The sequence below is a fragment of the Dermacentor albipictus genome, chromosome 8 (genome assembly GCF_038994185.2).
Source record: "Dermacentor albipictus isolate Rhodes 1998 colony chromosome 8, USDA_Dalb.pri_finalv2, whole genome shotgun sequence".
NCBI classification, from domain to species: Eukaryota; Metazoa; Arthropoda; class Arachnida; order Ixodida; family Ixodidae; genus Dermacentor; species Dermacentor albipictus.
In genome coordinates, this window is record NC_091828.1 from 134,369,083 (window position 1) to 134,441,171 (window position 72,089).

At 46.8% G+C, this 72,089-nt stretch overlaps 2 long non-coding RNA genes and 1 pseudogene across 2 annotated transcripts in view; 2 read left to right on the top strand and 1 right to left on the bottom strand.

The window, feature by feature from the left end:
- LOC135913472 (uncharacterized) overlaps nt 1-1,567 on the bottom strand; it is a 38,031-nt gene extending 36,464 nt beyond the window's left edge. The window contains exon 1 of the long non-coding RNA XR_010568030.1: nt 1,381-1,567. This is a non-coding gene — a long non-coding RNA (uncharacterized lncRNA). The remainder of the gene's footprint in view (nt 1-1,380) is intronic.
- Nucleotides 1,568-15,360: 13,793 nt separating this feature from the next.
- On the top strand, nt 15,361-53,582 carry LOC135913471 (uncharacterized). The gene is made up of 5 exons (XR_010568027.2): nt 15,361-15,690; nt 44,773-44,858; nt 48,008-48,137; nt 49,102-49,228; nt 52,549-53,582. It is a non-coding gene; the product is annotated as an uncharacterized lncRNA (long non-coding RNA).
- Nucleotides 53,583-60,294: 6,712 nt separating this feature from the next.
- The window catches only part of LOC135913470 (uncharacterized), a 478,190-nt pseudogene continuing 466,395 nt past the window's right edge, over nt 60,295-72,089 (top strand).

Here is a 72,089-nt window from a genome sequence, read left to right on the forward strand (position 1 = left end):
CCCATACTTTCAAAACATGTCGGTTCATCGGTGGTTCATGCGGCTTAGCGCCATCTGTATGAGGAGGGAACACTTCCGGCGGAAGAAAAGATTGTGTGACGTCATATCCGTTAAAAACAGAAGTGACGTCATTTTGTTTTCGGAGACGCAAAATTTGTTTTGGTGGCCTAGCATTAGAGCAGTGTATTTGAATGTTTCGCCATTCGACTTGATGGGTGTTTCAAGATTTCAGTGCGGAACGCGATGCAGGAAAAGGCCAGCCGTACGGTTGTCGAAATCACACCCCTGCACAGAACATACTTTCTTTGGAGGCCGACGAAAGCTTTAGATTTAGAGTGCTGGTCCTATCGTTGGTCGCCAAGCCCGTCGGCAAGCGCAGTCGCACGAAAACAACTAAACAATTATTTGCTGGTCGTGGCTCACTACTTTTGACTGCACAGGTTAACAAGCGATGGAGATACCCGCGTCACCAAATTGAGACGAAAGTGGACAAGCAAAGCAGCACAACGTGTGAAGGGGCGTATTTCAACAGGTGAATTTTACGTGAGCGCCTTTCTGCACGCTTCAAAAGCTGCATTGCATTGCAAGTGATAGCGGCGTCAACGCCCCCTCTAACGATGGGCGCTAATAAATAATTTATTTATTGATAGTAATAAAATAATCTTGTATCTTCTTTACTCGTCACGAACATATAAAATTCACCAGACGTTTTATTTTCGTTGAATGAATCTGTGCCTGGCATTAATTTTAAAAAAAAACGCTTTTTTCTTTCCCAATGTTTGTTCCCTCCAAACATAGTCGCGCTTCAATCGCTGCTCCCATACCCACCCTTGCTGATGCAGGTGACAATTTGTTCCGAACCGCTTTTTGCCCGAAGCTTCGGACCTATTTGGATCGACCTTGACCGGACGACCGTCATACCTACTGTTTTTCGTCTTTTCAGGTTAGTAAAATTTTTTCTAAACGCTTGTGGGTATTTTCCGCTCCTGCCGCCGCTGCTGTCGTGCCGTGTTATGTGCTATCGTGCTACATATTTATGTATTGTGCGTTTCACTTAATATCTGCGACTTACTGCGGGATATTTATTTGCTCAACGCTACAGTGCTACTACTAATAGCACCTATCGCGACAATGCGGCCTGGTGTAGAGCGTGTGGCGAGGCTCTTACAGAGACTTGCCTTGACGTGTATACATGGAGCATGCTTACCACCTCGGTGATGGCTGCTTGGTGACTAAATTCAAGGGAACATGCTAGAAAAGGCGCAAGACATGGCAATGCATACAGCGCAGAACGGTGAAAACAAACACTGGTGACAGCGTAAGCACTTGCGATATTTCCGTCTGCTTAGCGGAGATAACTCGTAAACTATGTCCACTTACCAGCTTGCCATCGCAGGCAGAAGAAAGTAAAGCTTCCATCGACGTAATGTCGAAGGAGTATGACGAAATTCTTGGCCGACAGGTAGAACAAGAGGAGGCAATCAGTAGCCTAAGAAAGCGTGTTACTGATCTCGACAAGAATAGTGACACACGCGACGCTGAAGTTCTTAAGGATGCTGTGCACGACCTCGAATGGCGCACCAGGAAATTAAATTTAGAAGTGCATGGGATACTAGTCACAGAAGATCAGAAGAAGATTAAGGAAATTGTATGACGTGGCCAAGATTTTGAATGTGCCGGTCCTGACATGCAATGACATTGAGAGTGTTCATCGTCTTCCAGCAAAGCGTGAAAATATAGCAGGAATCATTGTGCGATTCACGCAGCTTTCTACGCGTGACACGTGGTTGCGTAAACGCAAGGGGCTCGAGGAGCGAGACTTCTTGCGCACTGCCGGGGAGTGCACAGCGCCTGCAGCTGTTCGAGTCGCATGCGAGTGGAAACATTTTCGTGGAGGGGAAGGCAGGGTGGCCACGCCGTCTGAGAAACGTGGCAGACCTTGAAAAGCTGCCATGCTCCTGCCACTTTGTATTGACACTGCATGCCACGTTCTTTTCATTTGTTTAGCCCTATGTCATGGAATCGCTTCTCACGCGACCGGTAGACCTAGTGCAGTTAGAAAGTTGCATCAGCAAAAGCAATTCACAATGCTGCGAGATTGTATTCATATGAATTTACGATCAGGTCGCAACGAAAATGAACTTGATAGTTTCTTTAGTGAAACTCAAGTACGCTTCGATGTCGGGATGTTCTCTAAAGCTTGGTACGTTTTGGAGGAGGATGCTTACTGAGCTCCGATGTTCGAAGGCTACTATCTCAACTATTCTGAAAAGCGCGGCGGTGGTATTTCGATGCTGGTTCGTTTTTTTTTCATTCCTAGACGCATTTTTATTCAGATTTCTAATCAATTTTAAATGTACACCTCTGTAAAAATGTGTTGAACACCCACGAGACTTACATGAAGGACAGGGGCTCTTTTGGATCTCTTCATCATAAACTTCAACTGCCCTTAAGTGAAATCAGGTGATATTTCCAGGAGCTAAGTGACTATCTGCGCATATTTATATCCGTAAAGCCTACTTTAAACTACCCTAAAAACAACAACATTGTTTTACAGACTTATGGACAGAAATGCCTTAGACTCATTGAGGGATCGCTTGTACAGAATAAGTTGGAACGTTGTGTTGAGAATAGTGGCGCCAGAGCTGCTAGTGTGAGTAAACACAACACACTTCCTGCGCTCTGTTTGTTTCTGTCGGCGATCGCACGCACTGACGAGGTCTGTAAGGGTACACCGGCTTGCCGCCTTCGATGATATATCTACGTGGGCGCTGGATAACTCTGGTAAAGATTGCAAGAACGAGAAAAATAAGTTGTTTTCAGCCCAGTTGCAGCTTAGGCCTCGCGTCCTCGCTTTACTTGGCTTAGAGCAAACGTCATGTTTGCCGTGAAGACGTTAGACTAATGCGCCTCGGACCAGCCATTGAGAGATGAGGAGGCATGCGGCTTGCAAGTCGCGAACCTTCTTCAAGACGACTGTCTAGCTATCCACAAAGCGGAGCGGGGTACCAAGACGGAGTGCAGAACAAAGGGCGGACTGAGCGAGTCTGGGCTGTTCTAGGACCGCTTGACGCTCGTACTTTTCCTTTCCTTGTTCTTTGACGCTGCTGATGCTTATAAAACCAAATTCATATAACGACGCCATTGACCTGGTAATTATCTAGCCCTTGCGCACAGAAGATGCTGTAAAAGTGCTTCTGGTCTTAAGATACTCATTTTTTGGGGGTATCACACTAAGCAATATTTGATTATCTTAGAATGTGCCGCACCTTCTAAAGTTCAGTCCACACAATCCTTGTGCTTCCTTTCGCTTAATTCCTGTCTTTTCCTTTAAATTTCTAGGAACATTTCAAGTATCAAACATCAAGATAAACACATCGTTAGCATAAAAAATTGAACAAGTAAAAAGTTTCGATGTCACATCAGTGCGAGAGCAACTTGCGGTGACCGTAGAGGACCGCCTCCTCCTCTGCGCTCCCCCCTCAAAAAAAAGGAAAGAAAAGAAAAACAAAGACTGCTGCAGCCTGCGACCTCGACTACAAGAGACGTGTATTCAGCCTAGCAAATTGCATTCCACGTATTTATGGCGCACACACAAAAGGCAGAGCGATAAGGTAGCGACACAGAATCAAGAGAAACGGAACAAGTTAAGAACGGAAGTGCAGAACTGAAGGAGCAGAAGCCCCGAGGCGATATGAGTACCGCTGTGGCATTAGGGAATGATACGCTCTGCAAATACGGGACTCCGGAAGGGAACCGTTGGCGGCTTAGCCAGAGACCGTTCTCATACTGCGTCTAATCCAATTGCTATGTTAGCTCGTCAGCCGTCAAATATGCTATCGAGTAAAATGGTTTGTTTTCGAGAGCAAACTATCGAACATTTTTTAGAGTGATACATATGTTGGAGCTACATCAAATTCACCGCCATCTTGCACTACTATTTTTCTCTTTATCTCATTTCTCCATTGCCCCGTTCCCTTTCTACAATGTGGGGTAGTCAACCAGCCGATATTCTGGTTAACATCCCGGTCTTCTCTAGGCTTCTCTCTCGTGCTCGCTCTTAATTCTTAACGCTAAGTTGAATCGAAATTCACGGCATGGCCGTGATCAAGACTACGGGAAAACGAGTGCACCCGATTTTTGTTAGTCACAACTCTATGAAGCCAGTAGATAATAAAGCCAAGGAAAGGATAGGAAAAATTATTTGCAGTTTTTAATAGACGTGTAGAAATGATAAGCTAATAGGAAAGAAAAGTGTACGAAACAACAGTATGCCGCTGGTATGCACCCAACCCACAACCTCCGCGTGTTTTAGAAAGCACATGCAGCTTATCGGAGAACCCTCCGCGCGGTGCGCGTGTGCCTGCGGCGTTCAAATGCTCAGTGCGAGGACATTGGTTTGATTCCGGACAGCGGCTTCTGCGTGCCACTGAAGTGGGACGCCAAAAAGGTATGTCGGAAGCCATCGAGGCATTCTCGTCTTAATCAAGCCATTGTGATGTTAAACTATTGAGAGGTGCAATTGTGCATAATGCGAGTTAGCCAGTTGGCGTTGACGAGGCGTCTGTGGTTGTGACGACATTATATGCGACGCGAAATCGATGGTTAAATCGAAAGCATGAAGAAGTCTTTTGAGATAGTACTCTGGCGCAGGTTAGTTTTCCTTATTGGTTCAAGCCTCCGCTCCCCTGCTACTTCAGTTTCGGTGGCGTCAGTGCTCTCACCGCCTGCGATCCGAGCGCTGTGCCTCGAGGTCAGATCGCCTACAAAAGAAAGAGTAGGTTTTACAAGAAACCCGTTGCTTCAAAGCGCTCGTTCAACCTGCTTTTAGTACAAATTAAAGACGCACACCAATGAATAAAATAATGTGTTCAATTAGGATAATCAGAAGTTTGACGTAATAGGTCTGCAGAAACCCGCAAGGCGGAGAGAAGCAATTATTAAGGGGAAAATCAGACATCCGCCCGTTCGTAGCAATTGCTGCAAAGGAAACTCATCTTAAAACTTTTGTGCGCAAACAAACAGGGACGAGGAATAGGGGCAACACAAGCACGAGCGCTCGTGCTTGTGTTGCCCCCATTCTTCGTCCCTGTTTGTTTGCGCACAAAAGTTTTAAGATGAATCTGTTCCATCTAGGCCGACTCGCAGTTATGCTAAAGGAAACTCATACGGGTTCTTCGAAAGAAAAGCCCCGCAGTCGAAGAAAAATCCCTCCTCGCCCGGGACTCGGGCCCGGGAGTGCCTTTCCGGGGCAGCCGCTCTACCATCTGAGCTAACCAGGCGGCTGACAGTTGTCAGGGCGAAGTCGAATTTGTCAGCAACTCGAAGCAAATGCAACAGTTTGAAGTAATAGTTCCGGTGGAAACCCGCAAGGTGAAGAACTGACGTTTACTGAAGAAGCGTGATATTGATAAGTACAGCACGAGACAGGCATGCAGTATCACATTCACGATAAAGCAACCAAAACAAAATGCATCAGGACCCCCCCCCCCCCCTCCCGCAAAAAAAGAAAGCCACACCGTGACCATGTACCATGACAGAACCGTGTGGCCTAGTATATATGAAGTGATTAGAAACAATCGAGATTGTCGCACCGCTCAAAGCTTGCCTCTAAAAATACGGGAGAGTAGGTTAAAGTGCATTATCACTATCGAACAAGAACAAATTGGGAGGGTACCTAGCCGAACATTGCAAAAGGTGCGGGTGCATACCGGAATTTTGTGCACCGCATTTCTAAAGTGGTCACCGGACGGAACAGAAAGGGAAATTGTTGAAGCAGTTCATATTCTAAAGGCGGGTGACAAATGCATCAGCACGCCTTCCCTCGAACTAGAGGACAAGGAAGTCGCCTTTCTTGAAAGATATACACAGTGTCCCAAATTATTGACTAAGCAACTTGCTCTTTCAGCAATGTCATTTAAGCATGAAATGCTTTAGGTCGCGTTGTCGGCGACTTTCAAGTGACCTTGAGCCAAAAGCAAGAGCCGTTGTTCGGGTACTGAAGCGAGAATTATCCGGGAAAGTTGCGAGAACAAAACGAGATCTTTAGGCAACCAGCCAAACATTAAGAAAATGCCGTCTCTGGCCCCCAACCCTTTGTACAGGACCGCACTACGCACGCTAGTTACTGCCAAAACAAGTTACGAGAAATACTGCTTCCGAGTTCCTCGTAATGTTTATTTTTTTATTTATTGATACTCCAATAACACTTTGGGGATTTTGGCAGGAGGGTACAAATGTTGAAAAGATCACAAAGAAGGCAACCAACAAATACGTAGATACATAAGAGTAAATAAACTAATATAAACTAAAATGGAAGGCATATGGTAAGTACTAAGTTAGACACGATGTAAACAAGGTAAGTGTAGGCTGCTCAACTTAGTTGTTCGTAAGCTGGTTCCATTCAGTTATTGTCCGCGGAAAGAAAGAGGAAGGAGTTGTTACGTGCGCGAAACGGAGCAATTGTTAATAGGTGTCTTTGTCTAGTGGCATACCCGGATGAAAAGGTTATTACGCCTGAAGTGTCTAATTTATAGTGCCCCATTACAATTTGATACATAAATTTTAGCCTAGATGACCAGTTTCTTTGGGATATTTGCGGAACGTTGGCTCTGGTTAAGAGGGCAGGAAGAGAAGAACGTCCAAAGCTGTTATATATGAATCACGCACCATTTTATGTACGCATTCAATCTTGTTAATATTGGTCCGAGTGAAAGGGTCCCAGATTATGGCTGCATAATCTAATGATGGGAGAATAAGCGCTTTATATGCGGTCATGCGGACATCAGGAGCAGTAAATTTTAAAGCTCTCCGTAAAAAGAACAACTTACAGTTTGCACTTCTTACGACATAATCAATGTGTTTAGTCCAGTCTACGTTACTTGTTATTCAAAGGCCCAGGTATTCGTAATGAGGTACTTCGTGAAGAACACTGCTGTTGATATAATAGGTAAAGGTTAATGGTCTTTTTTTGTGAGTAACTCTCATGAACACTGTTTTTTCACAGTTAATACACATTTGCCACATATCACACTATTGAACAGTTTTGTTGAGTGTATCATTTAAAAGAATTTGGTCAGCTGTACTGTTCACTTCCGTGTAAATCACGCAGTCTTGACATAAGAACTGTTACAGCGCAGACACATGCAACCACAAAAAATAAGGGACAGGACACAAACGCAGCCATCGGCATACAATCGTATTTTGGCAGGAATATTGCAGACAATATCATTAAGAAACAAAAGAAAAATAAGGGGTCCAAGGACAGATCCCTGGGGAACGCCTGAGTTCACACTAACAGCTTCCGATGTTTTCCAATAAAGACAACAAACTTTCCGATTGTTAATGTATGCGGCAGTCCTGTTTAAAAGATGCCAGTTATTTAATATTTTCCCTAATTTGTGCAATAACTTCTGATGAGATACATTATCAAACTCTTCTTTAAAGTCCATAGGAATTTCATCGGTTTTCCGTTATTAATTGAAAGTGCAAAGTCATCTATAGTTTCTGCTAGCTGGGTACACGTAGAATAACTTTGTCGAAATCTATGTTGATACTTTGGTAAAACATTATGTTTGTAAAGAAACTGCGTTATGTGGTTATGTATAATGTGGTCTAAATGTTTACATGCAGTACAGGTTAAGGAAATCGGACGATACAGTCTTTCCTCCCATTCTTATGGAGAGGTTTTACTCTGGTGATTCCCCAGTCGTCCGGAACGTGCCCCACAGATAGTGATCTAGAGAACAGAAAACACAAGTATGTTGAGACCCATTGTGCGTATCTCTTAAAAAATGCGTTTGGTATGTCATCTAGCCCTGGGCACTTCTTTACAGGGAATTTTAATAGCATATTCAAAATTGCAGCTTCACTAATTAGAACATATAATATGGGTGGGAAATTTGCGTCGAAGTGTGGTAATACATCATTATCAACAGTGAAAATGCTCTTAAATTGCTCATTGAAGGCATTTCAGAGTTTTTGCATCATCTACTTGTACACCTTCGATATCAAAGACATCACAATCGCTAGAAGTCGGGCGTATGTGCCGCCAGAATTGCTCGGGGGACGTGCGTATAAAACTCAGTACGGAGTCTCTGAAATACCGTTGTTTGTCAGTCCTTACTTGTGTTTTCAGCTGTGATGTAATATCCGCTATTTTCTGCGCAGTACAGGAAGATTTCGTAGATTTTTGTTTTTTCTTTGGTCTCTTGAGTTGCCTTTGTGACCGCAATGAGTCGTGAGAGATCCAGGCATTTTTGCGCTTCGACGTCATTACAATGTGGGGAACATATTTATCGATGCATTCTTTTACAATTACTTTGAATTGATGCCAAAGACTGTTTATATCTCCAGAAGAGGACAAAAATATCGAAATTATAGTAAAGCATGTCAATGATAGAGACATTATCTGCTGATGAAAAGTTAGGGAAACAAGACTTGGGTTATTAAGTTTGATTGCTGCACCAGTCAATTCTAGCAATACTGCAGAATGGTCCGAGATACCAGGTATTACCTCACAGGAAGTTTCGGCTGTGATTGAACCACTTACAAAAAACAAGTCGAGTATGGACTTGTTACCCTGAATCGTGGTGTAATTTTGAACTACTTGCAATAAGTCGAACGCGAAGGCCATATCTATCAGTATGTCACAGTGATTATGCTTTCGGTTTCGGGCTGTGAATGTTGACCATTCTACTTCCGGCAGGTTGAGATCGCCTGACAGGATTATTTTGTCCCCAATCCTGACTTGTGTGTTTAGACACATTCTTAAGTTTTCGAGGATGCCAACATCCGAACCAGGAGGCCTGTAAATAGCGCCTATAACATACCTGGTGTTACCACAATACACTTTGCAAAAGACAGCCTCGACACCAGGCACATCAAGCATTTTTTTATGCCTAAGGATTTGTTAGAAAGAATAGCCACCCCACCACCCTTACTCTCGCGGTCTTTTCTATGTACACTGTATCCAGCGGGCACGAATTCACTCTCATAAATGGACACATTTAACCACGTTTCAGTGAGGATGGCTATACCAATGCTATGGGTCAACAACAATGCCTCTAGGTTTAACCTTGTTAACGACACTTCTGCAGTTTACATTAAGTACTTTCAGTGACAGTGCGTCATGCTTTTGCCGTCAATTGGCCTTTTTGCTTAACGTATAGCGCGAACCAGTAGTTTCGTTCCTCCCGAACATGACGTCATCCACATTTAGCTTATAAAAAAAATTTCACTTTGGATCCGTTTTTCCTTTCGTCAGCTGATGTGCCCCACAATTTTTTCCTTATTTGTCTTATCCTGTTGCAAAAGTCTTCCAAAATCGACACCATGCTTCCCTTAAGTTTGTTACAGTTCTTTAATACAGCTATCTTCTCTCGGTAGTCCAGAAACCTTATAATAACAGGACGGCATTTATTTTTGGCCTTCTGCCCGATTCGATGACATCTCTCAATTCCCGTGAGTGTAACATGTAGTGTGTCTTTGAAAATTCCATTTTGTACTTTTTTTAATAGGTCATCTGCAGTTTCGCCATGTGGCTCTTCTATGCCATATGTAACCAGGTTGTTTCGGCGGCTTCTATATTCTAGCTGATCTACCTTGCTTATCAGGGATACAATCTTTAATCCTGTAACTGTTGCTTCTACTTCTTGAACTTTTGCAGTTAGCGCCGTGAGGTTTTCTAGTTGTTTATCAACTTTTTCTATGTGCTCCGTTAGAGCAGAGATCTTCTTTTCTATCGCATCGTGAGGTGTCTGCATTTTTTCAATGCAGGACTGTGTTTTGGCTTGGGCCTCTAAGATTTTAGCCAACATTTCGCTATCACCGGGACCAAGGTTCGCCTCAACATCTCCGCAAACAAGCAAATCAACCAGCAGTGAATAAGTACATGCTAGCAAAGATTTTACACCCAGTTGGCAGGGAAGCAGCAGCAAATAACGATTATCGCTTCTGTAACAATATCCAGGTAGGTAACTACTAACCTGTATCATGAAGCAAACAGAATTTCTAGGCATGTTGCCCTTGCTGCTGCGCAGTGTCCACTGAAGATGCAGATTTCTGGCGATGCTTTTGCAGCTTTCGGAGGGGCCACGTGATGAGTCATCACTCCTGTGAATCGCCAAGCGGTCTCAGTGTGGGATTCGATGAACGGTGTACGTTCGGAGACCCGGCAGCTGTCGATGGTTGTTGATGCAGAGTGCCCGCGATAACCCAACCGACACGTGCGGCGTCTTGCGTTCCATTGTGGATAGTCAGATGATTCCCAAGTAGAACAGCTGTGACCTGTATCATGAAGCAGAAATAATTTCTGCGCATGTTGCCCTTGCTGCTGCCGCAGTGCCCAGTGAGGATCGAGGTTTCTGAAAATGCTTTTTTAGCCTTCGGAGGGGCCACGTGATCAGTCGTCGCTCCTGTGAATCGCCACGCAGTCTCAGTGTGTGACTGATGAACGGTGCACTTTCTGAGACCCGACAGCTGTCGATGATCGTTGATGCAGGGCGCCTCACGATAACACAATCGACACGTGGGACGTCTTGCGTTCCGTTGTGCACAGTCAGATGATTCTCGAGTAGAACAGCCGTGACCTGTATCATGAAGCAGAAATTATTTCTTGGCATGTTGCCCTTGCTGCTGCCGCAGTGCCCACAATCTCACTGAAACTGTAACTTATAGTGCACTGAAATTTTATTTGTCATTTTCAATAGCGACGTTCAAAAGGCCGATAAGGGTCCCTACACACTTCATTGTCATCTTTTGTAGCTGAGACAGAGTTGCCTGTGCTAAATACCAGCTTTCCGTGAGTTCCACGGCGCGGGCTTTGCCTTGCCTCGAGAGATGGCGCCGCGGTGCGTGACGCCCCCTTCAGCCGGTTTTCTTATTCCACGAAGGTTGCAATGAGGCCTTGTTCGTAATGCATCTTCAAGGGGTGTGTGTCCTTGTGTGCCTTCTTTTGTCCCGTCTTTTAATCACGCTACCGTACACACCACTTGAACATTCTTATTCCAATTGGGCAGCGTCCATACGGCCGATGCACAGTATGGGGTGGTGCGGCGTGGTGTGATGGGGAGTGATTTGCAAATATACACTACATCTATTTTAAGACTGTGGCTAAAATCATCTCCAATCAATCTGCTTTGCCTGTTGCTATTTCATGTTTACATCTACTGTTGGTTACGCGAGAGCCAGCAATTTTTTTTTTTGTTAATCTCTCGTGCATGGGAAGAAGAAGTGCAGCGTCCATAGCTTGTGTTTACATCGGCTCCATCTTTTCGAGATGTTTTCGCCGCGATTTTCTCTGCATACCAGATCTAATTTTGTACCATTCGAACCGTGAGACCACCAGGACTCTGTAGATACCAAGTTATCAGGTGGGACATTTATTTTTCCGGGACTGCGACCACTTTTGTGTTACGATCAAGCCGTCGCCGCGCTAAGGCTAAGCGCGTGCGCCAGGTGCTCGGCCTACCAGGCTACCTGGCACGTTCCCGCGCGTGTCCGTGCGATCTCTGCTACGACGCACAAGCCCCTGGCCAAGTATGTGGCAAAGATATTTCCCCAGAAGAGTTAACCGCCGAGATGGGCTGGTGTACCACCCGTTCCCGTCGGTGTACCGCCCGTCGCCCAGACGAGCAGCGGAGCCAAAAACTATCCCAAGACCAGCAACCTAGGACGCAAGACTCTCGCTCTCGCTATAGACCCAGGCAGCAAGTTAGAACTCAGGTTCTCAAGGCCGGGCGCATGCTCCCACTACCAGCAGATGAGATCAAGATCATCGTCAGACCCAAAGGAGCACTCAATATTACCAAGGTCGGCAGCCCTACAGTGACTGCAGCTATTCTTCAAGCAGCACAACTTAGCCCAGAAGCCAGTCAAAACGACACAATATGCTCGAACAACCAGCAAAACATCATGGTGATCAGCACGCCCAGCCCGCAAAATGCGGACCGGTACGTAAGAATCAAGTCCATCCAAGTCAACGGGGTAACCCACGAGGTCAGCGCATACGAAGCCGCCCCAGATAATACCACCAAAGGAGTAATCAGAGGCATCCCTCTCACCGATGACGCCAGACAAGTCGATGCTAACATCATAAATGAGCGTAATCCTCTAGCCCTGGCCGCAAAGCGAATCGGTTCCACCACGACCATCGTCATTGCCTTCGACGGACCTGACGTACCATACATGGTTCGGTATGGCGCAACATTAATCCCATGCTCCCTGTACCGCAAACAGATCGACATCTGTTACCACTGCGGCCGTCTCGGGCACCGCATGGACGTCTCGGGCACCATGGACCGCATGGCGAAACCGCCGTCGCATGTGGGACCGCGAACGGCAAACGGCGTGCGGCGAGTATTCGTGCCGGTAACGTGGACGGGCTCTCACCTTGGGAAAGGCCAAGTGAACAAGAGACCGCTCCGAGCTGCCGAACTATGCGACTATGCGAGGAGAGAAGCGGAAAACACGAACCCCGCATATCTGATCCCTTTCAGAGTCAGCCGGCTAGTGTTACACTCAAACGTGTAAAGGCCCGTCCGCACGGCAACTCGGCGTACGCAGTTTGCCGTTCGCGGGCCGCCGTGCGGCGTTCGTGTTGTCAACTTCTCTCCTCTTGTGTCCGTGTCTGCACGCCTTACCCCTTCTTTGCATTAAGAAAGGATTTCTATGTGCCTGTAGCTCGGTCATAGTGGAGGCTATGCTCGGTCGCTCGGCTCAGCAGGTTCCGTAATCGGCATTTCATCGCTACTCATCATACGTCACGTTTTTGTGCTAGTATGCTATGACGTCAATATTTTCGTTCCTCCTCTGTGACGTAGTAACTGCCGCGCTAGCGATGGGTCTCGACTACGAGGAGTTTTTAATGACTTTTTGGAGCTGAATTAAAATTATTTTGAAATGTTTGCAGCGTCCAATACCTCGTTCTGGGTGTCCTTGCATACGGAAGCAGCCTACAACATGCTTTTTATAGCCTCAAAATTTGGTGTCCCAACCTCTTTAACAAGATGATCCCTCTCCATGTGGCCCAGCGGCAAGCTCCAGATCTCTACCGCGTTCTGGCATCCTATCGTGGTATCTTTGATTTTGACGGTCGCCCTCTAGGCCAAACGTCTCTCGTGACTCATCGAATCAACACTAGTGACGCCAACCCTAATACGCCGGTATCGTTAACGGATATCCCATCACGAACGTCAAATCATCCAGAACGAGCTCGACAAAATGGTTAAACAAAGCGCCATCGAATCTTCGTTTAGCCGGTGGGCATCCTCTCTCGTTCTCGTAAAAAAGGACGGCCGCTGGCGTTTCTGTGTTGATTATCGGAGTTTGAACAAAGTAACCCGTAATGACCTCTAACCTTTGCCTCGCATCGACGACGCCCTCGACTGCCTTCATGAAGCCCAATATTTTTCATCAATTGAGCTTCGGTCCGGCTATTGCAGATTTCAGTCGACCCCATGGACCACGAAAAAACTGAATTTATTACGCCAGATGGCCTGTAGCTATTCAGGGTTATGCCGTTCGTACTCTGTAATGCCCCAGCAACTTTCGAACGTATGATGGACTCTATGCTGCGGGGATATAAGTGGTCCATCTGTCCATGCTATTTAGAGGATGTCATCGTCTACTCGCCTACGTTTGATAACCACATCACCAGCTTATAGGCCATTCTTGGCATTTACCGTAGAGCCGCTCTTCAGCTGAGCTCTGCCAAATGCCGTTTCGGGTGATGCCGGATAACTAGGCTCGTTCAACTTGTCAGTGCTGCCGGTGTTCAACCAGACCTCGACAAGGTGCAAGCAGTGCAACAAATTCCCGCGCTGTGCTTACTCGAAGACGTCCGGTGTTTCGTAGAATTATGTTTTTTCCTACTCCTACTTTCGTTGCTTTGTCCGAAACTTCGTGGACATCGCTGGCGCTCTCACTGAACTCTTGAAGAAGGACGTTCCCCTTGTGTAGGGAGCGGAACAAGCAGCTTCGTTTTCTGTCCTAATTCGTCTACTACTATACCGCCAACACTTCGATCCCTCATCGCCTACAGAACTTCGCACCGACGTCAGTAGTCATGGAATTGGAGCCGTCCTTGGCCAAAAACAGCCCGGCAACGAACGTGTCATCGCATACCCCAGTCGCCTTGTTTCATCGTCCGAACGGAACTTTCCATCGGGCTATCACCAATGTTAGGCCTTATTCGTTTGAGCGAACTTTTTCTGTGATTACAGACTATCATTCCCCCTGCTGGCCCTCGTAAGTCACGGATCCATCTGGATGTCTCGGTAGCTGCGTGCTGCGGCTCGAAGAATACTAGTTCGTTGTCCACTGCAAGTCTAGACGATTGTACCAAGACGCATATCGCTTGCCACGGCACTTTGTTGATGCTCTCGACTTAATTGACCCTGACTCAAGACGCCTGCGCGCTGTCCATCCTTGCTTTGGACCATATCCCCACCTAAGGGCGACGAGATGCGTCTTTACGGCTCAATATCAACCCTCTAACCTCTCCACCACAAGACCCTTCAGTTCTCTTGTTCAAGCTACACGAGAAGTGCTGTATCGTCGTAATCTACTATAACTGTACTACGATCTGGCGGTGTACCTTTGACTTTTGTCTCACGTGTCATTTCTTGTGTTTCAGCCTTGCTTTTTTCCCGACATTCTTTTATAACATGTTTTTTCGCGTTTGTGTGATTTTAAATGAAAAGTATGATAATGCATTGGATCTGTCGATGTTATTTGATAATAACGCTCATTTGTTCTCTATAGATTTCACCATCAATGTTGCTATTACTAACCGAGGGTCCCAATGCAGTTCTTTCACTTTGGGACCCTCGTCTGTATATTTGTGATGTAACTTCTTTTCTGGAACTAATAAATCTGAATCTGAATCTAAGCTCAGATGGCTCATAGCTTCTGCGTGTCTTAACTCACAATCCACGCTTCATTTCACCAGCTCCACGACGTGCCGACTGCCGGACACTTAGGTGTCTCGCGTACTTACTCCTGCATCTGGCGTCAGATTTTCTCGCCTGGCAGGTACTGTTCTGTGCTCCACTAGGTCGGTGCTTGTGAATGCTCCCAACGCTACAAACGCCCTTCAAATCTGCCTGCAGGCCAGATACAAGCTATTGATATCCTTGCAGAGACATTCTTTCGCGTTGGCCTTAACTTTCTAGGCCCTGTGGTGACACACTCTGCGCATATTTCCGCGCAGCTCCGCCTTATCATCCGGCCCAGCGGAACCCGGCTACACGCTGGACTGCGTTATCGATAAAACACAGCGCCACTACTGCGTCACCCGAGGTAGGCGTCACCGACGGTGGCTGCAAAAGCAGGCTGCCTGGCTGGGAAGAGTCGCTTTTTTTTCCGCTACCGAGACGGGCGTAGCGTTGGTATGCTCGTCCGGTGCAACGTCCTTGGACACCATCTATTGCGACAGACCAAGTACCCCTGAATTAGTTTACCCGCAGTGGCGTGAGCAGCATCCATGTGGCTCTGGTTCCTTCCAATGAAGGCTCTGTATGCTTAACCAACTCCCAGGCTATCCAGAAATCTATCCATGCTGCTACCTCTGCATACCAGACCATCACAGAAGTGAGACAGTTCTTCCGCGGAGGTATTGTGTGCAGACCACCAGACCAGTCCTGTGTCGTGGCTTTGCTCAAGTGTTCATCATTCGCGTCACTGCCGCCGGTGAGTGCCTTCATCCCTGCTCACCACGCATGAACTAAGGGAACACTCAGATGTGTCGATACTGATCTATCTCCATCAGAAGCATTAGAGAGACTGTCTGGGACTTCAGTAACTGCTGTTTATCGCTGCAATCGAGTGGTAGCCCTTGTATTTAGTGAGCCCAATCGAGCGAGCCCTTGTGTTTAGAGTTGAAACGCTGGCATCGTGTCCGTTACAATGCCGTAATTGCTGGCGATACGGCAGGGTGCAAGTCTAGCCAGCGTTGTTGCAAATGAGGGGACGAGCACGATCAAAGTGATTGTAGTGGCCAAGATGAGCGATGCTGCTTATGTGGTGGAAGTCACCCAGGCAATTATTCTAACTGCTCTGTTAGGGCTCAGCAATTGCAGGTGGTAGAAATAATTGACAGACGACGTTAATCCAGGAAGGAGGTGGTAAGCATCGTTAAAGAAAGGGCGCTTGGTTATGCGAGTGCTACTGGGAGGCAAACTCTTACCTCGGACGTATCACTAACAGCAATATAAAGGCCGTTGTGGAAAAGGCAGTTAGAAAAGCTGTGGAATGGCTGGCAATGAGCATTGGGGAATGTATATCGCAGGCCATATCTAGTGACTTATTTGATGCAAGCCACCTGTCTTAGTCCTACAATGACCCGAATAGTTGATCTCAAGCCACAAATAAGTGATAGGAGTTCAGGTACCTATCATTCTAATGATGGTCTTGAACCTTCGATTTCCTCTTCTATACGACCTGCTAATGGTAATCTGGTTAACACAGATTTGGAAATTACAGATGTGGAGCAAAACGCTCGAGCGTATAAAAGAACAATGTCATCAATCAATGATTCCTCCTGCGGGCATCACTCAAAAGCTAAGAAAAGTCAGCCCAGTGCTATGCCAAAAGAAAGCATTCTACAGAAGGCTATTTCGGCTGCCGCGCTTTCTAAACCATAGGGTCGCTGAAAGTGCTTCAGTGGAACTGTCGCTCTTTATATTCTGCTTCAGTAGATATAACTTGTCTAACTACTCAACTTAACCCTGATTTGATTCTTTTACAAGAAACTTGGCTAAATTCTGCAAAACATTTTCAGATAAAATTTTACAAATCATTTCGCCTAGACCGTCCTACTAGAGGTGGCGCATTAATTCCATTTACTTAGTCTCACATTCGCCATAAGGCCAAAATTTCATTTCAACTTCGTACTCCGGAGTGAAATTCTACCGATGCGCCTAAATCTCCCTAGATGTAGCCCCTTTACCACAGTAAATGCACATTTTCCTTTTGGCCTACAGGACGCACGCACACTGGATGGGGTTCTTAGTTCATGTGGACGGGACATCCAACTGTCAGGTGACTGATATATCATGGGGATTAAAAAACAGATTTGTGTGGCACCAGGTTATGGAACTCGGCTATGGACAATGGGTTAATGTGTGTAAACTCAGGATCTATTACGTTTATGCGGGGTAGATTCTACTCTGCAATAGATCTTACTTTCTGTGACCCGAGTGTCTCCGCATCTTCTTGGTCGACTGTTGACTATGCGAGATGCAGTGGTCATCTTCCGGTAATTTTTGAAGTAGCACGTACTGTAACGTTTATGAGTGACCAAATGCGAACTTTGATTAGTTACAATACTTTTAGGAAATTCTTACTAAATGCTCTTTCATCGCTGTCTGACGCGTGCATTGAGCTAAACACTACGATTATCTGTTCTGCTTTAGAATGCAAATTTGAGATTCATCTAAAGAACAAATATTCATACAGCCCTTGGTGGAATGAAGCACGCGCTCATGATTAAAAAAAAAGAACAGCCGCTTGGGAAAAAAATTATTACATAACCATAGTCCCAAAAAATTGGAGTGATTATAAATTTTTTTGAGCCGTCTTTAAACATTCAGTTTCAAAAGCCTAAGACGAGTACTACAGCAATCATTTTGACTTCCTATATAACAATAAAAAAATAAACGCGCTTTGTTCAGTTTTCTTTACGGTAGAATACTTCTCCCGCGTCCAATATAGAGTTCGTAGTGTTAAGCAGTAATGACATGAAACAATCACTAGAAGCAATCGTAAAGGGATTGGAAATTAGATTTTTTTTCAATTTTGCCATATTGCTCTAGCTTACGAAGGACATCAGATGATTTTATAGAAATTACCATCTTAGAATGGTCTGAAATCGTGCAGCGACTGCCAGATTCAGCTCCCGGAGCAGATGGGGTAACCTCTGCCTTGATGAAAATTTTATTTATAGGGAAGCTCCTAATGACATTTCAACTATTATAAATCCCTTAATTAGATTCACATGGCTTCCGTCTGCACAGAATATTGCTGAAATAATTCCAGTTCTTAAAAATCATGGGGAAAGATATACAATAACATTAGACCAATCGTGCTAACTTCAAGTTTGGTGAAATTAATTGAACGAAAACTGTATGCCCGTTGCTTACATTTGTAGAGACCAAGGACTTTCTTAATGCCTGCCAAATTAGATTCCGACCATCGTATTCAATCAGGCATGGTCCTGTGGACCTAGAAAGTATAATAAAATTAGCACCGCGCCAAAGACAGATAGGTGCTATAGCGACATTAGACATCTCCAAAGCCTACGACAGTGTAGAATACGTAATTTTATTTTATATATTGCGAAATCTATTGTTTCCAAACTGCCTTGTAAACTAATATGTGAATTTTGAAATGGGAGGAAATTCTACTGCTCTCTAAGAGGCTTTTCTTCGAGCATACATGATCAATCACGAGCTGTTCCTCAAGGAGCTGTCACTTGAGGAACAGCTCCTTGCATTCCACGGCTTCCAGATGTACAAACATATGCATACACAGACGATATTGCTTTCCATGCATCAGACAGTGATATCGACACGTGTACTTATATATCTCTATCGGGCGACCACGTTTCACCGTCTAACAAATATTATCCCACAGCACAGGACGCCCCTGCATGTATCGGAAGTTTCTCGAAAGTTATCGATGGTTCTATCCGCTGTCTGTGTTTACCGAACCTAGTGTTATCTGATTTCGTCGCGTGACGCGAATGGTGTAGAACATTGTGGAAGACACGCGGGTCCCAGCGATTAGTCTGCAAGATTCAATGACTGATTTATAAAAGCCGATGCGCTTGACCCGCTGGTCAGATTTTGACGATCGCCGACAGTGTTCTCCATTGTCGCTGTTCTTTAAGTGTAGCCTGTTTTTGTGGGCACAGGTTCGCCCAATAAGTTAGTTTCGTCTTTCACAGTATTGCTACTGTGTTCTTTATACGTCACTACTACGTGACATCTGGTGGAGGTGCTTTACGTTTATGTACCGGACGCCTCCGACAACCGGTGATTCAAGCCCGGACTGCAAAGACAACACCCACGTCGGCCTGGAACGTAGAGCAAGCCGCCGGCTAAAGCAGCTGCCCCGGCAACATTGACTTCTACCAGAAACGACCACGAAGATCGTGGCCAAGACAGCCACAATGGCAACCGCAGCGTCCCCAATAGTTATGCAGCAGCCCAGAGAGCCACCGACATTCCGTGGTTCCACATTCGAGGACCCAGAAAGCTGGCTGGAGACGTATGAGAGGGTCGCTACGTTGAACAGCTCGGACAGCTGCGTCAAGCTGCGACATCTCTATTTCACATTGGAAGATGCCGCCAAGACGTGGTTCGAGAATCGAGAAGCCACCTTAACGACGTGGGACCTGCTCGGAAGCAGCTTCATGCAAACATTTACAAGCGCCGTGCGAAAAGAGCGAGCCCAACCTCCATTAGAAACCAGAGTGAAGTTGCCCAATGACACGATCGATCTTCGCGGAGGTGATGGCCCGCCTGTTCCGCCACGTTGACCCGGAAATGTCTGAAGAGAAAAAAGTCCGCCTACTCATGCGTGGTTTGAAAGAGGAACTTTTTGCCGGAATGGTAAGAAGCGCACCGAAGACCGTCGACGAGTTTCTTCGCCAGGCCACGAGCATCGAGAAGACACTGGAAATGCGGAACCAGCCAATCGACCGCTGCATGAACTCAACAAACTACGCCGGAGCTCAGTCACTGGTCACGGACGACCTGCGCGAGACTATCAGGGCAGTCTTACGAGAGGAGCTTCAGAAGCTCTTTCCTTCATCACAGCCTCAAGTGGCCTCACCCGCATCAATCGTCAAAGAAGAGATCCAGTGATCGCTCGGAGTTCCCGAGGTGCAACCACAATCACCGCAGCCCCAGCCAGAAGCGATGACCTACGTCGCCGTCGCCCACCATCAAGGTCCCCCTCCGCGACCTCGACAGGGCCCTTTAACGCCTAATTCCGTCGTCTACAGCCGCCGCCGCCAGCACGCCCACCCGCCGCCCAGCGCAGCTACGCGAAGCAGACATCTTGCGCGCTCCTGACCAGCGCCCGCTCTGCTACCACTGCGGAGAAGCGGGTCACGTCTACCGACGAGGTCCATACCGTTAGAGGGTCGCCGTTAACGCGCTGCGACCAGAGCTTGGCGAACGACCTCGCGATATCGCAGACTACCTCGCCGCTACTCAGTGGAGCTCTAGACAACTGTCCCGTTCGCCATCACCAGGCCGCTACCTGTCACCGCAGCGCCGTCCTTACACTGGTCCAGCACGGGACCCTCGGCGAGCCCATACCCGGAAAACTAAAAGCAGCAACCGATGGAGGTGTGCTTGCTGTTCGTCGAACTGTCGACGGTCCTCTACCGCCCAAGAAGACGCCGATGAGACGATCTCGACGACATAACAAAGACACGCGGCCGCCAGTTTGGAAGCTAAGAATACGCCGACGAAAGACGACCTGACGACGCCACGTACCAGCCACATGTCAACGCGACGCAGCCGTGATCCGACCCCAAGACCTAACTGTAATGCAAGACAAAGAACCACCAACCTCAACGTGCTTCTCGACGGCCGCGCAGTCACCGCCTCAAGGCTGTTTCACATGGCGTGATTGGGGCGAAAAAAATTGTTCTGCCGCGCACTTCATAGAGCGATTTTCGCTGACAGCTTTCACATGCGTTTGCGGCAGCGCGATTTCCGTTGCAGTGATGCCCAAGGTTGCCCCCTGCTCACGACGTATCCATGCCTGCATCGTTAAATAAAAACATGAATGTTGCATCCGCTAAGGATGTTAAGTACCTCGGAGTTACGTTTTCTGAAACGCTTGACTGCACGGATCATACTAACTCAATTAGCGAGAAAGCTTACCGTCTTCTTCACTTTTTCCGAGAAAATTTTAAGCATTCTCCTTCATCACTGAAGGCAACCTTGTATTTAACAAACGTCAGGCCTATTCTAGAATGTGCATGCGTTACCTGGGATCTATACACTAAAAACCTCACAGACAAAATAGAACGCCTCCAGAAGCAAGCAGCACGTTTCGTAACAGGAAATTATAATTTCACTATCAGAGGATCCGGAATACGGGAAGGGTTGGGTTGGAAAACTCTTTCTTCACGCAGGAAAATCCTAGGACTGAAATTTCTTTACAATATATATATAAAGGTAAAACTGGTATCGACAAAACAATGTTTATCAAGGAGCCGCATTACGTTTGATCCAGGAGAGACCACGCTAACAAAATTGGAGCTTATCAGTGCCGTACCAATGCGTTTAAGTATTCATTTTTTCCTAACACGAATAACTATTGGAATGAACTCTCTAATGAAGTGATGGCAGCGTCTAGTATTGAAAATACAATTGAGAGTCATATTCTTTGATTGTTGTGTTATTCATCTCTACACATACGCTACTTTTATTTGGTTAGTTACTTTGTTAGTTACTTTGTTTCGTACTTTCTTGGTTTTCTTCCGCTTCTGCGAATTTCAGTGTTTATACACTGTTATATTTACTGATGTATTCTTCTGATGTTGCTGAATACGTTTCCATTGTGACCACCTGTATTTTAACCCCCCTACGATAATGCCGTACAGGCGATGTAGGTATACCGAATAAATAAATAAATAAACAAACAAATAAATAAATAAATAAATAAATAAACATGGAAACTAGTCAAATATTCGAATTTTCCTATAGTTGTTCGATAATAGAATAGGTACACCATTTTTTAACGTTTAAAAGCGTTGAGACTTTACGACAGCTTGCAGATACGGTGAGTGAGGCGCTGCACCAACCGCAACTATGAGTGTCCGGCGTGTGAGGCGTTGGTGGGTGGTTCCGTTTAGTACAATCTAGTTTCGTTGTTAATATATGGAAGCCACAGCATTTTTTCCTGCATGAGTATTTGTATTTGCAGAAAAACAAGCTAGTATTGAGTGTGCATGTATAGGCAGCTGGCGCAATTTGTAGCGATGAAGAAGTTGACGACGGTGGCGATCAAGTAGGTACGTGCCTTATGCTGAAGCGGCGTCCTTCTGCCGACATGGATAGCGTGCAGCTTCTCTTTTTAAACGAATTATGTAAGCGGAAGAAAGGAAAAATGTTTTTGAAGCTTCTAAGCCGCAAACGCTGGTGGGTACGCCCTAAACATTGCTAAAACTGGCGCGCGACATTGCTCCACAAAGCTACCAACGCGCGGTAAAACAGTTAAGCGCCTATTTTGACACCGCTTTGTTTCGTCACACGCATTCCACCTCTTACGTCGCGCCGATCGCTGCGACTCAGCGACGGCGCGACCAACTTGTTGGAATCCGGTCGCGGAGAGCCCACAACGTCGCGGCGGTCGCTGAGCGGCGGAATTCGCTGTGTCGCCGTCTGAAAATCGCGCCATGTTAAACAACCTTTAGTCGACACAGGGGCGGATTACTCCATCATGAGTGGACACATCGCTGCAGTTGACGAAACTTATGACATGCATGGGAAGGCCCTCAAATTCGGACCGCTGGAGGAGACCTCATTAGGCCGACTGGAATCTACACGGCAAGAATTACCGTTCATGATCGGACTTAACCTGCCGCCTTCGTTATCCTCTAACAGTGCTCACAAGACGTCATTCTTGGTAGGTACTTCTTTAACCAACACGGCGCAATCATCGATCGTAAGTCGAAATCGATAACGCTGTCAGAAGATCCATCGATACCGCCGAGAGCTCTCATATAGTCACCACGCCTTGAGTGTGCTCGAAGATCAAGTGAGCATCCCGCCGCGCTCCGGCATTAGTATTTCCGTCAGCACCGAAACCCCCGCTGATGTAGAAGGCGTCATCGAGGGTAACCAATGTCTACTACTCGACCGCGAAATTTGCGTCGCAAGAGGGGTCGCTCGACTGCACGGAGGAAAAACGAAAGTGTTGCTGACAAACTTCAGCCAGGAGTTCAAGCACATCAACAGGGGCATGACGATCGCGCACATCGAGGAAATTCTGGAAACGAGCAATGCGTTTGTCCTCTCGGATTCTGCCGCTTCTACCCCGCTGACTACAGTTCCCGAACCCGACTTCGACATAAATTCAAGTCTCCCCATGATTAAGCAGCAACTGCTCAGAAGTCTGCTTCGACGATACAAAAACTGCTTTTCGACATCATCGAGGATTCGACAAACACCAGTCGCAAAGCATCTCATAATGACCGAAGAGTGCGCTCGACCACTCCGCCAGAGCCTTTACCGAGTTTCGAGGCGAGAACGTGAAGCTGTTAGGCAACAAGTCGACGAAATGCGGCGCGACGACTTCATCCAGCCGTCGGAAAGCCCGTGGGCAACTCCTGTAGTCTTGGTGAAGAAAAAGGCCAGAACCCTACGTTTCTGCATCGATTACCGTGGACTTAACAAGAACGCGACGAAGGACGTATAACCCCTCCCACTAATAGACGATGCATTGGATCGGCTAAATATTTCTCGTCGATGGATCTAAAGTCTGGCTACTGGCAAATAGACGTCGATGAGAGAGATCACGAAAAGACCGCCTTCATCATGCCAGACGGCCTCTACGAGTTCAAGGTCGTGTCATTCGGACTGTGCTCCGCGCCTGCAATGTTCCAGCGCGTCACAGACACGGTTTTAGCAGGGTTGAGGTGGCAGACTTGTCTTGTTTATTTGGATGACGTCGTCGTCTTCGCCGAAAATTTCGATGATCACCTAGGCGGCTTGCGACAATATTAGAGGCCATCAAGTCATCAGGCCTCACTTAAGCTGGAAAAGTGCCGCTTCCCCTACGATGAGCTTCTGTTCATGGGCCACATTATCAGCAAATTTGGAATCCACCCCAACCCACAGAAGACAGCTGCCATAGCAGTTCCCGCAGCCCATCTACAAGAAGGCATTGCGTAGATTCCTTGGCACGTGCGCTTACTACAGGCGCTTTGTAAAGGACTATTCACGCATCGCTGAGCCGCTGACACAGTGTAGGGGTTGGAGGACGGAGTTCGGGATGAAAACCCAAACTTGGGAGGGTTTATTTTACATTATATAAAGAGAGGTGAGACTCAACTAACAGTCGTACAGTCATTACGGGCCGGCAGCAACTCGGACGCTGCGGCCCGCGGCAAGAAGTTCGAGAGAGGTGAATCAGGGAATCAGGGAATGCTCTGGTCTCTCTGGAACGCTTCTTTTAAGCCCTTCGAGCACTGGCAGTCGCGTCATGTTTGACCAATGGGAGAGTCCGCTCAGATGACGCCATTTTCGGCCAATCGTTGGCGCCCGTGTCGCGGTGTCACACCTGGCGGCTCTCTGCGGTCTTGCCTCGCAGACTTGCAATGCACTTCTTCTAAGGTGGAGAAGGGGAGGGGCGCTCATGCTCCATTGTACGAGGGCCCACCTGCTCCCGGTGGTACGGCTCCGCAGTGGTGGCAAATGCCTTCTTCAAAGGCGAAGAGGGGTGACGATTGGTCTCTATTGTCCGATGGCCCCTTCTAATCCCGGCGGCGTACGAACTTGTTTAGAAGTGTCCTGCCTCAGGAATGTGGCACCCCTGCTTCTGCATTCCTCAATTAGCTGTGCTGCGATTCGAAGTGGTTTGGGGAGCTCGAAGTAGCCTCAGGAAACGGCGCCATATCTAACAACAGCTAAATAAATGCGATATCGAGTTCAAGTGGGAAACGCCGCAGGACGACGCATTTCAGGAACTCAAAAGACGCATGAGGTCACCACCAGTACTTGCGCACTTCAACGAGGACGTCAATACCCATATCCACAATGACTCCAGTAGCCTTGGCCTCGTTGCCGTCCTAGTCCAGAAGAAAGATGGACTTCAACGGGTCATAGCTTACGCTAGCCGGTCGCTGTCTAGAGCGGAAGGCAATTATTCTACGACCGAAAAGGAATGCCTCGCCATCGTCTAGGCTGCAGCAGAATTGCGCCCTTACCTATATAGCAAGTCATTCAAAGTCGTCAGCGACCGTCACGCGTTGTGTTGGCTAGTGAATTTATAGGATCCTTCAGGACGACTGGCGCGGCTGAGCCTCAGACTACAATAATACGACATGACTGTAAGTTACAAGTCGGAACGAAAGCATTCTGATGCCGATTGCCTATCGCGCGCCCCGATTGACCTGCCGACGCAAGATGACGAGGATTACAACGCCTTCCTTGGAATAATAAGTGCGGAAGACTTCGCTGAACAGCAACGAGCAGACACGCAGCTTAAAGGCCTCATCGAGTATTTGGATGGGCACACCAACGTTGTCTCTAGGGCATTTAGGCGAGAATTGTCTTCCTTGCCTTCCGGTAAGTGCCTTCCGGTAAGTGCAGCGGTGGCATAGCGGTAGAACACCCGCCTCGCGTGCAAGAGGCCCGTGGTTCGAATCCCGGTGCCGCTCAATTTTCCACCAGATTAAAAAAAAGAAAAAAAATCCGCGTGTTGATAAAATTACATAAACAGGCCTGGAGTGTGGCCTTATCCCGGTGACCAGAACCCGTAACGCACACCCTCACCAAAGCAGGATTGGCCACCCTGGTGCGTACTTGGCCGCAACCTCCTATATATACACAACAACCAAACCCCGGCCCTCAGTCCCCAGCAGCTGCGAGGCAACTGACCACAGCGGCGGTCAGACCTGCGCCGCAGCAGACGGTGCTAAGAATCCCTGGCTCCGGACAGGTCGCCATTGGAATATGAACCTGTCAACGTTTAACGCTAGAACGTTATCTAGTAAGGCGAGTCTAGCAGTGCTATTTGAGGAATTAGAGGGCAGTAAATGGGATGTAATAAGGCTCAGTGAAGTTTGGAGACCAAAAGAAGCATATACAGTGCTGAAAAGCGGGCACGTCCTGTGCTACCGGGGCTTAGCGGAGAGACGAGAACTAGGAGTCGGATTCCTGATTAATAAGAATATAGCTGGTAACATACAGGAATTCTATAGCATTAACGAGAGGGTGGCAGGTCTTGGTGTGAAACTTCATAAGCGGTACAAAATGAACGTTGTACAGGTCTACGCCCCTACATCCAGTCATGGTGACCAGGAAGTGGAAAGCTTCTATGAAGACGTGGAATCGGCGATGGGTAGAGTGAAAACAAAATACATTATACTGATGGGCGTCTTAAATGCCAAGGTAGGCAAGAAGCAGTTTGCGGAACAGAATATTATGCGGATAATGAATACCTTCTTCCGCAAGCGGGATAGCCGAAAGTGGATGTGGAGGAGCCCGAACGGCGAGGCTAGAAATGAAATAGACCTCATACTCTGCGCTAACCCTGGCATCATACAAAATGTGGACGTGCTCAGTAAGGTGCGCTGCAGTGACCATAGGATGGTAAGAACTCGAATTATCCTAGACCTGAGGAGGGAACGGAAGAAACTGGTACATAAGAAGCCGATCAATGAGTTAGCGGTAAGAGGGAAAATAGAGGAATTCCAGATTAAGCTACAGAACGGGTATTCGGCTTTAACTCAGGAAGAGGACCATAGTGTTGAAGCAATGAACGGCAATCTTATGGGCATCATTAAGTAGTGCGCAATAGAAGTGGGTGGTAGCTCCGTTAGACAGGATACCGGCAAGCTATCGCAGGAGACGAAAGGTCTGATCAAGAAACGCCAATGTATGAAAGCCTCCAACCCTACAGCTAGAATAGAACTGGCAGAACTTTCGAAGTTAATCAACAAACGTAAGACAGCTGACATAAGGAAGTATAATACGGATAGAATTGAACATGCTCTCAGGAACGGAGGAAGCCTAAAAGCAGTGAAGAAGAAACTAGGAATTGGCAAGAATCAGATGTATGGGTTAAGAGACAAAGTCGGCAATATCATTACTAATATGGATGAGATAGTTCAAGTGGCTGAGGAGTTCTACAGAGATTTATATAGTACCAGTGGCACCCACGACGATCGTGGAAGCAAAAATAGCCTAGAGGAATTCGAAATCCCGCAGGTAACGCCAGAAGAAGTAAAGAAAGCCTTAGGAGCTATGCAAAGGGGGAAGGCAGCTGGGGAGGATCAGGTAACAGCAGATTTGTTGAAGGATGGTGGTCAGATTGTTCTAGAGAAACTGGCCACCCTGTATACGCAATGCCTCATAACCTCGAGCGTACCGGAATCTTGGAAAAACGCTAACATAATCCTTATCCTTAAGAAAGGGGACTCCATAGGCTTGAAAAATTATAGACCGATCAGCTTACGCTCCGTTGCCTACAAAATATTTACTAAGGTAATTGCAAATGGAATCGGGAACACCTTAGACTTCCGTCAACCAAAAGACCGGGCAGGATTCCCTAACGGTTACTCAACAATAGGCCACATTCACACTATCAATCAGGTGATAGTAAAATGTGCGGAATATAACCAACCTTTATATATAGCTTTCATTGATTACGCGAAAGCGTTTGATTCAGTCGAAACCTCAGCAGTCATGGAGGTATTACGGAATCAGGGTGTAGATGAGCCATATGCAAAAATACTGGAAGATATCTATAGCGGCTCCACAGTCACCGTAGTCCTCCATAAAGAAAGCAACAAAATTCCAATAAAGAAAGGCGTCAGGCAGGGAGATACAATCTCTCCAATGCTATTCGCAGCGTGTTTACAGGAGGTATTCAGAGACCTAGACAGGGGAGAATTGGGGATTAGAGTTAATGGAGAATACCTTAGTAACTTGCGATTCGCTGATGATATTGCCTTGCTTAGGAACTCACGTGACCAACTGCAATGCATGCTCACTGACCTGGAGAGGCAAAGCTGAAGGGTGGGTCTAAAAATTAATCTGCAAAAAACTAAAGTAATGTTTAACAGTCTCGGAAGAGAACAGCAGTTTACGATATGTAGTGAGGCACTGGAAGTGGTAAGGAAATACATCTACTTAGGGCAGGTAGTGACCGCGGATCCGGATCATGAGACGGAAATAATAAGAAGAATAAGAATGGGCTGGGGTGCGTTTGGCAGGCATTCTCAGATAATGAACAGCAGGTTGCCATTATCCCTCAAGAGAAACGTTTATAACAGCTGTGTCTTACCAGTACTCACGTACGGGGCAGAAACCTGGAGGCTTACGAAAAGGGTTCTACTTAAATTGAGGACGACGCAACGAGCTATGGAAAGAAGAATGATAGGTGTAACAATAAGGGATAAGAAAAGAGCAGATTGGGTGACAAACGCGAGTTAATGACAAACAAACGCGAGTTAATGATATCTTACTTGAAATCAAGAAAAAGAAATAAGCATGGGCAGGACACGTAATGAGGAGGGAAGATAACCGATGGTCATTAAGAGTTACAGAATGGATTCCAATGGAAGGGAAGCGCAGGAGAGCGCGGCAGAAAGTTAGATGGGCGGATGAGATTAAGAAGTTTGCAGGGACAACATGGCCACAATTAGTACTTGACCGGGATAGTTGGAGAAGTATGGGAGAGGCCTTTGCCCTGCAGTGGGCGTAACCAGGCTGATGATGATGATGATTATGTCTTCCTTCTCGCTTCAAAACAACCTACTAATAAAGGAGAACTTCTCACCAGTCCGCGCCAACTACCTTCTTGTCCACTCAACGCTGCGTCCAGATGTACTGCACGCCCTGCATGACCATCCGACCGCTGGGTACCTCGGATTCTCTCGGACGCTACCGAGGGTACAGGAAAGGTATTTCTGACCGCATCTGATCACCGACGTTGACGTTTCCTGTTACGTGAAGGAATGCCAAGACTGTCAGCGACACAAGACACCAGCGACTAGGCCAGCAGACCATGTCAGCTGATCGGGATGGACTCGTCGGGGCCCTTTCCGACATCAACAACCAGAAATATGTGGATATTCGTGGCGATGGACTACCTCACCCGCTTCGTTGAAACAAAAGCTCTGCCGAAAGGTAGCGCAGCCGAAGTGGCGAAGTTTTTCGTCGAGAAGATCCTGCTGCGACATGGTGCCCCAGAAGACCTCATCACCGACAGAGGAACAGCGTTTACAGCAGAGCTCACCCAAGCAATTCTGCAATACAGCCATACAGGCCACAGGAGCACAACTGCCTACCACCCGCAGACGAGTGGTCTCACGGAGTGCCTGAATAAGACCCTCGCCGACATGCTAGCAATGTACGTCGACGTCGAGCACAAGACGGCAGGACGCGGTCCTGCCGTACGTAACCTTTGGTTACAACACGGCGGTGCAAGAAGCAACACAGACCACGCCGCTCAACGTGGTTTACGGCAGGAACCCGACGACGACTCTCGACGCCATGCTGCCGCACGTCACCGACGAAGAGAAGCCCGACAGCTCGCCCACCTACGGATCAAGAACCAGCAGCGTGCCGACAGCCGACAATACAACCATCGACGACGCTACGTCAAGTACCAGCCCGACGACCGTGTTTGGACCCCGATACGCCGACGAGGACTCAGTGAGACACTATTGCGGCGCACTTTCGGACCCTACAAGGTGTTACGAACTTGTACCGCTGCACCACGATTACGGCTTTGTGGTCCCGTAGCGCTCGTCACCCGTTTCGTGACAGAGCGTTGGTAGCGATGACTCCGAGCCTGGCGTCGATGAGAATAACAAAAGGGACTTTATACATTATATACAGGTTATCATACAGGACATGAACGGGTCGGCACTGGGGCCGAGTGCTCACAACAAACGCGACTGTTCTCGCACGACGACGTCCGGCGAAAACGCGTTACACATCTCACCCCAGTCGGGAGCGACACTCTCTCCCGGTGGGGTCGGCAGATCCTGTTTTCGAGCGGCGTGTCGCTGCTTTTATAATCCCCGAGGCCCATTGTCACTCAAACGGCCCAATACAAAGTCAGCACACGACGGTCGTCCGAGGGGTCCAACCAGCGACCGCGCTGGCCACCCGGTTCAAAGTTCGCGCGCGCGGTGACCTCCAGGCAAGGGAGGTGCGGCGCCGGGCTGTCGGGCACACGCGGACACGTCAAAACACGCTGCTCGCCGAGGCTTCTCCCGCACGACGGCGCAGCATCTTGTCTTGTGAAGGGAGAATTATGGCGCTCGCAGGATAGATTCCGCATCTTGCAGATTCGGAATCCGGGCTTGTGGTAATGGCACAACAGCATCCCCGCCCTCAGATAAGGCGCCGGGAAGACGAGCTGCCTCCACGTGGCTCGGATGCCAGGCGCGCACGTTCGTCAGGCTCGTCCAAGTTCACGTCCAGTGTCGGGACGCCAGGTAACATCACGTGCCCAGGTCCGACTCGCCAGGACAGGAGCTCTGCTCACCACGTCGTCGCCAAGGCACCTTGACCAGCTCCGCTCGGGTCGTTCCTAAGACCTTGCTTCTCGCCACTGGTCCCGCTTGGTCGTTCTGCAGCTTGCAAAACCGACCGGCAAAAGGCAACACCCAACACGAACAAGTGCCCTCTGTCTCCCGTCAAACACCAGACAAGGCCATAATTCAAATCAACCTAACTAAATAGCTATCCCCCTTTTGCTCCCGCTGCAACAGGAGGCAGGTGTACGATCCAGTACACAAGGCTCAAACAACCAGTTTTCAAATTATCAACGCAACAAAATAGAAACAATTATTAATCATCAATAATAATTACAAATAGAATGGTCCCCTTGAAATCACTTGGACCGAAAACATACTACTGAGGAAGCAAATGAGGTCATTCATTTTTGCCCCGATCTCCCTGTGAACAGGACAGGTCGTCGCGAAGTAAGAGAAGGTAAGCAACGAGCAGGAACGAGTAGGCCACTGAAAGAAGCGAGGCCTAGAATGCACGACTTAGAGCATCAGCGTTCGCGTTCAACCTTCCCTTCTTATAACGGACAACGAGGCTGTGCTGCTGTAGGGTCATGCTCCATCTCAGCAAACGGCCGCTTTTAGAGGACATGCTACTTAACCAAGTTAGAGGGCAATGGTCTGTTTCCACAACAAACTTAGAACCGGAGACATAACAAGCCAGCTTCTGAACGGCCCACACAACGCAGGCGCACTCTTTCTCAGAGGTGCTGTATGCCTCTTCTCTACAACTTAGTTTGCGACTTAAATACAAAATTGGTCGTTCATGACCACTAGCATCTTCCTGGCATAGTACTGCTCCCATGCCGCGATCACTCGCGTCGCATTGAATGATGAAACCTTTCGAAAAGTCTGGTGCAGTCAGAACCGGCTTATGGCTTAATGCTCGCTTCAGCATTTCGAACGCATTGTCTTTCTTGGAGTCCCACGTCACCTTAACGGGCTCCGACTTCCGAAGTGCGTCGGTTAGCGGGCTGGCAAGGTCAGAGTAGTCTCTCACATAGTGTTGGTAATATCCAGCTAAACCTAAAAAGGCCCGTATATCCGTCTTCGTGGTTGGCCGGGGATAGTTCAAAATAGCAGCTACTTTGATGTCGGACGGTCTACGCCGGCCGCGCCCCACCACATGGCCCAAATAAGTCACTTCACCGCAACCTAGGTGACATTTAGCTGGTTTCACAGTAAGACCTGCCTCTTTCAACCGGCTCAACACGACTCGCAAGTGCTCCAGATGTGATTCCCAAGTGTCCGAAAATATGGCAACATCATCGAGGTACGGCAATGCGAACTCGCCTAAACCATTAAGCACTCTGTCCATCAGGCTAGAGAAACAATACGGCGCGTTTTTGAGGCCGAAGCTCAACATGAGTGGCCGGAATGTTCCAAGCGGGGAAACGAAGGCGGCATAGCGGCTAGCCCGTTCCGTAAGGGGTACTTGCCAATAGCCTCTCACGAGATCCAGGGTAGAGATATAATTTGCCTTCGACACTGTCTCTACCCTTTCTTCCAGGTTCGGTATAGGATATGTCTGATCTCGGGTTATCGCGTTCAGACGCCGATAATCGACACATGGCCTCGGATCTTTTCCTGGAGCCTGGACTAGTATCAAGGGCGACGTGTAGTCGCTCTCACTTGGTACTATAACCCCCAAGTCACGCATGTGCTGAATCTCCTCAGCCATGATTTTTTTCTGCACGGGCGAACAACGGTACGGTTTACTGCGGATCGGTTGATCAGAGGTTAACTCGATGTCATGCTCTAGGACCGTTGTTCTTCCGGGACGGCTCGAAAAAACCTCCCTAAACTCTGAAACGATTCCCTTTAAATCCTCCTTTTGGGCGGCACTTAGACGCGCTTCCAACGTCAGCTGTTCCACCATTAGCTCTATACCACATCCCTTCATGTCAGCCGTCGTCAGGATTTCGGCCCCTTCCTCATCGTCAGCATTTATCGTCATGCTTATAATCGCGCGACGCTGAATGTAGGGTTTCATCAAGTTACTGTGGTAAATTTTGTTGGGCCGCTTCCCTAATTTAACTTCGTAGTTGGTATCGGAAAGCTTAGTTACAACCTTTGCGGGCCCCTCCCAATGAACCTCGAGCTTGTTTTTTTTCGACGGTCGCAGCAACATCACTTGGCTACCTTCTTCGAAGGTGCGTTTTTTTGCTGACTTGTCGTAGTATTCTTTTGACAAGGTTTTCGCCGCCTTCATGTGGCTTTCTACAAGATCTTTGGTTTTCCCGAGCCTCTGGAGGAGGTCGAGGACGTACGAGACTACATTTGGGTCGTCGTCACTGCCTTCCCAAGACTCTCGCAGCATGCGCAACGGAGTTCTTAGGCTCCGGCCATATACAAGCTCCGCGGGGCTAAAGCCGGTGCTCTCATGGGGAGCCGATCTCAGGGCGAACATAGCGGCGGGAATGCAGGCCTCCCAGTCACAGTGACGCTCAAAGCACAGGGCTCTCAATATTCGCTTCAGCACCGAGTGCATCCGCTCTACTGGGTTAGATTGCGGGTGATAGATGGAACTGTGCACTACTTTAATGCCGCATCTTTCCAAAAAAGTAGAAGTTAGGCAGCTGGTAAAGACGCTGCCATTGTCGCACTGAATCTCGGAAGGGAACCCGACGCGTGCGAACATTGAGAGCAGAGCGTCCACGACCTGGGAGGAATTTAGCTCCTTAAGAGGTACTGCCTCGGGGAACTTGGTCGCGACACACAGGGCGGTCAGAACATACCTACAACCGTTCGTTGATTCTGGCAGAGGGCCTACAATATCGATTACTAGTCGCCGAAAAGGTTCGGATATGACTGGCACCAACTTCATCGGTGCCTTCCACTTGTCAGTGGATTTGCCGATTCTCTGGCAGGTGTCGCAAGAGCGCACGAATTGTTCGACATTCTTCCAACAATACGGCCAATAAAACTCCTGAGCCATTCTAGCCTTGGTCTTTTTCAAGCCAAGATGCCCTGCCCACGCATTTTCGTGCGCGAGTTCCAGTAACTGTCGGCGATATTTCCGAGGAATCAGAAGCTGTTCATATTTGCGACCCTGCTTATCTGTATAGCGGCGGTACAATAAGCCAGATTCCTCGTAAAATGAAACCCTCTTTTTTTTCACTCCCAGTTTGACGCTCTTCATCAGATCGGCTATTGAACAATCTTCCTTTTGCTCACGAACCAGAGTTTCTCTTTCAACTGCAGCCAGCTCCTGCCAGCTGGCGGAAACCGGAGCGAGTAGGGATCCTGCGTCGCCTAACGGCGGCGTCGTGTCCTTATCGCGGCTAGCACGGGACGCGTCACTCCCAGTCACTTCCAGGACACGCTCGACCAGGCCAGCCTCCGAGCTCTGCCTCTCCGGTGCCTGCTCGCCACTCAAGTTACCCTGATCAGTCCGTGTGCCGCACCGCTGTTCGCTCACCGACTCAAAGTCAAGTTCCCTCGACAGCTGGCGCGCTTTGGATCGCGTGAGGGCCATGTACGCCACGTCGGCAAAGAATGATTTGCCCTGATCCTTCAGCAGCTGCTCCGAGCTATTTGAGAAGAGGTAGGGAAAGTGCTCCGGGAGGGCGGCAGACACAGCGGCTTCTGTGTTAAGTTTCCCAAACTCTCCTTCAATGGTAACCGTTGCGATCGGTAAACAGACACTCTCCTCCTCGGCCACTTGCCGTATCCAAGCGCACTCTCCCGTAAAATCACTCGAGGAGACGAAAGACGGGTGGACAACGTCCATAGTTGCTGCAGAGTCTCGAAGTGCTCGGCACTTCTTGCCGTTTACCTTAATTTCCCGCATATATGGCTCCAATAGTCGTATGTTTTTGTTAGTTTCCCGTATTGTCGCAAAAGCAATTTTCTCTGGGCAGCTCGCTGCGATGTGCCCTTGCTTTTTGCAATTGTAGCAAGTTAACGGCTTCCGTTTTTCAAAAGAACGCGTCGTATCGTTTCGCTGCTTGGGACCATCGTTAGCATTCTGAGATGCATTCTGTCCTTCCCTTACAGTTTCTTTGGTAAGAGACTCATCTTTCCGAAACTCGCGACGCGTGATTTGCTTCCGTTCGTCGGACTTCCCGGAAAACCCATCTCTTCTATCAGCTTTTTCTACGCGCACTGCCTTGCTGTGCAAGCTGCGGCGGGTGTAATACTCTTCCGCTAACTCTGCTGCCTTGTTTAGCTTAACCTCCTTTAGCCTATCTTGCAGCCAGAGCCGGACATCCTCATCAATGCAACGGTAGAACTGCTCCAACGCGATGCATTCGACAATTTTGTCGCGGTCGTCGTAAACCTCTTCGCCCTTCAGCCATTCCACCAGGTCGGCTTTTAGACGAAACGCGAAGTCAACATTCGACTCCTTGCCCTTTTTTGCATACCGGAACCTCTGCCGGAAAGCTTCGGGCGACAATTTGTACTTCCGCAGTAGCGCTTCCTTCACATCACTGTAGCTCTCAAACGCCTCTTTCGATAAGCAAGTTATTACGTCTGATGCCTCCCCAGGAAGCAACGCTAACAGATTCTGTGCCCAAAGGGATCGCTCAATGCTATTCCGTTCACACACGTGCTCAAATTTCACGAGGTATTTGGCCATATCCTCTCCGACGACAAAGGGTGGAAGTTGATCGCGTATTCTGGGAACATTAGAAGTGAGACTAGGCGCCGGCGAGTTATTTCGGTTCTCCAACTCTTTCATTTTAAGCTCGTGCTCACGAATCTCTCTCCTTTCCTCCTTTTCCTCCTCGCGACGTTGCTGTTCTCTCCTTTCCTGCTCGCAACGTTCCTTCTCCCTTTCCTCCCTTTCCCGACGTTCATTGATATCCGCCCAGGCCTCTGCGGCTTCCTCAGCCGTTACGTCCCCAGTCCTCATGACCTCAAGGATCGCATTCTTTCTTTTGGTTGAGCCCAACTCAATGCCCAACTCCTCACAAATTTCGAGAAGTTCCTTCACCTTGTACTTCTCCATCGTTCACACTGTCCTCCTGCTGTTTACCCTTTTTGAATATACCTGCCGAACGCTACTATAATGCTACTAGTAATACATATGCAAGTATTTCACACACTGCCCTGTTTACCCCCTCAGCATCCCCTGGTTTCCAAAACACTCTTACTAGGCTTGAAACACTCAAGGTTATCACAATGCAACACCAAATCCTTCCCTAAGCTACTATAACCTGTGTCAGAGAAAGTCTGGTGTTTGAGGTAAACTTCAGGCACTCACCGCGCCGAGGTAGCTGATGCCGGTCAATCCCGTAGCTGCCATCCAGTGTTACGAACTTGTACCGCTGCACCACGATTACGGCTTTGTGGTCCCGTAGCGCTCGTCACCCGTTTCGTGACAGAGCGTTGGTAGCGATGACTCCGAGCCTGGCGTCGATGAGAATAACAAAAGGGACTTTATACATTATATACAGGTTATCATACAGGACATGAACGGGTCGGCACTGGGGCCGAGTGCTCACAACAAACGCGACTGTTCTCGCACGACGACGTCCGGCGAAAACGCGTTACACATCTCACCCCAGTCGGGAGCGACACTCTCTCCCGGTGGGGTCGGCAGATCCTGTTTTCGAGCGGCGTGTCGCTGCTTTTATAATCCCCGAGGCCCATTGTCACTCAAACGGCCCAATACAAAGTCAGCACACGACGGTCGTCCGAGGGGTCCAACCAGCGACCGCGCTGGCCACCCGGTTCAAAGTTCGCGCGCGCGGTGACCTCCAGGCAAGGGAGGTGCGGCGCCGGGCTGTCGGGCACACGCGGACACGTCAAAACACGCTGCTCGCCGAGGCTTCTCCCGCACGACGGCGCAGCATCTTGTCTTGTGAAGGGAGAATTATGGCGCTCGCAGGATAGATTCCGCATCTTGCAGATTCGGAATCCGGGCTTGTGGTAATGGCACAACAAAGGTCATCCGACGTATTGGCGCACTGGACTATGAGGTCGGGCCGGACGCCATTTCGCATTCGCAGCGGCGCCGCGCACGATCTGAAGTGGTCCGCATGGTGCTTCTTAAGACCTTTTACTCACGCTGATGCACATCCTTATTTTGTTGTTTCTCTGCTAGGGTTGTTTTGGTTTATTACTTTCGTTGGTTTGCAGCATCGGGTTAATGCTTTTTAAGAGGGGGGGTATTGACGCCTGTACTTGTATCTCTATCGGGCGACCACGTTTCACCGCCTAACAAATGTTATCCTACAGCGCAGGACGCGCCTGCGTGTATCGGGAGTTTCTCGAAAGTTACCGATGGGTTTATCCGCGGTCTGTGTTTACCGAACCTTGTGTTATCTGATTTCATCGCGTGACGCGAATGGTGTAGAACTTCGTGGAAGACATGCGGGTCCCAGCGATTAGTCGGTAACATTTGACGACTGATGTATAAAAGCCAACGCGCTTGACCCGCTGATCAGATTTTGACGATTGCCGACTGTGTTCGCTGTTGCCGCCGTTCTTTAAGTAGAGCCTGTTTTTGTGGGCATAGATTCGCCCAATAAAAGTTAGTTTCGTCCTTCACAGTGTTGCTGCTGTGTTATTTATACGTCACTACCACGTGACAATATTAACTCCCTACAGAACTATCCCGGCGCATTAGAAAGCTTCTTAAGTAAGAATCGCCTTTCACTTGACGTGAGAAAATTCTCGATATTGTTTTTTCCCTTTAACAAGCCCGTTGATATATCGCTATCCTACCGTCTCGAGACTATACCTCAAATGGAGTCGGTTAAGTACTTAGGTGTAGTTTAAGACGGCTCCCTCGGTTGGCTTGGCCGTATTGACCATATAGTTAAAGGAGTGAGAACACTTGGCGTGCTACGTTAGCTATGCAACAGTCGGTCGGGTATGCGGAGAGATCCACTACTAATGATTTATAAAATGTACGCGCGGCCAATTTTAGAACTTAGATGCGTGCTCTTTTCTGGTGCGCCAGCTTATAAATTACGCCCCCTTGTTCTGATTGAGCGAGATAACTTGCGATTTTGCTGCGGATTACTGAAATTTGTGGCTAATAGTTTTACATCAAGTCATCAAGTCATCTTACATCAAGTCAGGTTGCCCTCAATATTGCGCAGATTTTAATTGCTGACGGTGCAAACATTCTTAAATATGTACGAATCCCCTATTAGAAGATTGGAAAACATATTCATTTCCCAGCCTGCTTTAGTTTTCGGAGTACAATGGTCCCGGTTTCATACACTACAGGTGGTCGTTCTACAAACATTGATTAACCCCTTAAAGGCACGTATTTGGGAGGTGCCACCTATTTGTGAGGTGCGAGAGAGTCTACAAATAATCTAGGATGACACCTACCCTAACAATGCAAAATTTTTCTCAAAATATAATAAAGGTACTATTGCAAGATCATTTATTGAGTTTAGGTATAAATACGGTAATCGCACCAGTCGCCTCACCGTGTGGGAAAAACTCCGGAATTGGCATTTTCCCTGCTCCTCTAGACTGGTCATTGTCAATTAGAATTCCGGACTACTCATCTGTATTTCTGGTTGAATTTTTAGCTGTAGTGTTAGCCTTACGTAAGCTAAATTCCTCAATATTGACGGTAGTGATAAGAACGGATTGTTACCTTTATGTACATCGGTCACAACAAATAATGGCGCTAGCCTTTTACGTACACTTCCTTTCCTAGTACCTGGCCACAGAAATTTACTTAGATTACTTTAGGTGCCTGGTCATAAGGCATTATACATGAAAGAGATGGCTGACAGTCTCGTGAGAGCGGCCTTCAATGGCCCTGTACTGTCATTACTTCCGGCATCAGCTTACCTAACCACTACTAGATACAGGAAATATGCAATTCCTCTAGACTTCTTGAATACAGAGATAGCAACTTTTTCAGATGATCGACACCTCCTATTCCCTTGGCACAAAATTTCCTTTCACACCAGAATAACTGAAGTAATTTTTACCCGGTTACGCTGTCGAACACCATTATTAAACTTTTATCGTCACAGGGCTGGTCTGGCACCCTCCCCATTTTGTGCAGTAGATGAAACCATGAATCATTTTTTCTTATTCTGCCACCGTTCTTCCGCTTCAAGGAAAAATATTTTAGAGCCAACGTTCATGTAACTTGGTTAAAATTTTTTCATATTAAATATCCTTTCTCTAGGAGCCTCCTCTCTTGGCAACTATCACAGAGATGTCTGCTCAGCTGTGGAGGAATTCATAGTTGTTTCCAAGACGTTTTCCTTAATTTCTTTAAACATTACTTTTATCCGCTTCCACATGACCAGTTTCTTTACCACCGACATCTTCCTAATACCATTAAAAACTTGGCCAATCCCTCGCAATGGGTACGCGCCATCAAAGAAGGCTATCCCATCCTATCCTATCTTTGACGACTAATAAAGTGTATTTATTGGTGGTGCTTCTCCGCGTCCTCGTCGATTCCACGTCGTTACACTGGTGGAAGGGTTGGGTATTCTTCATTCTTAGCACCCGTTCGTGGAGCCAACGATCGAGCCTGGAATCGCCATCGCTCATCGAAACACCGGTCCACCGGTTCAGTCGTCGCCTGCTAGGCCAAGCGCCCGAGTCCAGTCCCCTGCAAGAAACCTCTCGAAATCGTTTGCCTTCTACAACAATCACGACCACCGTAGTTCCATCGTAAGTAACACTGCAGAATCCTATGGTTCCCGGGAGCTTTCATGGTGATGCTTTTGAAGACGTCCAAGATTGGCTAGACCAGTTCGAGCGCGTCGCCAAGTACAACCATAAGACCAGCTTGGAGGACAAACTCTCGAGTATCTATTTCTATGTAAAGGACAATGGTCGTACATGGTACGTCAACCGGTAGAGGCGCTTTGCTACGTGGCACCACTTCCGCGCACTGCTGCCGGATACTTTTACAAGCATCGACAGACGGGAAAATGCGCAGCGTATCTTTGAAATTCGCATTCAAAAACCAAATGAGAGTGTCGCTATGTTCTCAGAAGACATGGCCTTTCTTTTCTGTTGAGCAGATCCCGACATGCCAGAGGAAGGAAAGCTGCGGTATCTCTTGTGGCGAGTGAAAGAGCAATTGTTTGCCGGCCTTAAGAGAAATCCACCGACAACAGTAGCAGAGTTCACAAAAGAGGTTACAGCCATTGAGCGGGCCCTACAGCAACGATACCGCCAGCATGACATGAGTAACTCGGCGGCGAACACTTCCGTACTGGCTGGGAGTAATGACAGGTTTCTGCGTGAAGTTGTCCGAGAGAACGTACGAAAAGAGCGTCGGCAGGTCAGATTTGTTGTTGCGCCTACGGAACTGGCGCCGGCGTTATCTTTTGTAGCTAATCTGGTCCGGGAAGAAGTCCGGCAAGCTGTTTCATCGCCAAACTGTGGGAACTTGCCGCGGCACCTTACTGATGCGGAGGCTGTTCACCGTCGAATCAACCTAACTTCGACGCCGTTGACACCCACAACTAGAACATCACCTACGCCACAAAGAGTTGATATCGTCACCCCCGTCGACTCTACCGACTCCGCCGTTCACGCCAGCACAAACAATGCCGTATCTCGACATGCGCGCTCCACTCCTTGGCTCCATGGAGAGTTGCCGCCGAACTATCAACTTCGGAAAACCGATTTGTGGCGCACCGTAGACCGTCGACCAGTGTGGCGAAACTGGACACGTCTATCGAGTTTGCCACAAACTGAACAACTGTCGCGCCGCTCAATAACGAAGCTTTCCTGCCAACCACGTCTATTCTCCGTATGACGGTCGACGCACCTACAACGACGCTCCAGTGAACAGCAAGCTAGCCGCGAAATAGGATGATGCCCCGACCACGTTCTCCTCCATCTCCTGCCTGCTACAATTCGCCGGCTGGTCGCAGTTTTGTCAACGTCATTACGTCCAAGCCCCCTAGCCCTCGACGGGAAAGCTAGCCGCAGCGACCTCCAGAGGTGAGGTTGCCAGTACTCTAACTTCTCCACATCCCCCATTATTGACGAACGACAACGTCAATCAAGACTCCGATAACGAAGAAGACGCCGAATAAAACGACGAATACGACGAACTACGAAAGACGTAACTGACGTCGTCAGCGCTGACTTCATCGTTCGCATTGACGGCCACCAAGTAACCACTCTTGATGACACTGGCTCCGATTTTTCAATCATAAGCTTACACGTCGCCGACAAACTAAGGAAAGTGAAGACACCACGGGATGGGCCCAACATAAGAACCACCGGACTTCAGTTGATGACACCTGTCGGGAAATACACGGCCCGACTCGTAATCGCCGGTGCAATCTTCGTCGCCACCCTCGCCATTCTTACTGAGTGTTGCAAGGAACTTATACTGGGTGTGGATTTCCTACATGAATACGGCGCTATGATCATCCTTGAGAGAAGTGTCACGTTTACCACGAGCTCAGATAATGTCACTCATGAGAGCAACAACCACCTAGCTTACATGTTGCTGCAGACGACGTAATACTTTTTGCCGCGGAGTTCCTTTCTCGTACCCGTGCACAGTGACAGCCAGCAGAGTGGGACTGGAGTCGCTGAACACATCAGTGCCAATGCACTAGCACTGAATTGCGGCGTCTCCATTGCCAGAGCACTTACCAATGTAATCGACGAAAGTGCTGAATTCTTGCTGAAGAATTTTAGCAAGGAGCGTCGACACACTGTTAAAGGCACTGCCGTTGCTTATTTTTGCGAAGTAACACAAATACAAGACTGCCACTTAGCGCAGGAATCGGCATCTACAAACCACACAGCTGCGCATATTGTAGACGTTGATGCGACGTTAACAGCCGTTGAGGAAAACCGCCTTCTTGAACTCATCAATAACTACCAGGGCTGTTTCTCATCTGCGTCACGAGTTGGTCAAACGACACTTACCAAACACTACGTCATTACTGATGTCAACGCCAGACCAATTCGACAAAACTTTTATCCTTTAGCCCCAAAGGAACGCAAAGCGATACAGAAACAAGTGAAGACGATGCCGGAAAATGGCGTTATTCGACCATTTAATAGTCCTTGGGCATCACCTGCAGTTTCAGTGAAAAAGAAGGACGGTAGCCTGCGCTTATGCGTCGGTTATGGGAAGCTCAGTCCGGTCAAAAAGGACGTTTATGCACTGCCACCACATATTGATGATTCCTTGGATAGGTTGCGAAACGCGTGCTATTTTTCGTCAATGGAATTGAAAAGGGGATATTGTCTGATCAAAGTGGATGGGAGGGACCATGAAAAAACCGCTTTTGTGACCCCTGATGGACATTATGATATTCAAGTACTTCCCTTCTGTTTGTGTTTGGCGCCAGCAACATTTCAGTGTCTAATGGACACTTAGCTCCCTGAACTGAAATGGCAAAGTGTCCTTCTGTACCTGGACGACATGATTGTCTTTTCCGCAACGTTCGATGAACACTTACTAAGGCCCTACACTGTTTTTGAAGCAATATGCTCTGCCGGTCATATTTTAAAGCCTGAGAAGTGCCATTTTCGCTTTCGTGAGCTCCAGTTCCTCGGTCACGTCGTCAGTAGTTAAGGAGTCCGACCTGATCCGGATAAAATTGCTGCCGTCGCTAATTTCCCGACCCCATGAGACAAAAAGCCGTGCGACGTTTTCTGGAACTCTGTGCATGTTAGCGGCGACTTATTGCGAATTACTCGCGCATCGCATGGCCATTAACAAAGTTCAACAGAGAAGGTATTCCTTTTACTTGGAGCGAAGACCAGCAGCGGGCATTTCACGAACTCCGGCAGCGCATGCAAGCGCCTCCCATGCTCACACAATTCGTTGAAGACGCCCCGACGATATCGCAGAGAGACGCTAGTAATGTCGGTTTAAGGATGGTGCTCATAAAATGGCAGGACGACAACGAAAATGCGATCGTTTACGCCAGTAGGACACTATCTCGAAACGAGGCTAACTACCCCGCCACTGAAAAAGAATGCCTCGCAATGGTATGGGCAGTTCTGAAATTTTGTCCGTACTTGTACGGTTGGTCTTTCACCGTCGTTAGCGATCACTATTCGCTCTGTTGGCTCATTAAATTCAAATATCCTTCTGGCCGGCGCGCACGCTGGAGTCTTCAGCTCCAATAGGTCGACTTTATTGTCACATACAAGTCAGGAAAACGGCACGCAGACGCCGGCTGCCTTTGTCGGTCTCCGGTTGAGCCGACAGCACAAGACGATGACGACACGGTCTTTCTGGGACTAGTAGACACTGCCGGTCTTTCACGCCCGCAACGGGATGACACTGAATTGCTGCCTCTTATTGATTACTTGGAAGTACGAACCAACAGCCTGCAGAGGCTGTTTACAAGATGGCTGGCATCGTACTACTTGCGCCACAACGTCTTCTACAGGAAGAACTTGTCACATAGTGGCAGCAACTAGTTACTCCTTGTTACCTCATCGCTTCGACGTGAAATCTTACTCGCCTGCCACAACGACCTGGTTGCTGGTCATTTGGGCTACACTCGCACATTGGCCCGGATTCGGCAGAATTACTACTGGCCGAGATTTACTGCGGTCGTTAAACGTTACGTTCAGACATGTCTGGATTGCCAACGTGGCAAACCGCCAATCCGTGAAGCCAGCCAGCCTACTTCACCGTGTTCAAGTACCGGTCACACAATTTGCACAAGTAGGCATGTATTTTCTGGGCCCCTTTCCAACGTCTACTATCGGCAATAGGTGAATAATCGTGCTCACGGATTCTCTCACAAGATAGGCAGAGGCAGGTGCTCTGAAACGGGCAACAGGAGTTCAAGTGGCACGATGTTTTCTCGAATCCATCGTTTTCAGGCATGGCGCTGCCACAGTAGTCGTCGCGGACAGAGGTACTGCGTTCATGGGCAAGTTTTTGGATATCGTTCTACGTCTAAGTAGTACCGCCCACCGGAAGGCCACGGCGTATCACCCCCAAGGACACGGACTGACAAAACGTCTCAATAGGACAATGGCTGATATGATAAGTATGTACGTAGATGTAGAGCACAAGAACTGGGACGAGGTTTGACCTTATATAAGTCACCCTTGCGTACAATACGTCTCATCAAGAGACCACTCGCAAGACGCCCTTCAATCTCGTATACGGCCGTGCGGTTACGACATTAGACGCAGTGCTTCCTCATGAATTTGATGACAACGAGACGGGTGTCGCAGAGGTCACACAATGAGCAGAGACAGCTAGGCAGCTTGCACGTCTGCGAATCCATGACCAACAGGACTGTGACGCCAGACGCTACAATCTTCGGCACAGACCCATAACATACAACATCGGCGACAAAGTGTGGCTCTCGATACCTATTCGTCAGCGTCGGCTCCCTGAAAAGCTCCTGCAAAAATACTTGGGGCCACACATAGTTCTCCGACGCATCAGTGACGTCAACTACGAAGTCATTCCAGACGGCTCTCACTGTTCAAAGCGCCGACGGCATTTTTCCGAGGTCGTTCACGGGCTTCGTATGAAGCCGTACTATGATGGCTGACAAGACTTCGCAGTTTTTTTATCGCTGTTTTCCGATCCTCTATCATCGGGACGATGATCTTTTTTAAAGGGGGAGCAAGTGGCACAACTATATTTGGCACAACTCTATTGCCGCGAGTATTGCCACGTCCTCAGTGGGGACGAGGTTGAAGTAGTCCGGGTTTTTAGGTTAATCGTGGAGACGAAAAAGACGTTGTTGGTTTTTCTTTGACGACTGATAAAGTGTATTTGTTGGTGGTGCTGCTCCGCATCCTCGTCGATCCCGCGTGCCCGCAGTGGCTGACCCCGATAACACTGGCAGCTTGGTGGCACACGATTTATGAATGGTGAGTTTAATGAGTAATCAAATGAACTTGAATTGAATTGGATTTATTGATAGGAAAGACAGAGAGGTCGACCTGAGGTAGTGCGCTCTAGTCTGCTACTCTGCACTGGGAAAGAGGGAAGGGGAGTGAATGTACTGGGATGGATGATGATGATAAGAGAAGTGATGAGTGCTTATGTACATGAGACAGTTGTCTTGCTAGAGCCGCTCGTCGAGCTTGGTGTCCTGCAGAAACTTCAACAACTTTTGTTGAACGTATTGAAATTGCAGTGTCAGGCCATGGGCCGAGGATAGCTTCCTCCGACAGTGGTTGCCTGCCAACGCTGGCTAAGAAATCAAATGAAACATTACAAAATACTGACCTAGAGGCAAGAAGAAAGGGGGTTAACCGAGGGGCCCGATTTTAATTAGTCATATAGGTCATATAAAAATCGTATAATAATGTTGTCCTTGGTGTTGTCCTTGGTGTCAGTGTTTGTTGGCTTCTTATTATATGACCTAGAGGCAGTAGTTTATAGCAATTCATTTTTCATTGTTCCTTCCTTGTTTGCTGGAGTGGTCGATCCCGACGAAATGGCAACGCGGACGGGTTCGAACCAATGAATGGGAGGAAAGGAGAAATACGAAACAAATAATTACAAAGTTAGAAACTCTCACAAAGACCGCATTTTTACTAATAGTCATTTCATTTAATGCATCTTTTTTCATTTTTATCCGTCACAGGGAGTGGCCTCTGGCGGCAAGAATGACTACCATGTGGCACACAAATGAAGGACAAAGAACCAAAAGACAAAAAAAAAACCGAATAGGTTGGTATAGCATGCGATTTTGTTCATTGTTTAACGTTTTCCTACAAGTTCCCCGTACAAGAGCGACAGGTACCGCGAGGCAACAATGCTCAGGGCGATGTTTTTCCTGCAAGTGAAGGCCCAGCTTTCGCGAATTGTCTATGTATGGCAATGAAGCCAAGGCTCCTCGGAGAACAAATTTTTGTGCCCACACAAGCTCGACAGCTCTCTTGAGCAACCGTACACGACGTCGGAGTAGTGCAGCAAAACAGTCGATGTGGAGGAAGAAGGGCTCCTCTTCGGGTCGGCTGTGACCTATACGCTTGAATATCTTGCCGCTATCGTAAAATCACGCAACATAAAGGAAAGAACAGCATGTGCTCCTCAGCTCTTTTTTGCCGTTTTCTTGTTTTTCAACTTCGAAAGGAAGCCCCCAAATTTGGCCAATATCCCGAAGAGTCACGGTTGTTACCGAAAGCTGCTTTTCTTTCGCCCACTTTAAGCTGTGGGAGAAGCAACTTGACGTGAGGTGAACGGCAGTCTGTATTTTTCTGTTGCTGCTCCTCTTTCTCTACACAACTCTAACCACATATTACTGATTTATGTAATTTTCAGATCCTCTTTCTTTCGATGCCACCAATTACTTTGAAAAGAACTCGACCTTCTTTTAACAAGCCGCATTGTAACTGGATATTTTCGTCGTGTCATCTTATCAGCTTAATGGTCCCACTTTTTCTCCTCCTTTTAGTCAGAAATATTCACTTTACAGTGCGTTCTCCGCTTCTGAATAATTGAACCACCTTTCCATTCCCTCTATTCCTTACCCTCGGTGTAGAGTAACTAACGGGACGCTCGTCTGCTGGACCTTTCCGCCTTTGTTCTCCCTGCTTTCTCTTTTCTCTATCTTTTCTTCACAGAATGCACCAGCAAGAACGAGAAATTCCTTCTACTCCAGGCACCTTCTGCACGTTACTATATATTGTACTCGGCACTAAATTTGAGAGCAGTGCAACAGAACAATGGCGATGCCCAGGCAGATAAAATTGTACCAGTGTGCGTCAAATTTAAATGCCTCGACAATGTCCCTGCTCTGTACCGCCGTTCTAAATTTGATATCAAATATAAAGTAACTATCCTAAGCAAAGGTTGTCACAGGAGTACCTATTGTTGGGCAAGTTGGTGTTTGCTTGAGAGCATAATGTAGTGCCAAGGCACAATCACAAAGAAGACAGACAGACGCTCTTCACTAATAACCTTGTTAGTAGCGCCTATGACGAGTATTTGCGTGTATTCTTTGTGATTGTGCCTTCGCGCTACCATATGTTGTTAATCAAAGATCCTCGTCAGTTATACGGAAGCCTTGGTGTCGTGAAAGTATTGCCAGAAAGCAGCCAAGGCTCAGATAGATGTGTTCATGCCATCTACTTGTAGCACAGTTTTCAGTGCTCAACTACTAACGACGCAAGAGTTATTGAAGCCGACTTCTTTCTTGCTACCTTTGTTGCAACTTTGGCAACCATTGTGCGCCAGATCTCGGACTCCTAGAGACGTCCTCCGATACCTGTATTTGTAAAGTCAGTCGCCTGAATTTCCTGAGCAATTCTTGCAAAAGGTTTTCTTCTTTTCCTTTAGGTAAAATAGAATGCACAAGAACAAAAATGTATATATCCCGACAAGAGCTGTTGGACTGCTTAGTATCACATGCAGATACAAAGTCCAAACAAGAGAGAAGTTGTAATAAAAATGGAAGCTTAATGATATGGTGAGGAATGGTCAAACAAGAAATGTCGCATCTAAGATCGCAGAATCATACTAAAGGCAACAGTTTTTCTCCAGTCAAGGCGTCTCATAACCGGGGGACAGTCGCCAGTTTCCGAAGCTCCTTTTATATCGCATTCGTGACTCGTCGCGACGGCTTAGCGGCTATGGTGTTGCGCCACCAAGCGTGATATTGCGGGATAGAATCCCGGCCGCTGCGGCCCAATTTCGATGGGAGCGAAATGCAAAAACGCCCTTTGTAACCTGCATTGGGAGCGCGTTAAACATCCCCTGGTGGTAAAATTAATCCAGAGTCTCACGCTATGGCGCGCCTCATAATAGAATCGTAGTTTTGGTACGTAAAATCCTAGAATTCAATTCAGTTCATTCTATTCGTGCAGCCCCCTTATCGCTACCAACCATTTGTTGTTTTCAGAGGCGGCGATTTCTAAGGCAATAAACAGCATTCTCTTTTAAAAGCAGCTGGGTTTAAAAAATGTTTTCTTATACAGAACACACCGTACAGTTATGTGGAAAATTAATTTCGCAGTGACTAAAGCAATTTTAGCCATTTCAAATGGGCCAGTGCACTACCTCCCATGGAAGTACGTGTAGCTCGAAGGGAGTGACGTAAGAAAACGGCAAACGGCCGGTAACTTTCGGTCGAACTAAGGACTTGTCGTTCACTTGGGAAAAATTACCTTAGCAGCTCTGCAGCACTGGATAACCCATTCTGCGCTCGATGACTTACACTGCTAAAACAAAGAAGAAAAGAAATCGTTGCACCCGCATCTGTCTGTCTTGTGTTCCTTCTTTTTATGTCTAAGCGTAGAAAAATAGGTAAGTGTAAATTTCTTCAGAGCCAGCTGCTGCAAATGCACTGAGAAGAATAAACACAAAAAAGAAAGGAAGAAGAAAATGTAACAAGCACTACACATATTAACACAAGTCACAAGTACAGAAACAGTGTCGTTATGCGCACTGACATGTGAAGCATTGTTCAATATCTGGTACAATCGCACATCACACAGGAATAAAAAAAGGGGTGGTGGAGAGGGAGGGTAGTGCACGCCCACACCGCTGTTCTTCTTGAGACTGTCTGCATGACGTTTACGTTGTGCTCCTGCTGATTATTTATTGTGTACACTTAAGCCACCGCCTCTGCTTTTATTTGGCCCATCTCTGTATGACTCTCACTAGCCGAAACTTTGGAGGCGGCGATAGGTTTTACTTGAACTTTTTCACCTGCAAATCATAGCCCTTTGAGAGGCTACAAGCACCGCTTCAGATTACACGTCATTGAACCAATGTACTCCAACGCTTCATTACGACATCATTTAGCACACATCATGCTTGTGAGGTACAGCTTCAACAGTTCAGAAGACGCAGCAGCATTTAACTTTCTTCAACAGGACGTCGGCAACAGCATCATTCACCACCGCGGATATAAACTTACCACCAGCATCATTTCCGTTCAATGGGCAGGGAGGAACAGCAAGAGTGATGCAGCCGGTTTTGAATTCTTTCTGCTTCGTTGTGCAGGTCAGTGAATGACTCTTACATGCTAAGCATTTAAATATTTGCCTGCTCTTCCCAAGCCGAATAGTTATTTTGCATGTTGCAAGTGAATGCGCGCATGTTGTCATGTTGTTGTTGTTGGCTGGCGAGGTTGGAACAAATACAGGGCCGGCTAATTATAATGTCGTCGTGGCTACGATCGCCAAATTGTCAGCAAAGGTGGAACAAATGGAACAAAAGGTGTGTGACATAAGTGAGACTTTCCGTGGTCGAATCTGTTATTGAATCGTTTGACCCGTCTGGGCATGACGAGAACCTGCCTGGTATTGTGAGCAAGGTTGTTAGCAGTGAAACTGCAATAATAAATTCACGACTCGATGAATTTGAGGATAGATCGCGACGCGGCAACTTAGTATTTTACGGGCTTGTTGATAGTCTTAGTTATCTGGCCGCAGTACCAATGCGATGTTCATGAGTCACCCGTATTTTGGATCTTGCGTTTTCTGATGACAGTATTCTTCGCGTACACTGTCTGGACACGATTTTTTTTGTCAAATACCCGGCTAATACCATTAAAATTAGGTTCCTGAAAACCGAAAGAAAGCATCCTGCCTCCGCGTTCTACATATCGCGGTACAGATATATCGGTCGCTGAGGAATATTGCCGAGCTATATGTCAATGTTGAAAGGAGCTTGATGAATTAGGCAAGAATAGGGGTTAAAGGTATACATTTCGTCTTAAGGAACAGCATATAGATAAGAAAGGCAACGTGTATTGCTCAACTACAGATCACGTTTGCGAACTTAACTGGGGCGTGGCTCCTGTCACTAAAAATATTCGTTTTTCCGCAGGCACTAGCAGCACACGTACAGCGTCATTACAGCTTAATAATAACTAAAATAGAAAACAAGTGTCTATATTATTCTAACGTACGTGGCATATGTAATAAACGCAAATCTTTCTTCGCTCTAATCTACACATTTTCAGCGGACATCGTCATCCTTACGCAAGCATGGCTCTCGAATCGGATCGCTGATCACAAAATTTTTGAGTACGAAAGTAGCTATACATTCTTTCGTCGAGACTGAGGACAAGTGGCGGACTGCTTATAGTGGTACGTGATACCTTATATTTACGCGATATAACCTTTTCTGCTTATTTGCAATTTGTATATGTGCTCGAATAACTGTCGACCTCATTAACTTCACCTTTAGTGCCTGCTACCCGTAACATAGTTCAACTAACAAATTTTGCATACATTATAAGCAATTTGACAACAGTTTCCTTCATGCTTTTTTATTCTTAGTGGGGTATTTTGACTTTCTGGGGATTGACTGGAAAATCCAACCTACAATTATAAAGAATGGCTCTGAGTGCTTGGCGTGCGTTAATCAATGTCTTGATTTTAACCTCACGCAACTTCAACGCTAGACCGACACAAAGTTTCCAGTCATTCTGCCGCCGTTTTCACCCTCACCTCGTTCCCAGGGTTCAACATTTTCTTGGTGCTCATGATCACTGCATCGTCTCCTATCACTACATTGAGGATTGTCTCTCCGCTTGTCGACGTTATTCTACTGCATGGCGTCGCGCTGCTAAGTACGTACCGTTGTAACCATTGTCGATAATTCTACTTGGCTTCCCCTTCTCAACTTTGGATTTGTTTCACATGTTCTTCCCGGTAGCGTGGCAGTGGCCTGCCTGGCAATAGTGCACGAGTACGAGATATCTCCTCCCGCACCCACTACTTCTGTCTTTCATTCGGCTTATATGTCCCCATTCGGCTTCGTCACGCTACCACAACGTCGATCCAATGATCGCTACCCACCTCTCTCCAGCTCAAACTGAAGACCTTAGGCACATTTTGTTTAGTTACCGTAATATTTTTATGTCCATGACCACCCACTCGGCCAGACAGCCGTAGTCACTCACCGGACCCACAACAGTGACGCAAGCCCCGTCCATTACTGCCTCTACCGCGTGTCTGCAGCAGGGCGCCACACCATTCGAAGCGAAGTCGCAAAGAGGCTGAACAAGAACATCATCGAGCCTTCCGCAAGCCCGTGGCTTTCACCACTAGTCATGGTCACAAAAAAAGACAACACCTGGAGATTCTGTGTTGATTATCGCCATCTGAACAGGATCACCAAGAAGGACATATATCAATTGCCTCGTATCGATGATGCACTGGACTGTATACATGACGCGAAATATTTTTCTTCGATTGATCTCCGCTCGGTCTACTGGCAGATCGCTGTTGATGAGCAGGATCGCGAGAAGACAGCCTTTATTACGCCGAATGGACTTTTACAATTCAGAGTCATGCCATTCGGGCATTGCGATGCCCCAGCGACGTTCGAGACAATGATAGACACCCTTCTTTTCTTCGAGCCTTGAAATGGACCATCTGTCTGTGTTATATCGACGACGTAATCGTTTTTGCTTCAATCTTTGAAACCCACACTGAGCGTCTCGCGACTGTCCTTGCTGTGTTTCGCGCTGCGAAACTTCAGCTCAAGTCGTCGAATTGCCACTTCGGTCGTCATGAAATAACCATTCTCGGGCACCTTGTAAACGCCAATGGAATTCTACCTGACCCGGCCAAAGTTCGAGCCGTGCAAGACTTTCCTGTGCCATGCTCAGTTAAGGGCGTTTGCAGCTTCATAGGCTTATTCTCGTACGTTCGTCACTTTGTTCAAAATTTTGGCTGACATTGCCCGCCCTCTCACCGAGCTTTTAAAGAACGACGTCACTCTCGCGTGAGGACAGCGGCAGGCCGAAGCCTTCACAGCAGTCATCAGACTCTTGAGGAGCTCCACAATTATAGCCCATTATGACCCTTCAGCTGCAACTGAAACCCGTACAGGTGCTAGTGCTCCCGGCATTGGCGCTGTTCTTGCCCAGGTTCAGCGCAGTCAAGAGTGCGTTATCGCCTACGCAAGCTGTCTTCTGTCCACGGCCAAGCGCAACTATTATATCAGGGAGCAGCAGTACCTAGCGCGGGTTTTGGCGATAGCGAAGTTTCGCCAATACTTATTTCCTCGTGATTACCGACCACCACGTGCTCTGCTGGCTCTCCTCGTCGAAGGACTCTACAGGACATCTTGGGCGTTGGGCATTGCGCTTGCAAGAGTGCATTCTTTGTTGTGTACAAATCCGGCCGTTTACATCAGGACGCCGACTGCTTGTCCCGCCACCCTGTTGACTCACCGGAAGCCACAGAGCTCGAATCCGACACGAGCGTTATGTCTATCTCAGACTTTCTCAACACTGGCGATGAACAGCGCCGTGATTAGTGAGTGAGTGAATAAACTTTTATTTGGTCCAGAAAAGCGCGATAAAACGCGCACCTGGCTAATCCCACGACGGGACTGACAGACCTAGTCTGCCGGCCCGATCGCGGGCGCGCTGGACGGCCAGGATTTGATCCTCAAAGACGGGACTTCGCAGGAGGGCGTCCCACTCTTCCTTGGTGAACTTCGGGCCCAGTGACCCGCACTCCCAGAGCATATGAGGCAACGTAGCTACCTCACCATCCCTTTCTGCGAACCATCATAGCTCGCCAACTCCTGACGCTTGCCTGCGTCTCTTCTGTATTTTCGATGGACTCCTGTACAAACGCAACTTGCATCTCAATGGTGCTGACTTACTGCTGGCCGTACCGCGGCACTTTCAACGTACCGTGTTTTAAATACTCGAGACGCACGCACTGCAGGGCATCTCGGTGTTAATCACACCTTTGAGCGAGTCCGGCGCCGTTTCTTCTGTACCGACTCCTACTGGCCTTTGCACCGGTACGTGATTGCGTACGACCTGTGCCAACGCCGGAAACCCACTCCCATGGCTCCAGCTGGGCTTTTACAACCCATCGAAATTCCCACAGAGCCTGTCTTTCGCTGGTACTCGACATACTTGGCGCCTTCCCTTTATCCACTAAGGGCAACAAATGGGTTGCACTTGCAACCAATTACACCACGCGCTTCGCCATTACGGGAACTCTGCCTACAAGTTGTGCCACTGACGTCGCGGATTTCCTCCTACGCAGTGTCATACTGCACCATGGTGCCCCGCGTCAGCTCCTCTCGGATCGCGGACATTACCTTTTGTCAAGGGTCATTGATTATATCCTCCGTCCATGCTCTGCTGAGCATCAAATAGCCACTGCTTACCATCCACAGACTAACGATCTCGCAGAGCCGCTGAACAGAACGCTTACCGACATGCAAGGTATGTACGTGTCTCCCTACCACCAGGACCGGGATGTCCCTCTGACATATGTCACCTTAGCGTACAATTCGCCCCGCCATGGCGGTACAGATTACTCAACGTTTTGTCTACTATTTTGCCGTGATACCGTTTTGCCCCTGGACACTGTACTTCCACAAGTCAAACAGTCGCACACCGCTTATGGCCACGATGCGATTTCTATTGCAGCACAGGCCCGTCAGATACCCTGTGCTCACCTCACGGATTCCCATGCTTCCCAGAAGTCCCATTAATACACACCATAGGAACATGCAGTATTCACCTGGTTCCCTCGTGCTCCTGTGGTCACCATCTCGTCGTGTGGGCCTATCGGAAAAAATTCTGTCGCGATATTAAGGTCCCTACCGAATCTTGCGACATCTTTCGAATGTGACGTACGAGACCCTAACAGTCAGGCCCGTCGTCCGTACAGTCAAGAACTGATGTTGTTAATGTCTCCCCTTCAAAGCCCTACGTGCGGGCCTTTGGCGGGCCATATTCTGTTGCGCCGGGTCGACGCTCCAACCACGGCGGTGTACTGTCGCGATGCAGAACGGGACGTGCAGACAAGAGACGCTGACGAAGAAGTGTTGTTGCTGGGGCGCTTCGGCTGCCATATTCTAGTGTCAACTGGTGCCTTCAGCATTCGCCTTGCACAAACAACATTCGTGCTTGTCTCCGGCTTGCAGCAATACGATAGTTTATTTAGTGCTTTATGCAAGCAAGCATGAACGATACCTCTCCTAATCAGTTTTGAATGGGCCGATGCATAGGATAGTAGAGGCTTACGGCACGCGGCTCGTACATCCAGTAAACACGGTGCCGAGTAAATGATAGTCTCAAATCTAGAAGCCTAAGGGATCCATTCCCCGCAAGCTCATCTGTGAGTGAGAGTGCAGCTAGTCATTCTTCAGACAGAACCAACGTCTACTGGACGGAGGCCGCAATACAGCAGTCCTCACAGTTAAACAGAATCAGAAAATCATCCGCGAAATGGAATGCTTTCGTAATCTTTGTGTTGCTCTACTGTGACTCGACGTTCCTGTCTTCGTGAGCCAGTAATAAATCGCTCAACAAAGGAGAGATACAGGACCCTGTACATATCCCGCTTTTTTGATGGAAGAACTTTCCATTCCATTCGGCGAAAGTCGAGGAAAGGTAAAGCTGAAGCAATTTGATAAAATTCGATACAGAAACACCACACTAGCTTTCAAACGCAACAACACCAAAACTAAAAATTGCATCCTCAATAACAACCAAAAGTGCCTGATGCTTGACATATACCTTAACTATCACTAAAGAAATTATAAGCCAATCCAAGACATCTAAGCGACCTAAAAACATAACTGCGGCGGAGAGTCATATCATTTCAAATCTGAGCTGCCGGAATGACATTGTTATTAAGGAAGCAGATAAGGGTGGAAGTATAGTTATTTGGCCAATAGAAAAATACAAGCACGAGGCTTACAGACAACTAAACAACCCAGAACATTACCGAAAACTAGATAACGATCCGACATTGTCCTACACAGTGACAATTACCAACAGGCTGAAATCACTTTTGGCTGATGAATTGATAACACCATCAGAATACAAATTTCTTAAACCAAGCAACAAAACTGCCGGGCGTTTTTACCTCCTTCCGAAAATTAATAAAATTCCATCCGCTGAACTATACACTGCTATTATCCCAGGCCGTCCGATAGTATCAAACAACAACACCCCGACAGAGAGCATCTCCACATTCCTTAACCACTACCTTGGTGACTTGCCAAAAGCATTTCCGTGATTTGTACAAGATACGCCCCACCTGCTGAGAATTATAGAAGACATTAATACTAAAGGCACACTACCCCACAACACAATTCTCGCAACACTAGACGTCACGGCGCTGTACACCAACATTCCGATCCCTGATGGTTTATCTTCGATAAAACAAACGCTGTCTAAACACAGTGCACAACACTCTACTGAAGTCTACCTGTCTCTCCTTGAATTAGTTCTCACACATAACTACTTCGAATTTGAAGAAAGTTATTACCTACAGATACATGGTACAAGCATGGTTACGCCTTTTGCACCAACCTACGCGAACATATTTATGGGGATTCTAGAAACAGATTTCCTATCGCGCTGCACTACCAAGCCCCACACATGCCTACGATACATAGACGACATACTCATAATCTGGGGACATGGTCAAGACAGTCTAGGTAAATATGTAGCCTTTCTAAATTCTGTTCACCCAACAATAAAGTTCACATCAGAATCCTCAACTGAGCGCATAAACGTTCTGGACACAACAGTATACATTGACAATGGTGAACTAAAGACAACGCTGTATAGGAAACCTTTCGACAAGCAACAGTGCCTAGAATATACCAGCCACTATCCCAGACATTGCACACAAGGCATCTTTAAAGGCCAAGCCACACGACTACGTCGCATTTGCGTTGAAAACCAAGACTACATAGATAGACTCGATCACCTTAAAGAAACGCTATCAAACAGGAACCACCCAAACAGTGACCTTCAAACAGCTTACATCGCTGCAACCAAACTTGATCGAGCCGAGGTCCTCAAGCCCCGCCCGAGGATCACAAGAACAACGCCTCTTACTACTAAATTCTCAAACGCACTCCCAAACGTGAATAACATCCTAAGTAAATACTACCCGATTCTCACCAGCAACCAGAAACTTAAGATTTTTCCCGACCCTCCCAGAGTGGCCTACAGACACAACACTAATTTTAAAGATGTTCTTTTGCACGCCAAAGTACAGAAAAAGAAGTTGGGAACCAATCCCTGTGGCCGCCCCAGGTGCTCAACATGCAAACACATTCAATCTACTACTACAGTAAAAAGTACAGCGTAGAATTACACACACAAGGTAACTTCGGCTTTCACCTGCACATCAAGCAATGTAGTCTACTGTCTAGAATGCGCCGCTTGTGGCAACAATACATAGGTGAGACTGGACTACAAATTAATACAAGACTCAATGGTCACCGCGCGGACACAAAACACAATTTACCCAAAGCAGTAGCCAGCGACTTTAATGAACATGGACATATGTTTGACAAAGCAAGGCTCTACATACTACAAACAAATTTCCGTTCCCCTCGCGAAAGGAAGTATACGGAATCATACCTCATACACAAGTTTAATTTCCTACACCCGGCAGGAATTAATTTGGCACGCGGCAACTTAGAATCTTTAGAAGCTGTAACTTAAATCTGAAACTCTCATATCATCAACCAATACACAAAACACATTAGGCCGCCAGCCAACTTTAATTCTTAACCTCACCTACTCTTCTATATCGAAAAAATTTTTTCCTGCCTACTACTCAATTTAATGTGCTCTTTCAGGTTTTTACGTCTATACCAACTGTACGATCCCCTTCTTCCATGTACACTTGCCCCCCTTCTGCGCGCGTCACCCTCCTGTTTGTTATACCGGTTTCGGCCCCCTTCTCCCTTCCCTCCCCCCTTTTTTAATCTTTTTTTCCTTGAAATCCCCTCGACAACACATTCCGAAGTCAATATGCTTTTTTCGGCGCCTCAACCCAGAGTATCGCCATCTCTGGATGCCGCCGTAACGACCCCTACGTTAAGCGCGTGGGGCAGTGCCCCTTGAAAGACCATGCCACTGCCTTTCAGTCACCCCATACATCGCACCGCAGACTCCTCGTCGCCACCTTAACTATTTCAAAATTACTCGACGTATTACTACTATGCTATTCAAGTCACTTTCAACTCATGTTTTTTTTGTGTGTGTGTGTCTGGGTTTTCTCCTTTCTCTTTTTTTTGTCTTTTGTGTTACCCGCGCGCTGACCGCTTGACCGGCGGTTTTAATGCCCCAAAAACATGCCGCCAACGACTCCCCCTGAATACCTCCTAACCTTTCGCATCCCCAACACGCTCCCAAGCCCCCGTATTTCTTAAAGATTTCATTTTTCTCTTTCTTTTTCTTTCACTCTGCCCCTTTTTTTTGTCTGTCTTGGCGCCGCCCTGGCTCCCCCCCCCCTTTCTTTTCTTTTTTTTCCTTTTTTCCATTTTTTTCTACTTCTAGTTCTTTTCTTTTCTCCCCGCGTGCCCACTCTTACGCTCTTGTCCCCTCGTCTTGAGAATGAAGCTCACAGACGTCGGACGACAGCGCTTGTTTCCTCTTGTAATCTCTCTCTTTAAAACCAGCCGCCAGCGACAACACCCACACGTGACGTCACTGCACTAACCCTTTAAAACTAACACGCCGAGGATGACGAGGCCGCCTTTAACGAAGATAGGTCCTCCTATCGAAACGTTGGCGAGCCTGTCTGAGGCACTTCATGCCTGTTTACAAACTTTATACCACAGTGTGCTATTCCATCTCTCAGCCCCTTTCTTGTTTTTTGATGCGGAAGAAAAGAATATGCATTTTAGGTGTAAGGAAGGACACAGCCTTAAATGAAACGTCAGAATGTTGAGAATTTTAGTGCGTAATATCAGAATATCCTTTAACTTGAAATGGATCGTGAACTTCTAGCTTCTTAAGGTGACAATGGAGCCAGTAAAGTCTTTTGCCACGTGCTTTCCTCCGAAATAATGACACAAGAAGCGTCTGAGCTTTTGCTCAGAAAGAACAACCGAAGGACCAACCCTTCCTTTCTGTCTACACACTGTGCAAGGCTCCTAAGATTCCATTCTGTTAAGACCTGTTTCGTCTTTCATTTTACCTTGCTCAGATCAACGTCATTTCTCCTAATGAACACAGAATCAATGTATGCTTGCGCTTTTTCCGACATTGCTTCTAGGTGTGATGAAAAAGCCGCCTTCTTTGTCAGCTGCTGAAAGACAAAGCCCCTTGTCGGTTAGGTAGGAAAACACTCTTTCAAAGAGAATAGCATTCTGGCGAGGAGAGTGCAACCGGAGCCCATCAGACACGCAACGGTCACTTGCATTCCGGAGCACATCTATACACATCGCGCAGTATAGACAGCAGTTCCGCTGGAGTGTTCCTTCCCACTGTGGCAAACTTAGGCCCAAGTGCGAGTGTCTCTTTGACGACGTCCTGGAGGGTCACACGTACATCTGTGTGCACTTGCTTCGCTGCCTTAGGAGCAGAGGCCCCACGCCGATTGCAAAGGGGAAACAATTCAGGTTGCCGCCTACGCTCAACGGTGTTGTCAATAAGCACAGTGAGCTCTTGCCGTTTTTGGGCCTTGAATAGACGACTCCCGGAGTCCTGATGCACTTGAACACTGAGGTATCGACGATAAATCCTTGTCTGCCACAGAGCATCGAGCCTCGGGTACATTATCGAAGAAATAAAACCGCTGTTATCGCGTACATTCATCAGATCTCTCACCAACTTAACGAAGTAGGACAAAGACAAGTTGTCCATGTAGTGTTTTTTCTGCTCCTGGAACACATGCACAGATTTGCGGTAGAACTAATCCTTTTGCTAAGGGGCGTAGTTCTTGCAGTATCAATCACAAGAAAAAGCACACTGATTGTTCGAAAGGTATAGTTTACGAGATATCCCTGCAATGCGGTCTGTCTTATGTAGGGCAAACAGGTAGATGTCTAAATGTTAGATTGCAAGAACATATCAATAAAGTGCCAAAAGGGAGAGGAGGGTTTCCTGTAGTCAATTGCGCACAATGCGGCTGTGTTCCGTTCTTCGAAAGAACCAGTATCTTAGGTAGGCGCCCTAATTAAATGACTTGACTTATCAGTAAAGCAGCAGTGGTTGCTGAAGGTGACTCGGTCAGTAAGCCGCCAATAGAATTGACAAAGCAAGATGTTTTTTTTTTAGATCGCACATGCGCTCTCGTTCGTCTTCGGTTGTGGTTCATTTGAATTTTGAGCGCTTGACTCATGCTGGTTTCGTATCTTGGAGGGGGCGCTCTTGACTTGGTTTCTTGCTCATATATGATTGTTATTCGAAATAAAAATTCAATTATAAGTCACCGCTTGCCTTCGCCGTTCTTTCTGTCTCCTTGTCTGTGTATGCGCTGTAAGTCACGTTTAATGAACTAATCCTGCTGATTACACTCATAACACACCCCTAACCGCCTTGACTTCTAGCAAATATCTCAGCATTATTATAGCTGAGAATTTATCGTGGACTTTGCATATAAACTATATTACCAACAACGCTAATCACATGCTAAGTTTCTTGCGTCGGAACTTCTCACGCGCCACTATATCACTGTAAAGCTCCAAATTTTTAATACCTTGGTCAGACCCAAACATTAGTATGCCTGCTCAATTTCGGATGCTGGCCAGGAAACACTAACAAACCTTTTGAAGCTGGTACAGAATCGCACCACTCGATTTATTCTTTCTAACTATAGTCGATATTGTAGTGCCTGCACAACGAAATTCACTCTTCACCTACCAGACCTCGCTTTGCGGCAAAATTTCTCATGACGTTGCCTTTTCCACAAAATATTTTACTTCGATGACCTACTTAGGGCAGATTGGCTCTATCGGCCATCGTATTTATAATCTGGCATTGGTCATTTCCAAGAAATTTCGTCTACCACTTTGTCGCACAAAAATTTACTCAGACTCATATCTAATATTACCCTCGAAAGACTGAAACCACATCCCTGCCTCCATCACTGCAATCCTTAACTCTAAGAACTTCAAGACAGCCACTAAATCTTACATTTGTTCTTGCCCCTCCTGTCTGTAATGCCTTCGGGGACTGAAAGTATGAAAATAACTCAATAAATTTATTTACACCGAGCTGTGACAATTGTCGGAGTAGAATACGTGCAGAATAAGATGAACGGATGGTCCATTAACAAAAAATCCAGCACAGATAAAAGATTGAAAGCCCCAGATACGTGACGCAATGACGGCAGCTAGAACAAGAGCTTCGCTCCACTGATCCTCACGGACCTTCCTCACTCGCAAAATTGCTGGGCCCACTGCCATAAAAAAAAAAAAACAGCGAAAAGCATTGAACGCACTCGAACATTTTCACGAAGACACAGGCATATTTAACTATTACTAGATATCGCGCTGAGAAGTCGCGCAATGTAAGTATAACTTGATTTTATTATTTGTAATGATTAGCCCTTGTGTATTACGTGTTATAGTCTTTTGTATGTTTTGTATGCTCATCCATTTATATACTTGTCGCATTCTACATCATGGTCGCTTGGGGGTGTGTATGACTTTGTTTACGAAGTCATTGTGGTTTCACTTACCCTTTATGTTTATCTCTTCGTGGGGATATAGGACTGTGTTGTGTGGATTTATGACCATATGACGTAATTTGTTTTCATTTTCTGACTACATATAATTTTTTATATTGCTGTCGCTATGCGAAAAGGAATAGCGGCCACCATGACAGGGTGACTACATTTCCTCTTATTTTCATTTCAGTGAAAAAATAACATGAATGTACAACTAGAAGTATAACATTTAAAAACTGGACTACATTTATTTCAGTTGAATTTTATTTTCCTTTGAGGGGAATGTTTCTGGACTAAAAGCCGCTTTCTGGCAGCATGACTAAGTCCAGAGACCGATACACATATCATCAGGACATTATCAGGCAAAATAAATAATGCATAATGGCGAATACCCAAAGACATATGCATTCCCAGTGTATAATGTTCGACAGCTAGGCGCATAGCTTTAATCAAACACTTGTGGCGCAAGGTAAGTGACAGGAAGCACAAGAGGGACAGGATACGGCGCCAGACCTACTTGTCCTCTCCTTCGGATAGAGCTGGCATCCAATCACGTCCCTCTCATTTCCTGTCACGTACTTTGCATCACAAATAATCCATTAAAACCCAAAGAAAATTTGTATAGGAAGAGAGCAACAAAATATAGAATAGCGTAACAAAACATATAACACACAAAAAGTCTGCTGCTATACATGCGTAGGTACAGGATATACATTATACGCAAAGAAGAAAGAAGACACTTTTGGCAGCAGCGGTTGCGGTCGTGAGCAAGTCCCTAATCTGCTCCTACTTTTGCCACAGGTTGGTGTTTTTTTTCCCCTTTGCTTTCCAACCATATTTTTTCGCTATGTATATCGCTGCCGCCGCTGCTGCCAAATCGCTTGCTGTTTACACAAATGCCGAGTTGGCAAAAGAAATGGGTGCTTTACGAGCCGAGGTTCCTGTGATGCGTGACAGCCTTAACACGTTCAATCAACTTTTCGAGACAGTTAAGATCAACGTAGACTGTGGAAAACAGTGAACGATATAACCGGACGAGGGCGGAAAACGCATATCGTGAATGAAATTGAAATCGATATTGCCAGTGTAGTTGGGCAACAGCTTGTTGATGAAATGAATCGACACTTTGTTAGCACAGGGCTATATAGTGGACAAGACATGGAAGCGGATATTTTCATGACTGCAGGGCAGGTTGATTCCATTATGCTTACACCAGCGACTCCTACTGAAATTGAAGCAATTATCATGACCCTAGAAAACAAAGCTGCAGGCGGGGAAGACGAAATAAAGGCCTTACCTGTCAAGTATGTCGCTCATCTTATAAGTCCTGTATTAACCTATATAATAAATGAGATGCTCACACGCGGCGAGTTCCCAGATGAATTAAAAATAGCTAAAGTCACCCCTGTCTACAAGGGTGGCGATGAGAAAAAGCTTACCAACTACAGGCCGATATCTGTTTTGCCGGTGTTTTCCAAGATATTTGAGCGTGTTATTAATGATAGGCTTACGTCTTTTTTTCATAAACACAAAATAATCACGAAGTCGCAGTATGGCTTTCAAAAGGATAAGTCTGCAGAACTAGCTTTAACAAACATAAAGGACAAAATAATTGAAAATATTGAGAACAAACTGCTCAATCTGGGGATTTTCTTGGATTTAGAAAAAGCATTTGACACTGTGCAGCACGATATCCTCTTAAAGAAGCTTGCTGCGTATGGTGTTCGAGGAGTAGCACGGAATTTAATTACATCATATCTCTCAAATCGGTATGAGTATGTATGCATCGACAATCGGGTATCGCAAAAATTGAAAATCGAATATGGCGTTCCTCAAGGATCAATCTTAGGACCCCTCTTATTTCTTGTATACATAAATGATATAACGTCGATACCAAACTCCCCTGAAATAATAATGTATGCTGACGACACTAATATCTTCTTTACTGGCACTACAAAAGAGGTCATAGAATCATCAACTAACAGTTACCTCTTACACCTCTCCAGGTGGCTTAAAAGCAACCCGCAGAGTTTAAACACAAGCAAAACCAAATATATAATTTTTAAGCCAGCAAATAAAAGAGACCCCTATTGTGTTCATCTGCACTTTGAGGACACGTTACTGGAACAAGTTACAGAGCAAAAGTTCTTGGGCGTATGGTTTACAGAGGACCTTACTTGGAATACTCATGTTGACAAATTAAAAAGTGAGCTATCTCGAGTTACTGGCTGCATGTATAAAATACAAAATATACTACCCACCTGGTTGAAACAAACATTATATTACTCACTTTTCTATTCAAAACTCAGTTATGGCATTTTAGTCTGGGGAACTACGACAGCTTGAAACTACAACAAACTAATCCTTGTACAAAAGAAAATATTGAAAATGTGTGAAAACTATGTGGGTGACAAACGAGGACTCCGAACAAAACCGCTCTTCATTAAATATAGCATGCTTAAAGCAGATTAAGTTTATTATTTCAAAGTACTCCAGTGGATATATAAAAATAGGCTGCACACAATACCTGTCGACAGTTGCACCTCATACCCAATACGTAAACCCCACTATGTAAAGCCCGCCACAAGAACTAATTACGGAAAGCAAACATTGAATTATCAAACGATTAATATATTAAACAGTAATCACTTTAACGTACAATACACACAATCCTTCCACAGCTTCAAAAATGACTGTAAAAACCTATTAGTGGGCAGTGACATTGCATTTTCATTTTGAGTAACTTGTGCTCATCCCTGATAACACATGTGACCTCAGTTATGTTAGATTTTTCTCAGCGCTTGTAACTCATGTTTGCCATTGTTTCGGCATTTACATTGTGTATCAGTCTAAACCTTCGTTTTTTTTCTGAAATGTTTCTATGTACTGATCTACTTACTGTATGTGCTATTTATTTTCGAGCAAGTGATTCTATGGTTTTATTTTCTTTGTTGACTTCTAGTGTAAGCCAATTTTATTGTTATGTAATACTTATTGCGTATGTATCTTCTGCTTTTTCGAAATCTATCCCGTTGAATCAAAAGTAATGCTTTGGAGACATGTGTTCTGAATAATTGAATTTTTCGTTGCTGTGTGCTGTAAAAGATATGTTCGACAAATATGTATGTGAATGATATGTCATGCTGCCTCGAACTGTAGGGGCGCAGAGGCTCTGTCAGGCATTTTGCCTTTACCTCTGCCCCCTACACGGAGAGAATCCGTGAAACAAACAATAAAGAAAGAAAGAAAGACTACCGACCGTTCTATTAAAAAGAGGGCTCGGAAAGATGAAAATGGCCACTTGGCACGCAGGGTTTCTGAACTGAAACAGTACTCCCGACTAAATAGCGTAGAAATCGGTGTCCCTGCAACCAAAGGTGAAAGCTGTCTTGCGGTTGTTCAGTCCATGGGCGATGCTATAGGATGCAAAATCGTACCTGAGGATGTCGATACTGCACATCGTGTACCAGCCAAAAAAGAAACAAAGATTATTACACGCTTTTGCTCCCGAGAAAAAAAACTGAGTTCGTGAGAAAGGCACGCATGGCTCGCTTGACCACTGTGACCGTTGGGTTTCCACAAAAGGAACACAAGAACACAAGCCCTTATATGTAATCGAACATCTTACGCAAGAAAGGAAACGAATGTTCGCACAAGCTCTTGAACTCAAAAAAAGTGAGAAGCCGGAAACACCTCTGGTCAGACCACTGCGTAATCAAGGCCAGAAGGACACATTACAGCCGTGTCTACCGCATCTCTAGTGCGGGTGATCTTGCTGTTTTTACCTAGCTTACTAGTGTTTGCGGCTGCATATCTTAAACTTGTGCAAGAATGTTTTCTTGTCAGGATATCAAAAAATATTTGTTATGAAACTCCCAAGTTATCGCTGATACATATTAATATACGTAGTCTACGAAAAAGCTATGACAGCCTCATAGCACATCTTTCTACAATTAATCACAACTTCTCTTTTATCTGCCTATCTGAGACATGGTTGTCACTGGACGATAGAAATTTATATGCGCTACCAGGGTACAATGCAAAGTAGTGCTATCGTAGCGCACCCATCTCGTATCAAGTTACTTCCTAATGAAAAGGTTTCCAGACATCGAATCACATGGAAGCGACCACATTCCGACGTACCTGAAGATCAAGGGACTAATTAAATGCCCCTCCACGACCCTCCGGAGAATTGACTGGTCGGCGTTTCGGTCGCACATGGAGGAAGTGTATCAGCAAGGGAACCATTCAAGTCTGGAACACGAAATTCAAAAAACCATGCAGGAGGCTACGCGCGTTTTTCAACCTTTCCCGAAATACGAAGAATTTGATGCCGAACTGCAGCGACTACGAGCAATTCGCCGGAGGGCTGAAAGAAGATACAGGAGAACCAAATCCATCCATGATCTCAGAGAGGTAAGGCGGATGCAAAAGAATATTCAACGTCACATTGATGCACTACAATCTCAAAGATGGAAACGTTTCTGTGAGTCGTTGGATCCACGTCAGCGATTATCTTAGATATGGAGAACTGTGCGTGGACTTCGCGTATAACCGCAAGAGCATGTTCCTTTCAAATCCCTCGCTTTGCACCAAAGTCGCAGCGAAATAGACATTGCTGAAGAATTTTGCTCAAGACTTGCCAGCTCGCAGCTCCAACGCGCACTACACCATGTGCCTATCCTGTGCCACGGGATTCCCGCATGGATGTAATGTTTTTGGTGGAGGAGCTTGAAGCGGCACTGGTGACTTGCAGGCGCTCTTCGTCACCTGGGCCGGACGGCGTTACCTATGCGGCGCTCGCCAATCTTGGGCAGAAAGCACGACTCATGCTTTGCGAAACCTTTACAACAAGTCTTGGCGCAACGGTTTGGTTCCACGTGAATGGAAATGCAGCCACTTGGTTCTACTTCTCAAACCTGGTAAATCACCCTTAGATTTGTCATCGTGCCGCCCCATCGCTCTGGCCAGTTGCATAGGGAAAATAATGGAAAGAATGATTTTAACTCGCCTGGAATGGTACCTGGAAAATTACAACGTGCACCCAGATGCTATGACTGGCTTCCGGCGTGGGCGCTCATCCATAGATAATGTCATTGATTTGGTCACGTTTGTTCAACATCAAAAACGTCTGAAACGACTCGCTGCAGCATTATTCCTTGACATAAAAGGCGCCTATGATAATATAGCACATTATGCCATTATAGAGGCTCTATTTGAAGCTGGAGTCGGTGGCCGCACTTTTCAGTGGCTGTGCAGTTATTTGACCGACAGGCACTTCTTCGTGGTGACCGAGGATGGCACCACGACTCAACACCAAACGTTCCTTGGAGTAGAGCAAGGTGGAGTGTTGAGCCCGGCGCTATTCAACCTAGTGCTCATTGCCTTAGTCAGATGCTTGCCCAACACGGTTCAAGTTTCAATCTATGCCGACGACATCTGCATTTGGTAGTCTGCTGTAACACGACTGCAGGTACGAGCACGGCTACAAAAGGCAGCTACCTTAAAATCACTGTACTTGCGAAATCATAACTTAGAGCTGACTTCAGAGAAATGCTGCCTTGTTACTTTCACTCGGAAGGTCAACGGACAAGCAGTTGCAAATTCACGGAAACACCGTTTTTTAGTTGTAATTATCGACCGCGACCTATCATGGAGCTCGCACGTTTCATACCTAAAGAGGAGGTTGATGACAATAATACATTTCCTCAATTTTTTTGGTGGAAAGTCATGGGGAACATCGGTATGGTCAATGCTGCAGCTTTATAACGCCTTGTTCCTCGGTTTCGCAAGATACAGCCTCCCTGTGCTTGGTAGCACCTGCAAAGCAAACCTGCGTGTACTCCAGGAACTACAAGCTCAAGCGCTAAGAATGTGTCTTGGCCTTCCGAGGTGTGCGTCTACACGGCAACGATTGTCATAGCTCGAGATCACCCAGTATCAACGTACTCGGTAACCGACGCTCCCAGGGCGCATATTCGACACGTTGCCCGACTGCCTTCTCACCATCTTGCCGCTCTACCCACAGAAAGGCCACACGCAACTATCAGTCGTATAATTGTTGCCAATCGTGCCTCATTGTCATCTACGTGCCCGCAGCAAGACCATCCTCACCTTTATGGTGCCTGCACAGACGTGAAATACGCCTCACCATCCCAGGAATCACGAAGAAGGCTAACATGCCGTCGTTTGTCCTGAAGCAGGCCACATTAAAACATTTGCATGAGGTGCACAGTGGCCGTATATACGTTTACATCGACGGCTCAGTCACATCGGCAAGTTCAGCTGCTGCTCTAGTGATACCAACAAGATCCGTCAAAATACCGCTAAAAACATCACATGTATCAACGACAGCTGCTGAACTGGTAGCCTTGCGTGCGGCTCCTCATTTCATTCAGGAGGAACCACCCCCTGCATGGTCAGTCTTCTGTGATTCCAAAGCAGCCCTACAGAGTGTACTCTGAGCACTGCGCCATGGATCACATGAACAGCTTGTCGCAGAGATCAGAGAAGTACACCATCGCATAGTTGATGAAGGACACGATATTCTGTATCAGTGATTGCCTAGTCACTGTGGCATACATGGCAATGATCGAGCAGACGCAGCTGCCCGATCTGCCCATGACGGCGTCAACTGCGTTGCCATTCCTCTTTCGAGAGCTGACGCAGTGAAAAAACTTGCCTTACTTGCGCATGACCTGACGTTAGCTCAGTGGAATTCATCCGATTTCACAAGTGCACGCCTTCATACCCTGGACCCTAATTTACACATCCGTATTCCGCCCAAGCTTCCACGACGCGACTGCACCCTTCTAGTTCGCGTATGGCTTGTAGTAGCATTTTCAAACGCGTACTCTTTTCTTATCGGAATGTCCAACAGCCCACTTTGTGACTTCTGTGGGTGCAATGAAACAATCTCGCACCTTCTTTGTCAGTGCTCTCGTTTCAACCCGCAAAAAGCAATCCTCTCAGCCACCCTTGACAAACTGGACAAGCGCCCAATGACAGAAAGCAAGATCCTTGGACACTGGCTTGCGCGAGCATCAGCGCGATCGGGTATGAAGGCGCTGCTGCGGTATTTAAGAGACAATGGACTTTCTGACAGACTGTGACTTCACTGTGTGACGCAGGATTGTGCAGTGACACTGCATAACACTAGGAACGCCTTTGCGGTCTGTGCGACAGTACCCACAGAACAGTTTGTGTGTACGTGCATGTGTGTGTAGTTGTCTTTTTTTTCTAATTTTTTTCTTTTTGTTAATGCTTCTCTCTCTCACCTATCGCATCCCTTTGCCCCTCCCCCAGTACAGGGTAGCCAACCGGAGATAATCTCTGGTAACCTCCCTTCACTTAACTTCACTTTATTACCTTAAAAACCCCATTAGAGGGGTATTACATAAGGGGTGGTTAATAAAATAAACATTAGAAACAGGCGTTCATCTTGAGATATGGGTGACAACAGCTTCAGTAAAGGCAGATGGGCTTGTAATGGCTGCGATGGCGTGTGGAAGGCCGTTCCAGTCCCTTGATGCTCGAATAAAAAATGATGCTTGAAAAGTGGTGGTCCGGGCACGTGCGCGTGCAACTTGAAGCGGATGACCGGTGCGATGAGATATGTATGAAGGGGGCGTGATGTACGGTGGGTGATTTAGGGAGCTGAAAAAAAATGAGCGGAAGAGAGAGAGGGTGGCAACCTGTCGACGGAAAGAAAGCGTTTCCAAGCCGGTTTGCGCTTTCATCGATGAAATACTGATATCGTATGAATATGAAGATTGAATGAACCTAGTAGCGCGATTTTGCACAGCCTCAAGTGCATTTATGATATAAATTTGATGCGGATTCCAGATGGGAGATGCATATTCAAGTTTCGATCTTACAAATGATTTATAGGCCAACGCTTTTACTTGTTGTGGGGTATGACGCAGATGTCGTCTAAGAAATCCCAGTGATCTATTAGCAGCAGAGATGATGTTAGTAGCGTGCAAGTGCCAGGACAGATCACAAGATAGGATGACACCGAGGTATTTGAATGATTGGACTGATTCTATTGGAACATCATCAATGGAATAGGTAAATGTGTGGGGGTTACGGCTGCGAGTGAAGGACACGAGTTTACATTTGTTAGGATTTAGGTTCATTAGCCAGCGATTACACCATTCTTGTACGTTATTGAGATCATTCTGGATGAGTGTGTGGTCAGATGTGTTAGTAACTTTGCGGTAGATTACGCAATCATCTGCAAACATGCGAATGTTACATAATACATGCGTTGGTAGATCGTTAATGTAAATTAAAAAAAGAAGTGGTCCCAAGACGGATCCCTGGGGGACGCCTGATGTTACGGGGAGTCTGCTAGAATACTGGTTATTAACACAAACAAACTGAGAGCGGTTAGTCAAGAATGCTTCTATCCATTTTAGTACGTCGGGGTGTAAATTTAACTGAGACAATTTTAGCAGCAAACGTTTATGGGGAACTGTGTCAAATGCTTTTGCAAAATCCAGAAATATGGCGTCAGTCTGAAGGTTACTGTCAAGGTTAACATGCAGGTCGTGAAGGAAAATTGCCAGCTGTGTTTCGCAAGAGTAGCCTTTTCGAAATCCATGCTGACAAGGGTGAAAAAAACAGATTGAGTCTAAAAAGTTCATGATATGCGAGTATATGACGTGTTCCATGATTTTGCAGGGGACACTAGTTAATGATATAGGGCGATAATTTAATGGGGTGTCTCTGTTGCCTGATTTGAAGACTGGAACGACCTTGCCCACTTTCCAGTCGGATGGTAAGATACCTGTAGAGAGTGACTGTGAAAACAACAAAGTTAGATACGCAGCAGATACATGGTTAATATTTTTTTAAGAGCTTGGAATCAATGTCATCTACACCTGCTGACGATGAAAGCTTGATGTTATCAATAATCGAAGTGATTCCATCTGCCGAGAATATAACTGGCGACATACGCGCAGTTATGTTAGTAGATGTGGGAAGATCTGGAGTTGAAGTCTCGTTAGTAAATACAGAGAAAAAGGCTGCGTTAAAAATGTCAGCACACTCGCTGTCGCTGACCACTTCGCCATGTGCATTTAACACGCTGATCATGCGCGCCTCCTGAGGGTTTATTATTTGCCAAAATAGACGAGGGCTGTTAGTAAGCATTTTAGGCAGTTCATCGTGGAAAAAGGAGAATTTAGCTTTCCGTATAGCCCTCAGATAATCGGCCTCGGCTACAAAATATTTCTCCCAAGCAGAGGGGTGTCCGTTTAGTTTGGCTGAGCGGAAGAGGCGTTTCTTTTTGTTTTCAAGTCGCTTAAGCGTTTTAGTGAACCATGGTTTGTTACGATTTCCGCGAAATGTTATTCTTGGTATGAATTTATCAACGAGATCACCTAGTTTGTTTTTAAATATTGACCAGTTTTCATTAATAGAGCGCGTAGAACATAACCTCACGAACGTAGGAAGAAATGTGCTCAGATCACTATTAATTGCATCATAATTACCTTTATTGTACAGGCGGATTGTTTTGCTGACTAAATGGCGTTTCACGGGCCGAAACGAAAATGTGGCGTGAATTACTTTATGGTCGCTGACTTCAGGTAGATATGCTATTGATGATAAGCTTTCCGGATTACTGGTTAGGATGAGATCTAAGATGCTAGAAGTGCTCAGTGCAACGCGTGTAGGTTCTGATACAAGTTGGGTTAAATTAAAATTAAGGCAGAAATCCACAAAATCACTGGCAGGCTCACTGCCCATACTTATGGGGACGTCATTGCTCCAGTCTATTTGAGGAAAGTTAAAATCACCAAAAAGGAGGATTTCTGCTTGCGGGTGTTGATTAGTAAGGTCACTCAAACTGTTATTAAGTTTAAATGAGAAATCTGGAGTATTATGCGGAGGCCTGTAGCAAACACCTAGAATTAATGTATGGGGGGAAGTATGAATAATTAGCCATAATACTTCAAGATCAGAAGTGTTTTTGGCTACGGAGCACGATAACTGCTGATGCACAGCAATCAGTACACCGCCCCCCCGCATGCCTTTGCGATCCTTTCGGTAGAAATGAAATTCCGGTAGGTCGGCTAGTACTTCTGTGTCTGTTATATCTTCTGTTAGCCACGTTTCGGTTATCACCATTATATTACTGTTGGATGATAAAACAAGGTGGGAAAAAGCGTCACGTTTGGGAAGGAAACTGCGTGCGTTGGCAAAGGTTACAGACAATGATATGTTAGATTTGGGCTTGACAGTGTAGCAGAAATTTTTACGACGGGGAATTTGCTATATTATTTCTTTGACAGACTGCGTTTGCTCGTCGTAGACGTAGCGCTTATGGCCCATATGCAGTGTTTTGAATCGCAAAGAAAAAGGTAATGATTTGCTTTTCGCGAAAGTTATGAGGTGCCTGCGAGCGTTTTGTACGGAACGAGTGAAATCCTCTCCAACGCTGAAGCTGGTTCCTTTGAACTTGCGGCCGTTAGAAAGAATCAATTCTTTTGTTTTATGGAAGGTGAATTTTGCTATGACAGGACGGTGGCGGTTAGTATCTGTGCGATGACCGAGACGATGTGCGCGCTCAATTTCCTTCAGCTCAATGCTAATATTAAGATGATCGTGGCAGTGCTTGATGATAAGTTGCTCGGTCTGGGCAAACGCCTCTGATCCAGTTGATTCAGGGAGGCCATAAAAAATAAGATTATTGCGTCGTGACTGGTTCTCGGCGTCATCAATACGCGTTTCAAGCCTGTGTACCACGGTGGCCACTTGAGCGGTAGACGTTTTGACGGCTTCAAAGTCAGAGCGCAGGGAGACAAGATTTTGATAATGACCCTCTAGGTCAGTCATGCGTTTGCCCATATCAGCAATAGCTTTGTCCGTCGACAATAAATGAACTTTCAGGTCTTGAACCTGAGTGATTAATTTTAACTGTCCGGCAGACAAGTTCTTCAATTCAACTAGCAAAGCGTTGGAGTCCGGCCCCGGGTTGCTTTCGATATCGCCCGACATCATCAACAAGGCACGAATTACATCAGAGCACTCAAGAGCGACAAGAAGGCAGCAGTGCGGGCTCGGCAGCTGAAGCAGTAAATAATTGCTAGACTTCTTACAAAAAAGACTGTAAGCTTTACCAACCTGCATGACAAGAGCGAATGGTTTAGCGATCTGCGTCTGTGCACAGCCGCCGAGCCCACAAGGCGCCACCGGTAGTGCCTGCTCTTTTGTAGTTGACCGTAAGGTTGATGTCGATGGCGACAGGTTCGTCCATGCTGCATCGAGCACCACCGTCTTCAGTAGCGGTGTCATCAAGAACGTAGATCCGCCGCTCCCGACGAAATCCAGGGGCTTGAAGGTCGGTGCAGTTGAAAAACCAGGGGCGCACATCAGGGAGGGGTGACAGGCAATCCTGTCAGTTTCACCTGACGAAGCACGATATTGCAGCGGGGCTGCCAGGGAAGCCGTCACTAGGGCTGGAAGCAACAGGCGCACGAATGCGCGCTGAAACACCTGCATGACAAGAGCGAATGGTTTAGCGATCTGCGTCTGTGCACAGCCGCCGAGCCCACAAGGCGCCACCGGTAGTGCCTGCTCTTTTGTAGTTGACCGTAAGGTTGATGTCGATGGCGACAGGTTCGTCCATGCTGCATCGAGCACCACCGTCTTCAGTAGCGGTGTCATCAAGAACGTAGATCCGCCGCTCCCGACGAAATCCAGGGGCTTGAAGGTCGGTGCAGTTGAAAAACCAGGGGCGCACATCAGGGAGGGGTGACAGGCAATCCTGTCAGTTTCACCTGACGAAGCACGATATTGCAGCGGGGCTGCCAGGGAAGCCGTCACTAGGGCTGGAAGCAACAGGCGCACGAATGCGCGCTGAAACACCTGCATGACAAGAGCGAATGGTTTAGCGATCTGCGTCTGTGCACAGCCGCCGAGCCCACCTGTCTTTCCTTTGCCTTTCTCTCTCTCTTCTAATGAACTGTCTGCTATCACAGCGATATCGTTAACAAAATGTTTAAAGCAGGCATATTTCCCAATTCTCTGAAAGTTGGTAAAATAACACCATTTTACAAAAAAGGCAATCGTGAACTTCTGAATAACTACAGGCCTATTTGTATTCATTCATTTTTCAGTAAACTAATTGGACGACTAGTTAATATACGTTTATCATGCTACCTAGCAAAATTTATTCTACTATCACCGTGCCGACAGTATGGCTGTCGGCAGGGTTGCTCAACCGAGCTTGGGCTTCTAACCTTCACCGATAAAGTCAAGAAGGCAATCGACCAAGGCTTGCAGGTTGGAAGTGTATTTATATATTTACCAAACGCTTTGAGACCATTCATCACAAAATTCCAATATATAAACTTGAATCTTACGGCATAACTGGCCCGCCACTTCAGTTTATTTCTAGCTACCTAACCGATCGTACTCAAGTTGTTCAGATTGACCTCAATCTTTCATCTGCTAAGAGCAATATATCAAAGTGTTCCTCAAGGCTCGATCCTTGGCCCGCTGCTGTTTGTACGATTTATTAACGACTTAC